General features: G+C 37.8%; 2 protein-coding genes across 2 annotated transcripts; both read right to left on the bottom strand.

Annotated features, from left to right (window-relative positions):
• Positions 1-15624: 15624 nt before the first annotated feature.
• Positions 15625-30702, bottom strand: LOC121980388 (vacuolar fusion protein MON1 homolog). Its single transcript, XM_042532403.1, has 14 exons — positions 29826-30702; positions 29535-29614; positions 29336-29407; positions 29202-29241; positions 27822-27923; positions 27548-27669; positions 21351-21483; positions 19580-19671; positions 18492-18573; positions 18256-18320; positions 17868-18158; positions 17678-17769; positions 17413-17477; positions 15625-15841 (listed from the first exon to the last, which is right to left on the bottom strand). Exons 1-14 carry the CDS (start codon positions 30519-30521, stop codon positions 15746-15748), a joined length of 2028 nt encoding a protein of 675 aa, XP_042388337.1. The 5' UTR covers positions 30522-30702; the 3' UTR covers positions 15625-15745.
• A 17539-nt stretch (positions 30703-48241) lies between these two features.
• Positions 48242-52932, bottom strand: LOC121979502. Its single transcript, XM_042531491.1, has 4 exons — positions 52824-52932; positions 50725-52763; positions 48435-50277; positions 48242-48300 (listed from the first exon to the last, which is right to left on the bottom strand). The coding sequence occupies exons 1-4, from the start codon at positions 52930-52932 to the stop codon at positions 48242-48244; spliced, it is 4050 nt and encodes a 1349-aa protein (XP_042387425.1).
• Between the last annotated feature and the right edge of the window lie 19157 nt (positions 52933-72089).

The raw sequence follows: 72089 nt of genomic DNA, 5'->3' as shown, positions 1-72089 counted from the left end.
AAAACTTAATATCCCTTAGAATTATGCCCATCCCTTCATTTGTATCTTCTGGTTTATTCGAGTGATACTTAGGCGAACATCTACTCGGGTAACTCCATAATTTGTAGGCTTGAAGAGCCCTTAACTAGTAACCGATTCTTCAGACTTAGTTGTGAAAGCTCACTCACTTATAACTCGATTAAACCACACAAGAGTCTACGACTTGAGCATGAGAGCAAGCTCACTTATAACTCGTTCGATCGAAACAAGAGTCTGAGACTTAGTTAAGCTCACTTATAACTCGTCCGAACGGAGCGAAAGTCGAGGACTTGGGCATGAGAGCAAACTCACTTATAACTCGGCCAAACGGAATAAGAGTCTGAGACTTAGTCGTGAGAGCAAGTTCATTTATAACTCATCAAATCAGAACGAGAGTCTGGGACTTGGTAGTGAGCGTGAGAGAAAGCTCATTTATAATTTGACCGAATAGCTCAGAGTCTGAGACTTAGTCATAAGAGAAAAATCACTTATAATTTGTCTGATCATAGTGAGAGTCTAAGACTTGGTCATGAGAGCAAGCTCACTTATAACTCGTCTGAATGAAATGAGAGTCTGGTACTTGGTCATGAGAGTAAATTCACTTATAACTCATCCAAACAAAATGAGAGTTTGGGACTTAGTCATTAGAGCAAGCTCACATATAACTCGTCTGAACAGAATGAGAGTCTGAGACTTGTTTGTGAGAGCAAACTCACTTATAACTTGTTCAAATAAAATGAGAGTCTAGGACTTAGTCATGAGAGAAAGCTCACTTATAACTTGACTGAATATCTCAAGAGTTTGGGATTTGGTCATCTGAATGGAATGAGAGTCTGAGACTTGGTGGTGAAAGCAAGCTCACTTATAACTCATTCGAACGGAATGAGTCTGGTACTTGATCATGAGAGCAAGCTCACTTATAACTTGTCCAAATGGAATGAGAGTCTGGGACTTGGTTGTAAGAGCAACCTCACTTATAACTTATTCAATCTGTGCAAGAGTCTACACTTGGTCGTGAGAGCGAGCTCGCTTATAACGCAGTCGCACAGCTTGAGAATTTGGGACTTATTTGTGAGAGTAAGCTCACTTATAATTTGATCGAACTAGTCGAGAGTCTGGGACTTGGTCGTGAAAGCAAGCTCACTTATAACTTGTCCAATTGGGGCGAGAGTATGAGACTTAGTCATGAGAGCAAGCTCACTTATATCTCAGCCGAATGTCTCGAGAGTCTGAGAATTAGTCATGAGAGTAAGGTCACTTATAACTCGGCCGAACGGATCGAGAGTCTGAGACTTATCATTTTAACTTCAATTTTCCTGCATTTATTGAGTATGATTTTTTAAAAGCTATATCAATTTAATATAAATGTATTCTCAAGCCCAATAGGGATGTAGATGATTCGCACTCTATGACCAATTCAAGTCCTTTCCTTCCGAGTCTTGGAGGTGATAAGAACCTGAGCCAATCTTTCGCACCACTTTGTATAGCCTACCCCACTATGGCTCCAACTTATTGACTTCGCCAACTGATGTGTACAATCTGCAAGTGCACGACTTTCGTCAGGTAATAAAATATTAATCTCATATTAACTGTTGATTAAGCATTAGAGATGTCGCAAAGAAAGTTATCTAGATAGTTGAAAGTTGAGAGAATGTTGAAAGCTTGTGAGCAAGAGAGAGAATGAGAGAGAGAATTGATCTTGAGAGGAGTTGAGTTAAGAGGATGTGAGAAATGGTTTGGGAAGTAATTCTAGGATTTTGGTTTCATTGTAATGCTAGGTGATGTTACATAGATTGCATAGTTCTTATCCTCTATGTTCATACTCTTGTAGAGAACCTAACTAAATACTGACACAACCTGGTGATAGCTGGATCAGAGTGGCCATCCCATTAGCATTCAATGCTACTAAGTAGAATAGGTAATGTGAAAAGTCTGGTTAAAGGATTATCTTTTGTACTAAGGGCTTCCCGGTCATATGATCTACATCACACTATCCACTTCATAGCATGAAATTGAGATAACCCCATTAAGTTCTAATTAGCCATTCTCTTGTAGAGTGTTGACCTCCAATTCAAAGTGGTGCTCTAGATGTCCGGTTAAAAGGATACCCTTATCACTAGGGCCCCCCTGTCATACAATTTAGAGCACCCCCCATTACATGGATATCAATCCTCCACATCATTCAATAAAACATGTAAAAAAATATATAAATGCTTCACACACATATTTCATCAAACATGAATAAGGTATCAAATAAGTCATTGAATAGAAGCATGACAAATTTACATAGTTCTACATCTCCATCACATCACAAATACTCCCTAATCCTATAAAGGGAGATCTACTCCATTGTAAAAGAAGCACAACCCCAAAACATAAAATAAAGTATACTTACAACTCGAGATGTGAGAAGAAGGAGAAGACGAGATGCTTATCAAGGTTCCTGATGTCTTGGGGATGCCTTCTTGCTCTGGAGATGCACGGATCATCAAGGAATGGAGGTGGATGAAGCCCTAGGGTTTCCTACTAAGGGAAAACCCCTTCCTCAAGGAGAGGGATGAACTTCCAAACCCAAGATGAGTCAAAGAATGAGATTTTTGACCCTTTTATACCTCCTCCAAATTATCCAAATTAGCCAGGATTACATATTGGTGCAGTTTTGCACTAACAGTTTAACTCAGGTTTTGATGAATAACAAGTAAGTTAAGTTAGATTTTGTTGTGATCTAACCACTTGATTAAGTGTACAGAAAATCTAGCTAGGTCAACAAGCCGATTGAATAGCTACTACGAAATCCAGCTAGGTCAACGAGCCGACCGGATAACTGGTACAAAATCCAGCTAGGTCGACGGACCGACCGGATAGCTAGTGAAAAGTCCAGATAGGTCGACGGATTGATCAAATATCTGGCAAGAAGTCCAACTAGGTCGATGGGTCGACCGGATAGCTGGCATGAAGTCCAGACAGGTCGACGGGCTGACCGGATGTCTGGCAAACTGGTAAGTTAAGGTAAGTCACTAGAGGAGAGTGATATCAGTCGAGGCGAAAAATAGGTCGAGTGTTTGAGATATATTTAAAAATGTAGAAAAATTTGAGAGGTGTTACACCAATCTCAAATTAAAATCGAACGAAAAAATTATCTGAATAGGTAAATTTTACCAATTAAAATCCGACCTCGACCCAACCCTCGACTTCTCTATCTATCGAGGATCAACTCACTCATCTTGAGGAGTCCTCTGCGCAGCTTCGGCAGTCAATCTCGGATGGATTCAACACACTCCGGGGGGAGATGACCACTGGATTTACTTCTCTCCGAGACGACATGACCACCAGATTTGAGCAGATTCTTCAGGCTCTGCATGCTCCTGAGCGACCCCTACCACCACCTATTGATGATGATTATATCTGATCATGTTACATACATTATTATGCATTATATATGACTTGACTTACTATTTCAGTTAGTTTTTTTCAGTCTGATTGTTAAAAGTTGGAATGTGTTTAATAGACTAGGACCATTATTTTCAAAATTATTTTCAAAAAAAAAAATAAATTCTAGGATAAAATTCTTTATACAATTTTCTAAAAAAAAATTATTTTTAGAATTTTCAAAATCAATTTTAGCCTTAGTTTAGATCAAATCCATAGAAAGCATGTTCCTATAGATCTAGGACTTGAACATCTCACCAACACATTAGGCTACCTTGTTTGTGTATTGCCACACTTAGAAAGGGGTGAGATGCATAGGCAGCTTGCCTGGACTTAAGATGCTTATATCAGTGCATCAACATAAGTCTGGGCGTTAAATACCAAATTTATAGTCAGTGTCATACCTGAGATTTTGATGGCCTGTATCAAACTTCAATAAAAAGGGCCCCTTACACCATCTTACTACTATATTAACTTAAAAAATCATCTACACTTCAAAATATAATCCTCCTTTAAATATGTGATCAAGATTTTTTAGCTAGACTATAAAATGTACAATAAAATTAAGAGTTAAATAATATGAATATTTCAAAATATAATAAAAAAATAAATATTTCTGGTAATCATTGAATACAATTCGTCTTGCTTCCGTTTTAGCTATAAAAGTATAATGCACAATGTTGTCGTGTTTTAGTGAGCCTACAACATGTAAAGTAAAATATCAAGTTTAAAAACATTTAATATTGCAAATATATAATCAAATAAAAATATAAATATTACCAATAATCATTTGAATACAACACGTCTTGTTGTTTTAGCTGTAAAAATATCAATTAAGCTTGTATAATCAAGATGTTCAACTATTTTATTTTCAATAAAAAACATCGTCAACCCATTTAATCTTTCTTGTGACATGGTTGATCGAAGATATGCTTTAATCAACTTCAACTTGGAAAAGCTTCTTTCTGCATATGTCAATATAACTGGTATGGTCAATAAAATTCTGTATGCAACATGAGTATTTGGATAACAATCATCCATATTTTTCAGATAATTCAAAACATCTATTGCTCTTTTTGCTTCCACCAGTAAAGACTGTTTAAAAATTGATAACTCCATATACAAATCATCTCCATCAATATCTAGCTTGCCATTGTATCTCAATGTTTCTTCTAGATTTTTACAAGATTTCATTAGAATATCATCATTAGCAAACTTTAATCTCTCTGGATTGAGCAAAACCCCAAATGTTTCTTCGTACTTTTGAAATTGTATGAATCGAGTTTTTAGTGAAGAAATAGCTTGATCCATTAAGAAAATAAAATAATTAACTCTAAAAGATTCTTCAGCTGATTGCATTACATCTTCATTACTACTCTCACCAAATTGTTTCTTTTTTCGGATAATGTGTTTTTCTTTAAATGTAGCTTCAATCTCCATTTCTTTTGTCATTAGCTTCTATCATGACCTTATCAAATCCAAACTCTCGATACTCCTCAAAAGTAAGAATAAGTCCTTTTAATTGTTTAATTGCAATATCAATATCCATATTTTCACCTTGAAGAAATTTACTCACAGTATTAATCGCATGCAACAACTTGTGCCAAATTACCATGCCAAACAAGAATTCAAAATTTTTAAGTTCATATGTTGCCAATGATTCAACTTCACTCTTTATTTTTAGATCTTTGCTTGTTTGTGCCAAATCAAGTAAAGCATCTCTAATTTTTTATGTTTGTTCTTTTATAGCTTTCACGCTTTCAACATGACTTTTCCAATGAGTTTGTGACAATGGCTTAATTGTCAAGCCTTCTACGTGATCTTTAAAAACTTTCCAATGCTTTGTAAGAGGAAAACAATGTATAAATATGTTGTATCACTCCAAACATAGACATAGTTTTAGAACAACAATTAGTCATATAATATAATGTCAAATTCAGACTATGACATCCACAAGGTGCATAAAAGGCTCTATGATTTATTTCAAGTAATCTTTTTTGCACCCCATTATACTTTCCTTTCATATTGGATCCATTGGCATACCTCTGTCCTGTTATATCATTAATATTAAGTTTGAGATCATTCAACACATTTTTTTAGTTCAGTAAAAAGTCTAAATCTAGAAGTGTCATCTACTTTCAAAAATGCTACCAAGTATTCTTCAACCATAACAGAGTTTGTTGAATTATCCACACAACATATTACAAGAGACATTTGTTCCTCGTGACTTATGTCTAGAATGAAATCTAGTATAACTGAATAATATTTTACTTCTTTGATTTTTCTAAGAATTACAGTTTTTACTTCATTTTCCAACATCTGAATCAACTCATTTTGAATTTTGGACCGATATGTATAATGTGTCTCATGTGCTTGAATACGTCTTATGTGCTCTTGCATTATTGGATCGAACTCAGCAATCATTTCAATCATTTGCAAAAAATTACCATTATTCCCAACATAAAGCTTTTCACAATTTCCTCGATATGCTAGATTATTTTTTACAAGTCTATAGGCAACAACAATTAACCTCTTTAATACTAATTGTTGGATCGAGAGACGCTATAGGGGAGTGAATAGCGCTCGTGGCTTTCACTTTTCATAATCGAAAACTCGATGAGTAACACAGCGGAATAAAACAAAATACACACACACAGAAAGACCTAACTGTTTTACTTGGTTCGGAGCCTTGGGTGACTCCTACTCCAAGGCTCACGCTCGTTGAACGTTTACTTTGGGCAATCACTATAATATCATGAAAGAGTACAATTATCAAATAAGTATAGCTGAAAATTAAACAATACCGACAACTGAATTAAGAAATTGAAGCTCCGGGTCGTCGGGGACTTGTAACAGCACTTCTGAGTCGCCTTGTTAGCAGCACATATGAGTAAGGACACTTGAGAATTGATGTTCCAAAGCTGTTGGTCGAGACCCCTTATAAACCTCATTGAAGGTGGCTTAAACCTCCTTGAAGGCGCCTCCAATCACCGAGTCAGTCGTACAGATCAGAACTAAAATGGTCGCAGCTTATCTGGTTGAAGGCGCCTCCATCGCCCTTGAAGGTGCCTCAAAGCCTGTCCGAGGCACCTCAAGCCTTCATGAGGGTGCCTCCAACTCCGCAGTGCGCACACTCCAGTCTTCTCACCTGAGGCGCCTCCAAGCTCCATGAAGGCACCTCGGGTACTGTTCATCCGAGGCTAATCTTGCTATTTTATCCTTGCAAAATATGTTAGTCCACAAAACAGCCACATATCCTGTAAAACAAAGTTAGCACATATAATAAACACATTAACATGAAAGTTTGACAATCACGGACTGTCCGGTTCTGACTTTGAATTTCTGATCGGAAACCCTAGGTCGAACCGACGCCTACTGTTCCCTCTTCCGAAGAACACATCCTCACCTACTACACTCAGGAAAGCATACCTGATGTCAGTCCGATCCTCTAGACTGACTGGACTTTCTACCTAGGGTTATCACCCCCTAGGACCTAGGGTTACCGCCCCCTAGGATTTTTCGCCACTTAGGGTTACCTCCCCCTAGGACCTAAGGTCCCCCCCCTTTAGGATTTCCTCCACCTAGGGTTACCACCCCCTAGGACCTAAGGTTGTCACCCCTTAGGATTTTTCACCAACTAGGGTTACCACCCCCTAGGACCTAAGGTTGCCGCCCCTTAGAGTTTTCCTCCACCTAGGATTACCACCTCCTAGGACCTAAGGTTACCGCCCCTTAGGATTTTGCACCTGCCTAACCGCAGTTAGGACTTTCCTGCAAACTCATTCAACATATCAGATAACAAATAACCTTAACTTTGAATTCCATTGTCATTATCAAAACTTGGGTTCGATCGTCGGGTGCTTCCCGCACCAACAATCTCCCCCTTTTTGATTATGACAACTGAAATTCAAAGTTAAACAAAAAAACGTAATAAAGAAAAGTTATAAAGATAACGGTACAAGCATAACTGAATAAAAATAGCACAAGCATAAATTTGGTAAAAAAAACTCCCCCTTAATAGAGGCTTACAAAAACTCCCCTTTAATAAAAACTCCCCTTGAATTTTCTTTAAATTTTTAAATTTTCTTTTTCTTTGAATTTGCTTATACTCTCCCCCTTTGTCATATATCCAAATAAACAAGAAGGTAAAAAAAAGTTGAGTATAGGCCTTAGCTTGTTTTTAGAAATAATTTTTATCTATATTAACTTTGATAAACACTTAACTTTTTAGAATAAATTTTCTTGTAAAACTTTTAACTAAGTGAAATCAAAAGAAAAAATCTTTTTCTTTTAGAGATTGCTTAAAAAGCTAGGTTTGCAAAATACTTTAGCTAAGAGAAAATTGATTTGGAAGTTAACTTAGCTAATTTTGGGATTAGAAAAATATGAAACCTTAGTTAGATTTGAAAAGCCTTTTGAAGGATACTAAGCTAAATTTGAAAAGCTTTTTGAAAAAATGTTTAGTTAAATTTAAAATGATTTTGTAAATACTTAAAAGTATTGATAAATACTTAACCTTTTTTAAAAAAAAAAAATTCAAACGTTAAGATTTTGAAGAAGGACTTGTTTGTGCGGGAAGCATCCGACGATCGAACCTAAGTTTTGATAATGGCAAAGGATTCAAAGTTAAGGTACTTTGTTTTCTGACAGCTTTTGCTGAGTGTTTCAGGAAAGTCCTAACTGCGGTTAGGCAAGGTAAAACCCTAGGGGGTGGTAACCCTAGGTCATAGGGGGTGGTAACCCTATGCGGAAAGCCTTGGCAGGTCGATGGCTTCAGGCAAAAGTCCTAGGGGGTGGTAACCCTAGGTGGAAAGTCCGGGTGTCGCGAACCAGGGGAAAGTCTGAACTGTCCGGGGAAGCGGAGGTTCAGCAGGAAGGCCGTAAGCATCGAGTGCTGAGCAAAAGTCCCATAGAGGGAACAGTAGGCGTCGGGTCGACCTAGGGTTTCCTCGGAAAGCCGAAGTCAGACCCGGACAGTCCGGAGACTGTCATAATTTCATATTCATACTATTATTTTGTGTTAACTTTGTGTTGCAGGTATTTTTGGATTAACATACTTGCAGGTACCAAAAACACAAAGAAGAACTCGGATGAACAGTGTCCGAGGCGCCTCGGGTGCGAGCCAGGAAAAGGCCAGCGTAGCAGATGGAGGCGCCTTGAATGGAGTTCAAGGCGCCTTGGACCGGAGGTTGCCTTGGATAGGCTGAAGGCGCCTTGAACCAGATAGAGTTCGACCAGGTCAGTGCTGATCCACGCGGGTGACTCGGCTCGTTCAAGGCGCCTTAATGAACAGTATAAGGCGCCTTGAACCCCCTTTATAAGGGGTCTCGACCAGCAGCTTCAAACAATCTTCTTCCAAGTGATTCAAGTGCTACGTGCTGCTCCAAACGACGTTCCGAAGTGCTACTACTTGTGCCCGACGACCAGGAGCTCCGAATCTTCATTTCTTTGTCGTTGGTATAATTATTTACTGTTGTTTATTGTACTTCAACTTGTAATCGTTTATCGAGCTTATAGTTGTTGCCCACCGGAAGCGATCAAGGATCGCGGGCCTTCGAGTAGGAGTCGCCTTAGGCTCCGAACGAAGTAAACAACCGTGTCTCTGTGTTTGTGTTTATTTACATTTTCCGCTGCTTTAATTACTCTACGAACGTTTTACGATTCCGATAATCAAACGAAATAGCCGCGAGCGCTATTCACCCCCCCTCTAGCGCGTCTCGATCCAACAGGACTTACTCAACTTAAAACCGATTTTGATAAAAGCTTTAGCTTTAAAAAAAATTAATAGACTCTTAGATTTAAAGTTAAAAACTTAACTTAAAAATATTTTCTTGTAAAAATATTTAACTAAGTGATTTGAAAAATACTTGAGCAAATACTTAGTTTTTTTTTTGATAATTTATTTTTCATTTTAAAAATAAATTAAATTTTTGGAAATATTTTCAATTTTTTTTTAAATTCACTTAGCTCGAGTCTCTTCACTCCCCCTTGATTAATGCCTTAATAAATTCTTAGGGTCCTAGAGTCCAAACATAAAAAACATAAAGGTTATTTGATATTTTCCTAATTTTTCATCTCACTCATTCTAGGTTATCAAGCATGTTCAGCTTATGAGTAAGTGTGAGATGGAGTTGCCTTTATTTTAATTTTATCAATATTTAAATTGATATTTAAAATAAGTTTGAGTTTGAATTTCAAATGAGTAAATATTTAAAATTATGAAGATCTTGAAAATTATAGCTTGAAAATATGATTTGAAAATTTAATTAAGATTTTGAAAATATGATTTTAAAATTAATTATCATTTAGATTTTGAAAAATGAAAATCTAATAATTGAAAAAATTTAATTTTGATTTTATGATTTTGAAATTAATAAAAAAAATAATTTAATAATGATTTAAAAGTAATTATGAAATTAAATAGAATTTTGAAAAAAAAAATTATGATTATAAAATAATTATGAAATTAAATAAAATTTTGAAAATTAATTATGATTTAAAAATTAATTATGAAATTAAATAGAATTTTGAAAATTAATAATTATGATTTTAAAATAATTATGAAATTAAATAGAATTTTGAAAATTAATAATTATGAAATTAAATAGGTTAAATTGATTAAATTGAATTAAGATTGATTAATTAGACTAAGTTCAACCTAGATCCATCCCGCCCGATTCTAGGTTGTCAATCAGGGAACCTTATGTATTTTTGTGAGATGGTTAACTTTAATTTAGATTATATCTAAGGATTAATTTACATTTGAATTAGATTTAGGTTTTTCAATTAGTCAATTAAATACACATTTCAAGGATCGGCTTCCAGGCTGTAACGAGACACTAGACCTTCTTGGGTATGAGATCATCCACCACTTCTAGACAGAGCCTTTCAAAGAAATTATATATTTAATTTTCTTTTTGAAACTCCTAGGACTAACCATTCAAGTGTAAATTACGCCTAGGTCCTTAATCTAGCATAATCTAAGCATTTATATAAAGACAATAAAAGCAATCATCAACCAATTTTAAAAATGGTCTTTCTATTGGCTCCCCCTGGATCATAGTCTCGATATGGTCTATCAAGGTAATGAACTTGATCCTTGGGGACTCAATAGTGTCCAAGTCCAACTTGATTGACCAAGTTGGACTTAAGTACCCATGCTTGGACTATCTTTCTATTCGGTCTGTTAACAAGCGATAAATAAAACCGATATTTCTTTTTAGTTCTAAATCCTAATCCGGATCGATTGTATACGACTTTCTGTTTTCCAAGAATCAAGTCAAGATTCTTATAACTCAGTGTAAACCGTTCCAATGTAAACTTCAAATCTTTGAGTTGACTTTTCAAGCTGGAATTCTCTTCCTCAAGCTTTTGGACTTGAGTTGAGGTTCTAGTCTGAACTGGGTCAGTCAAGCATTTGGAGTTAGTCACTTCTTTAAGGGTTGTTACCTCCTTTAGAAGTGATTTGATCCGAACATTAGACTTATCTAGTTTACGCATTAAGTAATTTATTAAATTATACAAACGAAATGTACTTACAGAGGGGTTTGGCCCTTCGGAAATTGATACGGATCTGTGGCTTCTCTCGGACTCAGCTTCTGATTCGTCCTCGCTTCCGGATTCGTTGATTTGGTCCCGGGCCATCATTGCGAGGAAACTCGTCTGTTCTAGTTCTTCACCGTTGGACTCTTCCGAAGAAGACTCGTCCCAAGTAGCTTTTAGGGCCTTCTTCCTTCTTGGTTTCTTTGCATCTTTCTGGTTCGGACAGTTGGCCTTAATGTGCCCCTTTTGGTTGCATCCGTAGCACGTCACCTCGAACTTCACCTTTAGTTGGGCCTCCTTGGACTGGATCACCTTTCTAACATCCTTCTTGTTGAAACCCTTCTTCTTTCTGTAGAGCTTCCTCACTGGGTTGACAAGTTCGACAGTGAGCTCGTCGTCGTCGTCGTCCGAATCCGGTTCTTGTTCCGACTCTGGTTCGATTATGCGTCTTCTGCTTGTACCTGCAACCAAAGCTATACTCTTCTCAGCTGGGCGTGCATTAGTCTGCTCATACAATTCAAATTCAAAAAAAAGTTCATCTAACTTTATTAACGAGAGATCCTTGGATACCTTGTAAGCATCTACCATGAATGCCCACAAGGTATTCCTAGGAAAGGCGTTGAGTGCATACCTTATAACATCCCTGTTCTCCACCCTTTGGTCGATTGCGTGGAATCCGTTCAATAGGTCTTGTATGCGAGTGTGCAGTTGGCTTGCCGTTTTATTTTCCTACAATTTAATGTTATATAGTTTATTTAAAATAAGGTCTCTCTTTCTTATCTTTGTGTCTGATGTATCCTCGTGTAGTTCGATCAGATTTTGTCATAGCTCCTTTGCACTTGAGAAAGGTTCTACTCTGTTAAGTTCCTCCTTTGTCAGGCCACACTGGAGGGTACAGGTTGATTTGACATTTGCTTCTACCTTCTTGATTAGGGTTGCATCCTAATTCTCACAAGGTATCGGTTTGCCGATGCCGTCAGTTGGAAGTTCGAGGCCGGTTTTGACGATCATCCAGACTTCAAAGTGAGTCTGGAGATACGTCTCCATCCGGCCCTTCCAGTAACCGAAGTCATCTCTGGTGAAGAGCGGTGGGCGAGCAGTGCTATACCCTTCTTAAAGAGCCATTGAAGATCTAGCACACAAAAAAAGAGAACAGGAAAACGAGTCTCAGGACTTGATCCTGGATTAGCAGTGCGGTTTAAGAATAGAAAAATACGATCTCGAGTGGTGTTGCACCTACTTCGAGAAAAGAATCCGATTACGAAAAACTAGATCGAAAGACGGCAAGAATACCGATTCCGATCGACTCCGAAAAAATTGAAAAACACCACGGAAAAAGTGCTTGACTTGTGGTTGTACCAGATCAAAGCGACTCCGCTCTGATACCAATTGTTGGATTGAGACGCGCTAGAGGGAAGGTGAATAGCGCTCGTGGCTTTCACTTTTCGTAATAAAAAACTCGATGAGTAACGCAATGGAATAAAACAAAATACACACACACAGAAAGACCCAAGTGTTTTACTTGGTTCGAAGCCTTAGACGACTCCTACTCCAAGGCCCACGCTCGTTGAGCGTTTACTTTGGGCAATCACTATAATATCACGAAAGAGTACAATTATCAAATAAGTACTGCTGAAAATTAAACAATACCGACAACTGAATTAAGAAATTGAAGCTCCGGGTCGTCGGGGACTTGTAACAGCACTTCTGGGTCATCTTGTTAGCAGCACACAGGAGTAAGGACACTTGAGAATTGATGTTCCAAAGCTGCTGGTCGAGACCCCTTATAAAGCTCATTGAAGGCGGCTTAAACCTCCTTGAAGGCGCCTCCAATCATCGAGTCAGCCGTACGGATCAGAACTAAAATGGTCGCAGCTTATCTGGTTGAAGTCGCCTCCATCATCCTTGAAGGTGCCTCAAAGCCTGTCCGAGGCATCTCAAGCCTTCATGAGGGTGCCTCCAGCTCCGCAGTGCGCACACTCCAGTCTTCTCACTTGAGGCGCCTCCAAGCTCCATGAAGGCACCTCAGGTACTGTTTATCCGAGGCTAATCTTGCTATTTTATCCCTGCAAAATATGTTAGTCCACAAAACAGTCACATATCCTGCAAAACAAAGTTAGCACACATAATAAACACATTAATATGAAAGTTTGACAGTCACGGACTGTCTGGTTCTGACTTCGAATTTTCGACCGGAAACCCTAGGTCGAACTGACACCTACTGTTCCCTCTTCCGAAGAACGCATCCTCACCTACTCCACTCAGGAGAGCATACCTAATGTCAGTCCGGTCCTCCAGACCGACTGGACTTTCTGCCTAGGGTTACCACCCCCTAGGACCTAGGGTAACTGTCCCTTAAGGTTTTCTGCCACCTAGGGTTACCTCCCCCTAGGACCTAAGGTTCCCCCCCTTAGAATTTCCTCCACCTAGGATTACCACCCCCTAGGACCTAAGGTTGTCGCCCCTTAGGTTTTTTCACCACCTAGAGTTACCACCCCATAGGACCTAAGGTTGTCGCCCCTTAGGGTTTTCCTCCACCTAGTGTTACCACCCCTTAGGACCTAAGGTTACCGCCACTTAGGGTTTTCCACCTACCTAACTGCAGTTAGGACTTTCCTTCAAACTCATTCAACATATCAGATAACAAATAACCTTAACTTTGAATCCCTTTGTCATTATCAAAACTTGGGTTCGATCATCGAATGCTTCCCGTACCAACACTAATCTCCAATGCTCTTTTTCTTTATTAATTTCTTTCTGAATGCTTTCATCAATTGTCTTGTTTTTTTCATTCTTTTCTCCAATCCATTCCATATTGTCATACAACCAATATGTTCCTTATTTCCTTCATGCATTGTAAGACATCGTGTCAAATTATGCCAATCCTTATAGCCTTCAGTAGCTAATTGACTAATTGTATTCTTGTTATTGTGATTTATGAACAACTTACAACAAAAGCAAAATATTCTATCCAATAAAGATGAATAAACTAGCCATTTTCTATCATTTTTTCTCCATTTTGCAGTATTCATTTATAATACAATGCATTAAAATGTCTACTAGCTTTATCTTTAATCAATTCTAGTTGGACCCTTTTCCACTAAAAAATCTCTTAAATTTTGATCAATTTTTTTCCCATTTTTTAGGATCATCAATATACATATGTGAAATAATCTCTCGAAACTAGCCATGAATAGCAAACGACTCTAGTTGCACTCATAACTAGTCATGAAAATTTTATGCTACTACAATTCAAATGTAGCACAAGAAATCCTGTTCATTGCTTGTTTTTTGCCATTAAGGTTAATTCAATTAGGTCCTCCTTTACAATGACAAATGAGCATAAAATGACATCAAAATGGCAGATTGGAGTCAAAGAGCTAAGCTCTAATAGATGAACAAGAAGAAAACAACTACTTACATTTAAAAAAATCATCTTAGCATATCTCCTGCTTCAGTGAGTTCACAATCAAATTTTATGAGTCAACATTCTTGTACTTGGGGCCAAACCAATCTAAAGGAATTGTTTTGGGCACAAACAATTGACCAATTGTTGCTGAAAAATTTATCAGTTTGTCTTTATTTTTTGTATATTTAATATTTAATGCAATGAGCATTAGTGGTTAGTTATGCAAAATCCAATTAAAATGTTAGATGTGGATTTGCTTGTTAGATCTCTCATGATTTTCCTACGAAGGAGGTGCAGAATCCTTTTTTCTAGCTCACTTCTAGATGCAAAAAACTGACTAATTTAATGATAAAAACGAATTGAATCAAATTGAATGGAGTTAATAGGAATTAAGGAGAGGAGCAGAGCTTCAGAAGAGAACCAAGAAAAATCAGCTTTGCTTTTGTCTCCCTCTCACCTTTTTCCTTGCTTTTGTAACCACACAAAACACAACAATTCAAAAGCAAGAGAACTAATGTCGCGAGCAAGAAGTCAAAAACAGCGAAGTTGATCAAAAATAAAAACTACATAGATCAAACAGAAACTTACCAAAATGGAATATTAATCGAAGAGCAAGTTGCTATCGTTGACCGTGTAGAAAACTAGAAATTATTGGAGCAATCTGATTACCCTAGGTTTTGATATTTAGGCAAGAGTTTAAATTAGATTTATTGTTGTATTTAATATGCATTGTGAGTATGCAGGATACAGGTATAACAAGGAAAGTCTAAGGGTGATCTTAGCAAAGGAGGAAAGTCCAAGGATAAATCTTGACAGTGTAAGTCCAAGAATATAATCTTGGTAACATAAATCCAAGTGTGACTTGACAATGGATGAAATCCCAAAGGCGCGACCTTTGGTAAAGGAAGACTTAACAATAATGACAAGCCCGATGGAAACTCCAAAAGACAAGACGTGAAGGAAGAGGAGGCATCCAAGAAATGCAAGGTTGATGGAGGAGTCTACAAAGTCACGTCTAGGTTGATCGGACGAGGACGAGGACGAGTGCTGAGTGAATATACTTGGAGGTTAAATCCTAGGATTAGGATTTTAGTAGCGTCACTGTAGCGTTACTATAACAGTAATATAGATTAATGTAATAAATATTTTTTAAAAACAAAATTAAAAATAAAACAAATTACAAACTAAACTTAAATTTTCACTAACAAAAAACGAATCTCTTAATCTCATAGTATTAAAAAGTTTTTTTAAAAAAAAAAATCTTACAAAATTATGAATGCATAACACAGATGTTTCACATGATTCTACAGGATACTGGCTCATATATATTTTTATTGGGTAAAAAGATCACCAAGAGAAGGGACTGGCTCCAAATAAAAATATTACATTTTCTAAGTCTCTTACCCATTGACAGACTCTGTTGCACGCTTTGATTGCCTGAACCTGCAAATTATAGTAATCCAGGTGAGTTTTAATCAAATATTATGGTTATAGGTTAGAGTCCTACCAAATAGGGCAGGCAAGCAACCTTAAGAACTTATATTTTTACAGTCCTAAATGTATAGTAACTCCCCCTTTTTAGTGGACACCTTCAATTGCTAATCAAAGATAACCTTGACATTTTCTTAAGTAAAAAAGGAAAGTTAAAATTAAAAGCGACATGCTATAACTTACAACCAAACCTCAACATACTTATTTCAACAGCCATTAAAGATTGAAATCTATTAATGTACAGCTCAGTGCGGTAGTCTAGCCCTTCATTTTGTCACATGCCACATGGCACATACTGATGCCCTGTATGAGTAGTCTCAAGTCTCAACCAACACAGGCTGAGATCGACAAGGTGAAGGCACAAGGCGAAAGGAGGATTAATTTGTACCTCAATGCCTTAATCCCTGAGCTGATCTACAATTGCCTGAGATCAACTGAGGGTTCAATATATTCCATCTCCCAATAAAATTACACAATTATTGCAAGATATTGTGCCTCATTCTATCCTTGATCTTGATCGTGAACCGTATCTGTCAGGACTGTCTCAATTGCTCTAAATATCCATAGTGATAGAATGGAAGGATAAACTCTATGTAGCTGACCACACAAAAGAGACATACACGACTTAATCATGGTGATGATCATCTAATAATTTAAATTTATAGCATGCATGGTAAAGGGCAGCCCGGGTAAAGGACAACCCGGTGTATGAAGCTCCCACCAATGTAAGATTTCGAAGAAGGATATATTGTACGTAGTCTTATCCTGATTTTACAAGAGGTTGTTTCTTAAACTCAAATCCGTAGCTTCTAAGTCACATGATAACAACTTTAACATGTATGCTAAACTTTTAACATGCATGGTCACTAAACAAATATTAATGCACTGTTATAGTATATCCAACTATCTCCCAAATATTCATGTTGTGAATGTTTAATCATCCCTCGTTGTGGCAAAAGGAGAATACGCTCGCCCCTAGCGCCCCCGCCAACCCGTCCCAAGGCCAACAAGGAAGAGGTAAATCACGGGCGGCTACTAAGCCTTTGGAATAGTGACTAGCACATAAGGGAGGTATTTACCTCGGCTTTGCCGAGATTCGAACCCTAGACCTCATTGTGGCAACACCTCATGCGCTAGCCACTAGACCCATCCGAGAACGTTTAATCATCCCTCGTAAACTTACATGTGAAAGCCTGAGTACCTTGATTTTCACTCTTTAGCAATTTAGCCCATAAATTAAGCTCAGTCAAGCTTGATAAAAGGGAACATGTTTAACTAATAAATCTGTAATTAGGTATATCTAATAACTTAAGCTGTAAAATTCACAATTGAATCAAATTATAGTATTAGAGCAACATCAGGTTTGATTTTTCTTTGTTGTGCTCACCCCACTTATTTAATAGTGCGCTTTGTCAACTTATCATCTTAAGCATTCAGGGTAAATAATTGCTCAATACCTTTCATATTTACCATGCAATAGAATTGGAGAAAACCATTCACAAAAAAGGGAGATATGAACAAACCTTGTCCGCAAGAGGATCAAATGCTGCATAAAGTTCAAAATCCTGAGTAATCCAGCAAAGGATAACTGCAACAATTACAGTTTTGGATTAGCATGATGGTCAACTTTCCAGTGTTCAATCGAAAATAAAACAAAAGGAACTATAAAAACACTCAGATAAGGAGAGAAACAGAAGAATATGTACTACTTGCTAAGAAAATACCAAAAAGGAGCATGCATCAATAGCATTTCAAGGTGGTGTCATGCTCTAAGACTTGAAAACATACCAAAATCTCCATCCCGTCTGAACTGTGTTTTATGTGGACCGGTCCCTTCATCGTGCATTGATGCATACAAATTCTGGTAAGCTCTGAACAGTCTGCAGTCATTGGCTTTGTTATTGTATAACAGACATACCATTATATCTAATAAGGAACAAACAGCTGCAAATATTGATATTGCAGCATGTACACGCACCTTTTCTGTTGACTAGAACTGCTTATGGGTGATGAGAACTCCGATGATACATATTGATCAAGGTTAATACTCCTATAAATGAAATGCCAAAGTCCAGAGGGGCCTCCAATGATGGTGTTGGAAGATGACAATTCAGATGATGCTTTTTCAGCAGATAAATGGGGTGGCAGAGACCCAGAGCGAAGAGAGGAATCAACTGGTACATCCTCAACACGTAGTCCACCATCTAGCACAGATCTTTGAACTTCCGACAAGACATTTGATTTAACAAGCACAGACTCAATGCGAATCCTAGGGACCACCAGTGAAACTGAAGTTATTTGGTGACAAGGGAAAACTTATTCCTTCTGAGGTACCAAAAGAACTACAAGCTGTTGTCAGTTCTCACCTGCAATCTTTTAGATGATAAAAGGAATCTGGACCAGTAGTGAGTAGTATCAAATAGGTGTCCACCTATAAAAAAATTATTGGGGAACATAGAAGATGAGCCAGGAAGACAATAATAATAAAACAGAATATCACCATATGGAAGCTATGAACCTTGAATGAAATTATTATTCATATTCCTTATAATATCAAAGGATTAGTAAATGAAAGCCATTTAGGGATATCCATCAAACTCACATCAAGAAAATCGACGTAAGCATAAAGGAACACCATTGGATTGTATCTGGGTAGGCAAATTGGTGAGAAAGACTCAGAAGTCCTGCATAATAAGTAAATCAGTATAATATAAAATTAAACCAAAGAAGTTCACATAACAAAAAGTATGATTGTATCATTGCAAAAAGACACCAAATTTACCACTATTCTAGAATTCAATATGCTAGTGAAAACCCTGAGACCTATGTTGTAAAAGACAACAAGAATCCATATGAATGAGATAATCATGTCTTGAAGTGCTTGCAAAAAAACTGGTGAAAGTTAGGTTTTAAATACACAAATTCTTATAAGCTAATATTGAGAAAAACATGTATGCAATAAATAGTTCAAGGATGTGCAGACAGACACCAACTTCCAGAAAACTGTTTTGATTGATTGATTTCTCAGTGTGATAGAGCTTAAAAAATTGTGAATCCAAAGGTCAAAATTACTAATCTAGAATTAGTTATTTTAAGAAATTGCTTAATTACATGCAGCATGCACTAGCACCAGGTTGCTGAAACTGTAAACAAATTGTCTTGTAAAATTTTAAAGATATGTTTATAAAAGAGTGAGTTGCCACCACATTAGAAAAAATTAGCAATCTTTACCCAAAAGATCTATTATATTGGTGAAAGGACAAACTAATCAATACAAGATTCCAGGCTCGTATTGTTCATATCAAACAAATTTTACAACAATAAACCTACAGATGAGGTATAATCCAACTACAACAGGTGGTACGGATTGGATTAAACACAAACAAGGTACATGAAAAATGTCAGTGAAGATAATTATGAGAACTGAGAAACATTAGACAAAACAGAGAAAAGTTAAGAGACTGCATCAAGTAAATTTTTATGCATATGCATAATTGCTTCCAGTGAAACACAGTACTCCAACCAACTACAATTGCTTGCATAGGTAATCATGCTTGTACAAGGATGGTTTATCTCCTCGTAATAGAGTTGCCAAATGACACAGTTAACAGTGTGATATAGAGCTTATACGGGGCTGGTCACATCTAACATGCTTTTCTGTTGGGATAGCCATCAAGCACCAAGGAGTACCTGAATGATTCAGAAGCCATTATAAAGTTGGAGAGTAAGAGCATGTCATCAGGATGCAGGGATGCCTTTTGAGCTCCAACAAGACTGATAACCTAGAAAGAAGCACATTGTGCAATCAGCAAGTAACATAAAATCAAAAAAAAGAGAAAAATTAACAAACATAAAATATAATGCATAAAATAGTCAAAGATTGTCAACACTTAATAGGTATCCTGATGAAATAATTGTGGAGCGTTTAAACAGATAAAGCTGGTAAGAAGCATCAACTTTCATATTTGCATGCTGCAGGCATCTAATTGGGAAGAAACTTGTTTGAACAAGACAAAAAAGTGCATATGATATTTCTTTCCACAAAAGCAAAATCTATTCAAACTAGACTGTAAAGATGTTCCCTGTTCAATATATATCAATAATCTAAGACGCAAGGATGTTTTTCTACTGATCTCTAGATCTAAGAATCTAAAACCTCCACTTTTAATCCATTATAAAAATTTATTGTCAACTTCCACAATTAAGCACCAAGCTGTATTTGCCACAATTGACAATCAACCCGACGATGAAACCACAATTTGCAATCAGATGAGACAAATAGGAGAGAGATATATTAAAAGTGCCACTGTTCTACACATAAACTCAAGGTATCTTTTACTTTAGATAAAGAAAAACCTTTATTTGGGTAGAATGAAATTAAGTCAAACAATAAATACTATGGTACACGACATCATATAATTTGCTGAAGCATGAAAAGTGTATAGTTATTAATATTGATGGATAAGCATCGCTAGTTTTGGAAAAATATTATTTGCTAAAAATTATACCATCTTGTAATATTCTTGTTTCTAAATGCTTAGTCAAAAAATTGAAGAAATAAAAGTTATAAATGTGTTTAAAGAATTCCAACCAGCACATCTTGAAGCAAAATAGGTAGGATCTCACGAGCCAAAAGAAAGAAAAAACAAAGGATGGTTGCAACATCTACTGTCCACTCTCCAAGAAGAATAAGCTTAACAGCACTATACAGATTGAAAGTAAAATAGGATTAAAATTTTAGTAGCACACAATAGAGTTCCTATTCCAAGAATATTGTTCACAAACTTCACATAAACCTTAAAATACAAAAGGACTCAGGAACATTGAGTTGATACATTATTTAGTGGGAGCAGCACTAAGTCCTAACCACCAATACTTACTAAATCTGAGTAAGTGCGAGCAGGAAAAAATGTGATTTTCTGAGTTCTCTGGTAAGGCAAACAAATGAAGGGGCATACAGCTAGTGAGCAAATGCACATAGAAAATATGCTGGAAATTTAGATAGTTGACCAGATCTGACTCAGATATCTAAAGCATGATGCACCACCATGCACCCAAATGGTAATAGGATCAAATAGACTACCAAAATTGTTAGGATTAACCAATCTTAAAATTCCTATCTACAGAACTGGAAACAATTTTTATTTTTTTTCCTACTCAGAGGTATCAGCTCCACAATAAGGACAATGGATTAACACAATTGGTTAGATTCAAATCCAATAGCACAATCCACCACTATTTCAAGTGTTCTATTACAGCTTAAACAGGGATGTACTTAAGTATTCAGAACTTCTGATAAAGAAAGAGTACAATAGCAGGAAGCGATCAATATAAATTACAATACTATGTTAACAATGCAAGAGCTAGGTAATGAGAACAGGTAAATTGTAGAGAATTGTTGCTTAATCTCTGGGATGTCGGGTGACTAAAAACAACTCCAAAATTACACTTTTGGACAAACCTTGTGCTTACACAATAATAATGCAAACAGAACCCCTGAATCAGCAACATCTTGTAAAATAGCACCAGCAGCTTGTCTTGTTGCAAAGCTAAGAGGAAGGCATGTATATGCATGGAGAAATGTAGCAGGGTTCCTGAAAAAAAAAATTACAAGTCAATGCATGGCCATTCTTAGTATATGATCGCCATACCTAAATTGGCATACATAATTATTGTTAAGAAATCTTTTATCCTGGTACAGTCGATCATCTTTGCACAATCAGTGATGTATAAGAAACCTATTAAAGAAATTAGTATTCCTCTTTTAGGTTTTTTTCCTTTCCAATCTATGCAATCTGTAAACTTCATGCAAGAATTTATTGGTCATCTAAATCTTGTTTTTTTAAGCCTTTTGCAACTTAATTTCTCCTTTATGATTAGGTTTAACCACAACTTTTAATGGGTTTAAATTTGACATTCATAATTGATGATTTGCATTGACTGTGCAGATTTATCATAACATTATAGAAATTGAGGTCAACTTTTGAAGATGGACTTCATGGATTAAATGCAAAGCTATGAGGACCTTCATGGATGGTTATCAAACTTGAAGATGAACCAAAAGACCCATGTAATATGTTGTTAGAATCTTGCATTTGTTTTCTGGTACATTAATTGTTCGATGTTTTAATAACCTAGATAGAGATCAAGTACTAAGAGCTTATTTTATTTCAAATCCTTATGACTTAGGGATGCTTTAAATCATTCTTTTAGCGATGGCTCAGGATAGCTTATAGGGCTTGTAAGCTGACCGAAGGGTGCTACCCAGACTAGACTTGAGTGCCTAATGCAATTCAAAATTTTGGATCAATTTTGTTTTAAAAAAAATAATTAAAATTTCCATTTTTTATTCCTAAGAGTTATTAAAAGTTTATTATATTTTTAGAGATAATTTAGACTTTTAAAAGTTGGTTGTTGTTTAAGAGAAAAGATAGGATTTTTGAGACTATTTGATTTTATTTCAAGACAATAAAAGGGATTAGGATCTCATGAATTCTATCATTTTTAATTTAGTAATATTCTTCCTCTCCTTTAGTGAGTTGAGTTATTCGATTATGTGTGGTGTGATTTTTCATATTGCATCAGTGTAAATTGACTAGAGCAATCATTCCAATCAGACAATCAGCTGAAGTTGTTGTTCCTTAAATAGCCAACAAGTGGTCAACATTGTTCTAGTCAACTGAGAGGCTAATTTTAGGGGATAGTATGTTATTATTTGAGCTACAACTGATTAGAAGACTTAAGCAATTAATTAAAGATAACCAATCAATTGGGAACCCTTTTTAGTCAATTGAAATGTCATAGTTGGATTTAACATTCAAATTTTAAACATTTTCAAGTTGTGTAAGTGAAAGCTAAACCATACTTTATAAGGTTTCTTAGAGATATTTTGGGCATTCATCCATATTGTTTTAGAACTTCATTGACTGTGCTTCATTGCTATCTAAGTGCCCAAATCATATCCAAGAACTAATGTTGATATTAGGGCTTTGATTTTCTTCTTCAAGGTGGCAAAAGGCGAATACGCTCGCCCCCAGCGTCCCCGCCAACCCGTCCCAGGGTCAACACGGAGGAGGTAAATCACGGTCATTTGATTTTCTTCTTCAAGCTCTTTAATAGTCTCGCTCCCTTATATTTTCATTTACATCTATTTAAGAGAGATTATTTTTCTTTCAATTCTTATTAAGAGAATTTGTTTTTAGGGTTCTAGGAACTAATTCATTGTTGTTACTATGCATTGTAAAGACCTCCCTAACCCGGCTCTTTACCTTGTGAGCTTTGATCCTCAAGTGGAAATCAGTTTAAATTAAGCTCACTGTCAGGTCTCATCATTGATTTATAGAGGCTTACCCTATTCTTTTGTTAAACGGGCAATTTAGTGGATATTTAGAGGTGGCACACCGGACATGTTATAGGCAATGGAGTACGACCAATGTCTACTAATCATATTATATCATTACCTTAATTTTAGTTTCACATTTGTATGTGTTTCTTCCTTGCTTTGTTTATCACAATTGATATATTGTCATGTACCTGCACATCAAATTACCTATTTCATTTAAATGCTAAATTAGCAAGAAAATTTTATTGATGTATATTCAACCCCCTAGTGAAGATCCTACAATGTGATGTTTTTAAAATTCTTATTTTTTAAAATATAATATATATGTTAAGGAGAAGGAGAGCCTGAAGCAACAATAAAGTTATTGTCGTGTGACCTAAAGGTCACGTGTTCGAGTATCGAAAACAACCTCTTGCCAAGCCGGATAAGACTGTGTATAATAAACTCTTCCACATAACCCCGCATTGGAGGGAGTTTTGTACACCGAGTTGCCCTTTAATCTATATGTCAAAGGCTAAATCAATATTTTTTACACATTAATGGAATAATATAATTATTATCTCTATGGGTTAATTTAGAAATCCATTTTTTTAATCAATATATGATTTTCAATTTAGATTAAAGAAAAATATGCTTATTAACTTTAGTCATTTAATTATCATGGTTTGACAAGTATCGAAGTATCGATTTATAACTAGAACGATACGGTTTTGATACTGTATTGTATCGTGTTGATAAATTTTCAGTATTTTTTAAATATAAAATATATTAATTAAAAATAATAAAATATTTTTTAAAAATTTATGGGATTGTAGCGCATCCATATGGTAAATAAATAAATAATTTACTATATATTTTTGGAATTAAAATAAATAAAATATATTAAATCAATGAGATAGTTTTATTAGGGTTTGATTAAGTATGCTTACATTATCTATTTATAGTTAGGAGTTCATTGCAATTATAAACCTAACTTTAACCTAAGTTTTTTGCATCGCAATTGTGCGCTCGCGGGCATCCTACTCGACCCATGTGCCTGTGGGTGTCTCGATCACGACTTGTGCGCCCGTAGCCCGCAACCCGCGGAGGTCGCGGTGCCTCTGTGACTCGTGCGCCCGCAACCCACGGAGGTCGCAATGGCCTCTGTGACCCTGCAAAGGTCGTTGCGGCATCGCGGATCTTTCGCAACCCCGAGGCGGCCGCATTGTTTGTGCTGATGCTGGATTGCAAGTGGAACGACAAATTTCGCCTGTTTTGCCTAGCACGGAACACAATTTTAAACCATCATTGTTATACGTAAATATTATATTCATACAAATTAGCTATTATATAAATTGAGAAAAATCATATATATAAGTATTATGTTATATTAATATTTTAAATTAATGATTAAAGTAATCATGTTATTATTTATGGCATATAAATTTAAGTTATTAATGATTGTTAAAGTGGAACGAAACATTATTATAATATGTTTTAGTAAGATAACTACTACATGATGTATATAATAAGATAACACAAGCTTGACCTTAAAATAATGCATATGGAACGAAGCCTAACAACACAAATATTTACTCTTAATAACCCTTTCGTTGTTCCTCAAGTTGGATCATATGGTAGCAGAAGGTGGAATCCATGACCCGATGACCTCACACGGTAGGCCCCATGACTATCTGCGAGGAGATAAATCGGGAAGTTGTAGTTGGTCAGTGTGGGGGAGGATTTTTTTTTCCTTGGCTTTACCAAGATTCAAACCCTTACCCTATGGTAACAACTCTGTCCTGCACTAGCCAACTCAACCCTGCTCCGGGGGCTCCTCAAGTTGGATCATAAATACTACTTATGTTTAGCTCATAAATTAAAATATAAAATTATGTTGATTGTTAAAGTGGAATGAAACATTATTATAATATGTTTTAGTAAGCTAACTACTACATGGTCTATATAATAAGATAACACATAAGCCTGACCTCAAAATAATGCATGTGGAACAAAGCCTAACAACATAAATATTTACTCTTAGTAACCCTTTTGTTGTTCCTTAAGTTGGATCATAGATACTACTTATGTTTAGCTCATGAATTAAAATATAAAATTATATTGATTGAGATTTATCTTTCAACTCTTATATTAAGACTCACAATGACTCCTTGATCTGGTTCTTCCTTAGTATAATTCTTCCTCACGATCCTTGGCACAATTTCCATGTGATCTTTCCTCTGCTCAATACTCGTGATTCATATTACCTAAAAGTCTAAAACCCTACTTTTGACATGTGAGAGAGGCAACAAGATATGTCAAGGCTTCATCTTACATTGCCACAGCCTCCTCTAAGTTTCCCCCTTGTCCTCTCCTTTAGTGCAATTGACACAATATTCAAGCTCATGCAATATGGCAAGCAACTCTTGTTCCAACCAAGGAATAAAGTGCTGACTCAGAACAAGATTTTAACCCTTACTCAGCTTGTTATATAAATTATAAAAAAAATTGACAAAAATTGACTAAAATATAACCAAGAAAATATGTAAACATAATTAAGCAAGTAGGCATGAATTCCTTCAAACACGCATCAAGGTGTTTACTATGAAAAGGTGAGGTGAGACACCAAGGAAAAGACTATCGAGTGGGCTTCTCCTTGCAGTAGGCAACAACATCAACAGTGGCAATGGACAAATGGAAGGGGAAAGGAAAGTAGTCAATAAGGATCCTACATTAGGCTGAGAGGATATGGAAAGATCATCTATAAGCTCCTCAAGTGAGTTTCTCTTTATGGTCACATTGACAACACGCAATGAACTATAAAAGGAGAGAAGGAAAACACTTGGGATATTGCGCTCAACTCAGATAATATCTCATAGGGCACGACAAGAATAAGGAGAAGGCTGAAAGAACTAAGAACAAAATAATTCGCTTGAGAAGGATGATGCTCCGAAACAAAGCAGTGTGTAGGAGGAAGATTATGACTACTGCAAGGCAAACCAGTAGAAGAAATCAATGCAGCAGTGGCAAAAGCAGCAAGAATGACACATAGAATGGCAGCTGGAATAGAGACAATCCTTCTACTGTTGGCATAGTTCATTCAATACATAGTAGGGACACTGACAAATGATTGTTTTCAATGTCTAAGGAGAATTCAAACAACAATCTGACTATTCAAGTAGGAATAGCTCCTGGTTCTTAAATTCATAAACTAATGAGCAAATTGGCTACGTCACTAGAGAAGAGAAGTTGTGCATTGTCCAGTGGTTGTGTTGTTTACAGAGTAAAAGGCTGAATAAACTGTCATTCTAATGAGAGAAGTTGTCCCATCCAGACATAATGTCATCTTTAGATGTTGACAACATGAGGAAGAACATCACGAGAGTGCAGGATATTTGCAACATCATCAGACATGAGCCCAACTAGAAGAGAGTTCATGAAAAGATGGGAACTCACTGAAGTTTATGCAGCAGAGAGAGCTCGTCTGAGGAGGAAATGAGCAGAAGCACAAGACATGCTAGGTGGGGAACAAATATGAATTGTATGGGTACGGAGAAGATCGATGCTAGCATAGCAAAAGGCAACAAAGTTGGGTAGACCAGGTTTAGTCTTGATACAGTTTGTAGCAAGGGAAGTTGTATTGCATTTGATGAGTTCCAAAGCTGTTGGCACATCCTAGCATGGATGAACTGAACAAGAACAAAGATGTATTGTTGAAGAGGGCAAGAAGGAGATTCATCTAGTGTGAAAACAGATTTTTAGCAGCTAGTGTCCCAGTGCAATCCTTGCTCTAGAACAGGAACCTTTCAAGTCAACTCCATGGCAAGGATGAGAGGGAAGGAAGGAGGGGCAGGCATTGAGTTGAAGAGAATATGGGGAAGGGGAGATTGTCACCAAAATAACCTACCTCCACCTAAGAGGATTTTTTTCTCTTTCTGAAAATCCTAGCTTTAGGAGAGAGGCTACGATACCATATTACAATAGGAGGAAATAAGATTATATTGATCTCTTTGAATAGAACATTAGAACTATTAGAACACAATACATAATCGTTGATTTAAAATACTCAATGTGGGACTAAAACACCTAACTCCTATAACTACAAAGTCTTAAGTACTCTATCACTGATAATAACAAAGTTTTGTGTGAACAAGATCATGACAGTTTCATTTCCTTCGTACATACACATAGGGATAGCTTTATCACAAGTAGAGAAAATCAGATTATTAAAATATTTGTTTGAAGATCAAAAATAGGAAAACAAGTTTCAAGAAAAACAGTAATTAAACCTAATGAACCATCAAACTGACATATTTGTTTCAAGTAGAAAAACAAACCGGCTGAAGGAATGGATCAAAGAGGAGAAAACTGCATCAGTTCCACTCAATAAAGGAGTCATGTCAAATTTTGGATTCTTCTCAAAACATCTGTTAACAGACTTTGTCAAGATAAGCAGCATCTGGAACAAGGTAATAAACAAATAAGGCACCATAAGCAAACACAAAATCGTTGTGAAAAGGGCACAATTTGCCTATGAAATTGTGATCAAAATATAATAACCAAGAAACAAAAGAGCCATAAGAATGGCTAGGAAAACAGTGTCACAAGTACCTGACCATAAAGAAGTTCTAATTGTCTTTTCAAAGCCTCATATGGTTCTTCCGTGCAGCTTATGCACACTAAATAGATTGGACCTTTAACAACAAAAACCACCTGATCATACAGAAATGCAAAATAACTCACGGAATAGTGAAAAAAACAATAAGTATAAACATGATCAGCATTAAAGTAACAAATGTGTTCAAAAGGCAATAGACTCATATAGCTAAAGAAAAGTACAGCAATAAGTACCTAATTTTAAATACAAAAATGAAAATGTATGTCGATACTAGAGGTTCATCTTCTTACAAGTGGAAAAAATTGAAATATCGTATGATCTTATCTAATTAACTCCAGCAGATTATTTTGGTATAGAAACATGTGTTCCTACTTACAGGCAAAGATCACTATCAATCTATCATATCTAATGTCCGAAGTCCAAACACAAAGAAAATTTCCAATTGTAAATCATCAGTGCATGAAAACACAAGTTACAACCAGTATGATGAAGACCTAAAAAAAATAAAATAAAATAAAGGAGTAAAGTACTAAACATTGTTTTAGGCTTTGTCAACCAATAAGATGGAACATCTAGCCTTTTACCTAATGTCAAATAAGAGATCAACTAGGACTCTTTGCAAGCATAACATAAATAAGCTGATAAGGGGGAAAAAAAAAAAGGCAGTCCAGTGTACGAAGTTCCCGCCAATGCAAGATCTAGGGAAGGGTCTATTGTACGCAATCTTACTCTGCTGTGCAAACGGCTATTTCTGAGACTCGAACCACCTTTAGGTCACACGGCAGCAACTTTACTATTGCGCCAAGGAAAAGGTAGAAGTAATTGAGACAATAGGTATAACTCATGCGAGTTTGAATATGCAAGCAGCTCTCTCCTTTTCAATAAGACGCAAATATGCTATAATCCTACTAAAGGTTGATTGCACAGTACAACTGAATTCACCATTGTAATAAAAGAGTGATGGTGCAAGCAGGAGAAAGTATTCATAAAAAAAATATGGATATTAATGTTTTCCACTTGAATCAGAATAATAAACAATATGAAGTTTGAGGTGTGGGGGTTTTCAGATTGAACTGCATTTTTTTCCTTTTCTCAGGCAGTATGCTTCTGTATTTATCTAACAGTATTCATATAATGATGGCAACTGGCCGCCTGCAAGAAACAAAATTAACAGGCCCTGTTCTCCGTATCCAGCAAGCAAATCATTTGTTTTAACTATGATCATGTTCACTATGGAAACAGGAACTTGTATGACAAAGGATGTAAATCAGCATTGAAGTATCTTCAATATACAAGGACAACAAAAATTATGTATAAGATATCTGAGCAAGCAGTAATTGGACTTGGGCAAGAAAAATATGTAACTAACTAACCTGGTGATTCCCTGCTCTTACATGCTTGATATGATCCCCACTACCATAACATGTCAAAAAATGGTAATAAATTAATTGAAAGTGTATTTCACATGATTGTGATGACATTAAAGACGATCAGCAAAATGTCACACCTGTTTTCAACAAAAGAGATAATAGCCTGCAAGGTTGCTGAAAATCCAGCTAATTTATGCTCATCTCCGTACCTGAAAGATATGAAACAGTTGGATTTTATTTAATCAAAATAAACCATGGTGCGACTGAATCTCACAGTTTTATCTAGCAAAGGTATTATATATTTTTGAATAATAGAAGAACGAAATTTAGCTTTACCTAGAAAAAATTGGCTTCCCAGAATGACTCAGAATAAAGTAGTGTTTCTTTCTCTTTCTCCATGAGATTGATCCATCGTCCTACATTTCAAATAGATATAAAATAAAACCAAGAACCAATTCCACGACACAGAATCAACACTCTACGCTGCACTGAATCAGAAAGCATGACATAAAACTCCATAAATAACTTGCAAGCAAGACTTTTGAATTTTGTGCTTCGAATGTGCAAAATCATATAACTCATTTTCAAACATCGAGCAATCATTGACCCTGAACAAGACAAAGATACCTCATCACGATGACGTTTACGACTCCAATCATCCGACAAAGCCCCTGGATCATCAAGTTCCTCAATTCCGCTGGACAGTCCTCCACTGCTTCCCCTCTCGCCGGCATAACCACTGCTGCTGGGACTATGCGGCACATCTCCGTCTTGATCTGAACCCTCCCTCCAGGCACCACGGACACCAAGCGACGAAGTGCCGGCCATATCCCCAACTACCTGACAGCCCTCATCCACGACCTCAATCTCACTCTCAACCATGTAGAAATCCGAGGGCAGGGTTCCGTTACCGGAAGGCGGTTCAGCGCCCGAAGCACTCCCAGGGTCCTCAAAGTCGAGAGAACTCGTATCCTGGGCCCTGGCAGGCTCCGCCCCAGGGTTAACATCAGAGTCATCAGGATTAGGCTTCCGGTAGAAATCCGCGGGCGCAGATCCATCGCTGCCCAAGACTTCGGCGCTCGCAGTTTCTCCTTCGTCCTCCAGGTCAAGAGAATTCATCCGATCCACTACGACATGATCGGCGTCGGGGACAGAGTCGGGCTCGCCAGGATTCGGAGTGGGGCAGAGGTCCTCTGGAAGAGATCTCCTAGCGTACGTCCCTTCGGCGCCGGTAGCATCGCCGGCATCCTCCAGACCGGGATCAGCGTCGGGGTCAGGAAGGGGATTCGAATCGGCGGAGGCCGCAGCGCCCTCGGGATCCATGACGGACGAGAGCGAGCGGAGGAATGAGGTGCTGCTATGGGATTAGGTTTTCGATTGGGGAAGATCGGAGGTGGGGAGAGAGAGAGCGAGAGAGAGGTCGTCGTCTCGTCTCCTAGCGCTCGGTGTCTGGCGCTCGCGCTTTAGATCAGGCCGTTTCGTTTGGTATGGTTTCTTTTGACTAGTAGTTGGTTGGGCACGATAGCAGCTGCCAATGTCTCCGCTACCATATTCTACCAATTAAATACAATATTTGACCAGCAGGTAGGTATTTATTTATTCTTCATTCATTTATTTTTAAATTCAAATAGCTGCATGAATTTATTAATTCTAATTAATTTCATTAAAATTTTCATATCAATATAAATTCAAAAGCACGGGCGACTACAACGACCTAAATATTTATTTTATCAAAAAAAAAAAAACATACTGATAAGATAATTGAGATGTCCGAGTTAAATCAAAGTTAAAGAGATAAGTTGGCATGACAGTTAAAGTTAAAGAAGGATTAATATTTAAAGTTAACATAGTTGAATATTGTAGTCGAGAAGTTATTTGACCAGATCATTGGGTCGGTCGAACTTCGAATCTATTAGGTTATCTGATCGGATTATTGGGTTGATCGGACGTTGAATCATTAAATATTGATGAATAATTTAAGACGAGTCAACACTATCCAAAGTCAAGATTTATTTGTCACTTGGAGATAGCAATATTAACTAGATGGGTTGAGCAGTCGAGCTGATCGGAACTATATTCCGATCAGATAGACTGGACGCCTGGTCCAATTGAATCCTTTAACTTAATGGGTCGAGTGAAGAATGAGTTCCCTACAACACTATAAGTCTGATCGGCTGGTCCTTATGAATGATTGTTGACTAGGTCATAGGGGGAACTCAGTCAGTTGGCCATATAAACATATTATCGGTCACTCAACCCAATGACCTTATATTCTTTTTTGGCATTTTATGCAACGGGGGATAGAGAATATTCTCCTTGTAAGTTGTATATTAGAAGCTTCCTCTCTACTAAATGTACATATTGTGAGTCCATTTTGAGAAAGGTATTAAAGCATCTTTATGGTTTGTTTTTTTTGGACATGCTTTAAGATTTGTGCAAAGACAATCAGTAATACTATAAAAGAGGTCTCTATTTATAGGCGGAGATATGCAATGCTACACATTTTTACACACTCTTAGCTATTGTTCTTCTCACTGTTCCTCTACTCTACTTTACCACTGACTTAAGCATCAAAAGGCCTACGTTAGGGACCTCTTCTCTGGCCTGGCCGCTAACGCTCCTTGTGACACGCAAAATCGCTTGAAGTCGCTTTTGCTGGATCAGAGTCTACAAGTAGTCAACATCATAGCCATCTTCATAGCCAGCCATCTTCTCCGCTTTCGGATGGAATCATATTTGACGTCGTTTATGGGAACTCCACTTGCATTTGAGACATGAAGATAGAAGAGACCGGATGACTCACCACAGTAACTTTGTCACAGGAAGATTTAGAACGGTTAATAGTCGTCCAAGCGACTAGAATGGTGCAATAACAACAAGCAGTTGTTGATACCCCAAGGTTGTTTTGATATGATCAAACAAGTTAGGTTAGGTCCTGTTGTGTTTAATTTTGTGTCTAAGTGTGCAGGAACTTAAGAGCTTAGGATGTCGAGCAAAAGACACAGCTAGCGAGAAGGACGGCATGGGAGAGAGTCGATGGGCTCGGTGCGTCTAAGAGACGAGGTGTGACAGAAGTGTATACGGGCGGACGAGAAGAAGGTGCACGACATTTTCGAGGGACGAGAAGCCAAGAATGAAAGCTTGCTCGAGAAGGTCGGAAGTTGGGTTCGGGTGAGCCCTATTATCGATAGCCGAGATCACCCAAGCAAGAGGAACTGGAGCAGAAGATCTGAACTGAGGTGAGTGAAACTAGAGCGGAAGGCCCGGACTGGAAAAAGTCAACTTGGTTGACTTTCCTAGTCCGGGCGCCCGAACTCCGGGTGCCCAGAACCCTTCCCGACACCCGAAATAAGATTTTATCCGGATCGCATTTGAATGTGATCCATTGCAAAGGGGATAAAATTTTATCCCCCTCCAGGTGCCTGGAACCCTTCTAGGCGCCCCGAGTAGGGCTATATAAGCAGCACTGCTCCCAGAAGATAATAACAATCAGAAATATCCAAACAACACTTGTGCACTTTTCCTTTTTTGTTTTATCTTCGTCTTGTTGTGTGTTCATTGCTGTAAAGAGACTTTTCCGCATGAAAGAGATTTTTTTTTAGTGTGCTTTAACTTCCTTGGATTAACAACCTCCCCGATTGTAATCAAGTAACTTATCGGTGTCTTTTTTTTAATTTCTTTATTATTCTTTTATGCAAGTGTTATATTAAGTTATAAGTTCGAGGAAGGTATTTTTGTTTGTTTTTATGCAGGGGTTATTCACCCACCCCCCTAGATGACCACCAAGGGTCCTAACAAGTGGTATCAGAGCAAAGACACTTCAGGAGGACTAACCGTCGAACGAAGCACACGAGATGGCCGGACTGAGCATCTGCCCACCAAAGTTCGAGGGGGAGTTCACAAGTTGAAAAAAGAAAATGGAGGTATTCATTAAAACCGACTTTGAATTACTTTAAATAATGAAATTCAATTTTGTAGCACCCGAAGGCAAGGAAGAATATCAGTGGATGAAGAAGGAGCAGGCCGACTTCGTGGCAAACGGCAAAGCAGAGTTCCATCTACTCAGCGTCCTACCGCTACAAGAAGTCAACCAGATCGGCGCCTACGACTCAGCAAAGGAGCTTTGGGAGAAGTTTCTTGAGCTATAGAAGGGGCGTCCGAAGTCAAGCTCGCAAGATGGGATCTACTAAGGAATCAATTAAGCAACATAAACTGGAAGCAGAAGAAACCATTGCACATCTGCACTCGAGAATGAATGAACTAATCACCAAACTCACGAATCTTGGAGAAAAGGTAAGTAACCGGGATTCGCTAGATCTACTGAGTGGGCATCATTAGTAGATGCCTATTATATATCTAAAGATTTAGAATCTGTAACCTTAGAAGAAATGTTTTCAACATTTGAAGTCCATGAAACGAGATGTGCAGATTTGAAGAAGGATCCGAAGTACAACGTAGCCTTTAGAACAAGGGCGGACGAACAAGATTTAGAATCCTCTCTCGATGACAACGAAACGACATTAATGGTAAAACAATTTAAAAAATTATTTAAAACTAGAAAATCTAACCATCTGCAGGGTAGAAAGAAAAGAACAATTAGATGCTACCACTGCAATGAAGAAGGACACGTTAAAGACAACTGCCCTAAGTTAAAGATCAAGGATAAAGACAAAGGAAAGAACAAGAAACATGTCCAATCTAACAAGTACAAGATGCTAAAGGCGATGTGGGATGAAATATCGTCCGAATCAGAAGTTGAAGCTATTGCTGGACTTGCATTAATGGCAAGTCATCACGACGATGAAAACGAAGCAAGCTCGTCCGAAATGAGTATCGAGAGCATTGATGAAGGGGGAGCGACATTAGAAAAGAGCAGTAGTTCAGGGGGAGCTACGAATAACGAGATCGACAAAGTAAGTCAGGTACGATCTCTTCCTCTCGATAAGTTATTTAAATTTGTTAAATTATTATCTAAAGACTATTGTAAACTAGAAAAAGAAAATAAAGAATTAAAGTTAATTCTAGCCAAATCTTGTCTATTAGAAGATTTTGAAAAAATTAAAATTAAAAAATGATGAATTGAAAATACAAGTAGAAGACTTGAAAAATCGTGCATGCTTAAATGTTAAAAATCAAAATATTAAGAAATATAATAATCTGAACTGGTATTTTAATTACCACAAGGGACAAATTAGGAAAATTTCTCAGAAATATATTTATAAGAGTTTTTTTAATTAATCTAGTTGGCTGGAACCTATATTGGGTTCCAAAGTCTTGTCTAAATTGAACTTTAATTAGATTTAGGACTTTCAACAAAATTAAATGTTTGAATTTCCTTAAGAGGCTTTGTCTAGAAAGTGATTGTTGCTCCAATAACCAAGAAGGTCTAGTGTCTCGCCACAGCCTGGAAGCCAATTAATGAAATAAAATGTTTAATTGACTAACTGATAAAGTATTTAATTGTAATTAAATAATACTTTAAATAGTTACTCAAACATTTTTTCCGATGTTTTTAACTTAAGAATTTTTTAAAGACTTAAAGTTTTTTTTGGAAGTATCAGCTTTACTTTACCATAATTATTTCTACAAAATTAGTTTTTACAAATTTGTTTAACTTAGGAAATTATTGATGTTACAATTTTTTTTAGTGATATCAAAAATATTTTTACTTAGAATTTTTTTTCTAAAATTATTGTAATTTTTTTTAAGTGCTATCAAAATTATTTTCAAAAATTTGATAAGTTTTTTCAAAATGTTGAAAATCAGATTTTTAACTAAAAACTTTCCTATTTTTTTGAAAAATTTACCTTTAGATTTCTTTTGGTACCCCATTTTTTATGTGATCAAAGGGGGAGAAGGGAAAATTAAATCTAGGGGGAGGTAGTTTAAATTTTTACATTTTAAATTGTAAATTTTTTTTACTTTATGTTAGTTTACCCTAACTTAGCTTGGGCTGCTCACATCAAAAAGGGGGAGATTGTTGATACCCCAAGGTTGTTTTGATGTAATCAAATAAGTTAGGTTAGGTCTTGTTGTATTTAATCTTGTGTCTAAGTGTCCAGGAACTTAGAAGCACATGATGTCAAGCAAAAGACGTAGCTAAAGAGAAGGACGACACGGGAGAGAGCTGACGGGCTAGGTGCATCTGAGGGGCGAGATGCTGCGGAAGAGTACGCGGACGGACGAGAAGAAGGCGCGCGGCGTTTCCGAGGAACGAGAAGCCAGGAGCGAAGCTTACTCGAGAAGGCCAGAAGTTGGGTTCAGGTGAGCCCTATTCCGGATGGCTGAGATCACCCATGCAAGAGAAACCGGAGCGGAAGACTCAGACCAAGGCGAGCGAAACCGGAGCGGAAGGCCCAGACTCAGTTTGAGCGCTTAGACTCTCAGCGCCCGAAACCCTTCCGGGCGCCCAGAATCAGATTTTATCTGGATCAAGTTTGACCGCGATCCGTTGCGAAGAGGATAAAATTCCCTCTCCAGACACCTGGAACCCTTCCAGGCGCCCCAAGCAGGGCTATATAAGTAGATCTGCTCCCATAAGCTAACAACAACTAGAAATATCCAAACAACACTTGTGCGCTTTTCCTTTTCTATTTTAGCTTCGTCTTGTTGTGTGTTCATTGCTGTAAAGAGACTTCTCTGCCTGAAGGAGATTTTTTTAATGTGCTTGAACTTCCTTGGATTAACAACCTCCCCTGTTATAACTAAGTAACTTCTCGGTGCCTCCTTTTTTTTAATTCCTTTATTATTCTTTTGTGTAAGTGTTATATTAAGTTATAAGTTCGAGGAAGGTATTTTTCTTTGTTTTTATACAGGGGCTATTCCCCCCCCCCCCCCCCTCCTCTAACTGCCCGCCAAGGGTCCTAACAAGCGACCGAATGCCATCTTCCAAACGATCCCGCAATGTCTACGACCGACCATTAGGTCTAGTGCAGTATTCGAGTGGAAGGTCCGACCGGGTTCCAGCTGATTCAGCCTCCACCGGTCGCCTTCCAACAAGCACCTGTGCATCCGACCAGCCTCTCGGTCGTGCCCCCATTAGGCATTGTTCCGTGCACGCCCTTGATGACATGGGCCTAGCCGAGAGGCCCCAGGGATCGTCTTCTGAGAATGCACCTACCCGGGACCTCCAAAAAGGCAAAGCTCCGATGACCAGTAGCTCCCCTAAGCGGGCGAGCATGTCGTTCTCCCAAGAAATCTTAGAAGACAAACTACCAGTTCATTTCCAACCCCTATCGATCGGAGAATATGAAGGAGCAATCGACCCAGAAAATCACTTACTCAAATTTAAAAATGCATTTATCCTCCATCAATACATAGATGAAGTCAAATGTCGAGTGTTCCTCACCACCCTATCTGGCTCGGCACAGAAATAGTTTAACATACTCCCGATCGAGTCCATATGATGCTTTAAGGACTTTCTGTCACGCCCCGAGGGAGTCTCTATCAGAAGAAATTTCGGCAGCATCTCTCATGTATTGGTGACAATCCGAAACTTTACTGCAAGCCCTCAGGGCCACACAAACATCGGCCAACACGATCGGAACAATAACAATAAAAGATAAACATTCCTCGTAGTTTATATATTCAGCCTTCGGCTGACACAACCACGCAGTTTATATTTAATGAAAACCTACTCTACTACAACGACGGAAAAACACAAAACCCACAACAGAAAATCCAACGCAGCGGAAAACATATGTAGTAGATCAAAACTCAATGAAAATCCTCAAGTACCATCATACATCACGTATATATTAAATGTAGCAAGTAAACCAAAAACCAAATTATGCGAACCCGTAGCGACAAGTGGTGGGGCACTAGCGACTGGAACCTCTTGACAGCATCAACCTGAAATAGTAATAATCAACGGGGGTGAGTCCAATGCTCAACGGATACCGGGCTGACATGCATAGTAAATAATAATCAACAGTAATAAACATGTGTACAGTCTCCTGAAGTAATGAAAAATACATAACTAAAAGAAAAGGGAAAAACTGTACTCACCAAAACCTCCTATCAGGATAATAAGGTCGTCAGACCGTAAATAACATGTCCCTGTATGCATGTCAATCATATGCATTCATCCAATATGCATCAAATAAAGTGTAGCAAACACAAGCAATAAATGCAATCATGCATATGATGCATATGATATGGTCACCCCTGACGCCAGTAAGCCATCTCACACACGATGGTGAGACCGAGTGGATAGGGCTATGACAACTGTGCACTCTATCATCACTGCTCCTAATGAGTGACTAAGTGGACAGGATGCTATCAAAGTATACCTATCCTCCTACTCTAAATCATAAGTGGGGGAGCTCAATATCTCATCTCCCTGAGACAATCCAGAGGAGGGATCTCTGATGTGCTACCACGTTGCGTCACACTACTCATAAGTGGACCAGCGGAGCACTTACAGAGCAAACTACCACACACCCTACCACTAAGCCATGAGTGATTGTGTGTGCAGATCCATGTAACTAGTGATGAGCTCAACAATAATGGGGTTACTAATCGCTCAGCATGCAATCATACAAGATGGTGCATGACACTAAGCATGAAATCCTGACCATATCTACCTCCATAAAACATGTACCAAAAATACATGGACCAAATAATCAGATCTAGGTACACATGTCAGATATGGTAAATGACTATTCCGGTATATCATATGTCATGGTATGTCACTACCACTATGAGCATAAATAATCAAGAGGGAAAAGTATGCAAAACAGGTAGTAAATAAACATGCTAAAGGAATTAGGCAATGACATACCAATGCAGATATATACATAATTATTACTACTCGTTAAAATTTACCATGCATATCATATGACAATATCTAAAGATAAGTCAAGGTACCCACCTCAAAATGTAGATTGAGCTAAACAATCGCTATGTTGAAGTGCTCGTCCCAAATCAAAGTCCTGTAACAAATCGTACAGCTTTAGCTAAGTTTCATTATAACAAAATAGCTAAACCACATTCTAAAACCTATTTAGGATAACCATAATCAAATATGATTTCTGATTACCCACCTCAATTAGAGTTAAACTGGTTTCATCCTAATAAATCCATCATCTTCCTTAATTATCAATCTACTACATAATGAATCAAACCAATCAAAAAACTCACCTCTAATCCAATTCAAAGTATAAATGAACTAACTTCAAAACTTACCCAAACCCAGATGTTTCGTTGTTGACTCACAGCCGGAAAGTGTGTGCTGCTGGTCGTTGCAACCGGGCAAGGTGAAGTTGTTGATTTCCCAAATCCACACCCACTCAAACTGCACAGATTAACAACCTCAATCCTGAAAACGAACCAATCCTCTCAATGCTGTACTGCAACCGCTTAGTGAAGAAACCAGAGGCTGCTGAATTGAAGAGAAGATCTCCCCTCAAACCTACAGCCGCTCGAGAGAGATCCTAGTCGATGCTGTGAAGGATTAGAGATCCCCTCTAAATGGTTGTTCTCCTCTCCCCAATCACCATCGACGATGGTGGTGCATGAGATCCGGCGTCGAGCACCCTCCGATAGGGTGTTGCTGTAGTTATCGGACTAGGAGACGAATCCCACTCCGCTGTCGATGCCGAGGGGAAACAACAATGTGCTCCGATTATTCCAACATCTGCTTCAGTGAGAGGCAACCTCACTATCGCCTAGCGTCGTGGCAATCGAACGGAGCAGCACCCGCGTTGATGAGATCGAGAGAGAGCCCGATTGTCGACATCAAGTGGAAGAAGGGAGATGACGCTGCAGCTTTGGGGTCACTAAGGCATCGCCGACAGAGGAGGATCATACTGGTGACGATCGGCTCAAGGCTAGGGCACAGCGGCAACCGAAAGAGGAAGAAGAGAAAGGAATTGTCTCCTTGGCCACTGCTTTTGTACTCGTGGAGAAGGGAAAGGGACGCGAGGCGGTGTCGGATTGGGGAAGAGGAAGAGCTCGGGGAAGAGGAGAAGGCGGTCGGTCGGCTTAAGGCTCGGCGACGAAGAGGAAGAGAAGAGTGTTCAGCGATGGGAGAAGAAAAGAAAAGGGAAAAGAAAAAAGAAAAATAAAACTTTTCCTCGTCTAAATAGGTAGCTTAAACAGACTTTCCCGTGGCACAATTATTGATCCCCTTAAACTCGTCATACGAGCTCCGAAAAATTTCCAGAAAATTTTTGAAAATTCCCTTAAGGTTATATTTAGGTGTTGTATTTTACACTTTCACAAAGCTTTTCTGCATACACTTTTCTAGTAGCCATCGTTACCACAAGACGATGTTGAGTCTGTTTTCTCTTAATCAAGGGTCTAAGGAAACGCTGAGAGCTTATATCAAGAAATTCAATCAAATGGCCATGGGCGTCCCCTCGGCTACCCTGGAGATTCTAGTGAGCGTCTTCTTCCAAGGGCTTACCGATAGTGAGTTCTTCCAATCCCTCATTAAGAAGCCTCCAAGAGACTTTGACTATATGCTTGGATGAGCCATCAAGTATATCAACATGGAAGAAGCTTAGTTCGCTCTAAAGAAGGATGTAGCTCCGTCTACTCCTACCTCTGCGCCCGAGCGTCGAGCGCCCCTTCCTACTTTGCCACTTAAAGGTCCCCAACTGGGCCACCCACTATAGTGTTAGAATGTATACTAAAAGTCTAGCTTTTTGTATAAACATTTATTTTGAAATGAGAATCACATTGATCAAATGTCTGCATTTAGTAAAATGCAGTTGTCCATTTAATTTATATTGTAGATAACATGGTATGTGGTGTCACACAAAAGATCATATTATCAGTTCCTTATAAATTATAAATAGAAGCTCACAACCAAGATGGATTGAGACAAACCATTGGAATGGTTGTAGTGTAATTTGATACTAATTTATCTTGACTTTAAAATTACAATAGTACACTATGTGTGTATAGAGTAAAACCATTTGAGGTTGTTCCTTTTATACTGACTGCATCAAAGAACAGAACCTCTGTTATTATGGATATACGTACTCTTGATCCCGATATAATAACAAGCACATACACTTAGTATTTATTTCTTTAATTTATCAAAGGGTGAGATTTATTCATTAAATCAATAAGTCCGATAAGTTGGGAAATAATATTATTTATATGGTGTGTTGTTGATTATAGAAGGAAACTGTGCCCTATTTATTAGGATAATGATATCCCCTTGAGGAGCTCATAAGGATTGTCATGTAAACCCTGCAGGTGGACTTAGTTCCGACATAACAATGAAGTTGAGTGATATTACTCTTGGAGCTAGATGTTAATTAAGTGAGTTATCAATAACTCATTTAATTAATGGGCATTCGATATCTTAAAGACAGGGAGATTAACGCACTCATGATAAGAAGGAGCCCATAATGTAATATGGGATTGGTGCAGTAGTTAAATAATAACTCTTTAATGGTATGAGTTATTATTGATGAACTTGAGTTGGGTGTTCGGGTCGAACACAGGAAGTTCAAGTTCATCAGGAGGCTAAAACCAATTCCTCCTCTATGTCCCTATTGTAGCCTCTATGTATAAAGCCTCGCATCCACCCAAGTCATCCTTATGGCCGACCACATCCTTGCTTGGTGCCCAAGCAAGGGGCTAGCCCAGATGAGTTTAAAAGTGAATTTTTAATTTTTTAAATCTTTCTTTTTGTAGCCATCTACAATGTTTTAAAAGAGAGATTTTAAATTTTAAAAACTTTCCTTTTTTGAAGTCATCCACATGTTTTAAAAGAGAGTTTTAAATTTTTAAAAAAATCTTTCCTTTTATAGTTATCTATAATGGTTTAAAAGAGAGATTTTATTTTTGTTAAAACTTTCCTTTTTGTGACCATGATTTAAAATAGAGGTTTTAATTTTAAAAATCTTTCCTTTTTTAACCATCTACAATGTTTAAAAGAGGGTTTTTTAATTTTAAAACTTTCCTTTTGTAGCCATCCACAATAGGAAATTTAAAAAAGAGATTTTAATTGTTGTTAAAAATTTTCCTTTTTAGCCATTACCAAGGATTATAAAAGAGGATAGATGGTGCCTTAGAAATAATAATCATCAACACAATTTCTATTCTTCTTCTATTCTCCTTGTGGCCGACCCCCTCATATTCTTATTCTCCCCTTGCTTTCTCACCTAAGGCCGGTGGCATCAAGAGGATCCAACCATCTTGTGGTCGGCGGGTTGCAAGGAAGAAAGAAGAACAAGAGGTGGTGTTCCTAGTTTTGATCCCTTGGTGACCGAAAGTCTTGGAAGAAAGAAGGACTTGGGTGATTTTTACATCTTGGTAGATCGTCGTCCACACGACGTCCAAGAGGAGGATAGGAATACAGCAGAAGATCAAGAGGTCTTTAAGCTACAAAGAAAGGTATAACTAGTTAATTGTTTCCGCTGTGTACTAGTTTATTTTTCCTTTGTATGGATCCTGAAGTACCAACATAAGAGGCTAGCGATCTTGTACTTTGATTGAGGTCTCTATAGTTTAACCTAGGATTTACTGTAAGGAGTTTAAATATTTAATTTCTTTGAAAGACTTTGACTAGGAAGTGGTGGATGATCTCATACCCAAGAAGGTCGAGTGTCTCGCCAACGACCTGGAAGCCAATCCTTTAAATAGATATTTAATCAACTTCTGTACTATGGTTTAACTTTTGATGAACACATGGGTTGAACTTGGATTAATAATGTTAAGTTTCGTTTGCAATCCAAGTTTAACTTCTGAAAAGCACATGGGTTGCTAGGAAAAGTTCTATGCTTGTACAAATTTTTGTACAGGGGAAACAAAACGAAATTCCGAGTAGCGCCAACACACAACACCACAATCCAAGGTCACATGCAGTCCAATATGTAGAAGACAAGCGGGCACGCTTCCCCCATCCCCAACAATGGGCTCCTATGTTTTGCACCTACCACTGTTCAGGAACCCATAATATAAGGAATTGCTATCATTATAATCAAGAGCCACACCCACCAACTAATCAGGAGTTTCGTCAATCATGCCCTTCTCCTAGTCCTCAATGTTATCGTCGACCAAACTGATACCTAGGTCGAAGTCGTACAAGGGCCGATCGAAACTAACAAAGGCCCCAATAAAGAAATAACCGAGTACCGGCTTGGGTGTTCGTGCAAGGAGCACCAAACGATCGAACATATATTTTGATAATAGCAAAAGGGTTCAAAGTTAAGTTGTCTTGTTGTCTAACAAGTTGAACTATGCATACATGAAAATCTTAAGTGATCTTATGCAAAGTAAAGTCCAAGATGTGGTTAGGCGGATGGAAAGTTCTAGCTGCGGTTAGGCAACAAAGTCCTGGTCCAAGGGATTGGGCAAAGTTTTGGTGGGTCGAAGACTTAGGGTGAATCCTAGAGTCGAGGACTCTAGGTGAAAATCCTAGGGGTCACAGACGCCAGGTGGAAGACTAAACGGGTTATAGAATAGACGTCCAGCATGAAGTCCTAAAGTCTTGGACACTGAGCAAAATTCCAGATGGTCTGGAGGATTGGTCTAGTAAAAGGTAATTTCTCCTAAGAGGAGTAGGTGAAGACGCATTCCCCGAAGAGGGAGCAGTAGGCGTCGGTCCGACCTAGAGTTTCTGTGAAACTCAAAGTCAGGATCGGACAGTCCGAAGGCTGCTAAAACTTATCTTTCTTTAAATATTATTGCTTGGACTAACCTTGTTTTGCTGTGGAAGCTGGAAACATGGTGGTCTGAGTGCACGGAGTTGCTCTGAGTGCCCGGGATGCTTCAGCGAAGGGGCGCCCTGACACGGTGCTTGGTCGGGTGCCCTGGAGGTCCGGGTGCCCGGAGCTGCTCAGGCCCTAGACGACCAAATTTCATCGACTTACTGAGCTACAGCCCAACGACTAGCTGACTCACATTAGTGGTCCAAGCATTCGAAAGGGGTCGGACACCCGAACGTGGATAAACTTCAGGGATGAAGTTTCGACGAGAGCACGCCACGTCAGCATGATCTAGGAACCCAGGAGTGGATCCAGGCACCCTGAATGGGCTATAAAAGAATGCTTCGACCAGTGGCTCAACAACAACATTCCGAGGAACTTTCACTTTTTCGTGCTACTCAGAAAGTGCCTTCTCGATGCCCGAAAGTTGCTCCAACGATGACTGTGCTAAAGATCTAATCCTCCAAGTTGTCAGTATTATTTTTATTCAAGTTACTTGTGTTCAAATTACAATCATCTATTTTAACTTTCCAATATATCAGTATTTTCCCAACAAAAGCACTCTCATGTGCGGGCCTTGGAATAGGAGTCGCCACAGGTTCCGAATTAAGTAAAACTTGATCGAGTTAGCATTGTTATTTTGTTTCTTTCTTTATTCCATTGCCTTTACTTTCTCCAATTGTTTTAAAATGAACGTGAAAGTCACGTGCATGATTCACCCCCCCCTCCCTCTAGCACGTCTCGATCCTACATTGGCCATCTATTAAATAACCCCACCAGTTAACCTGAAAAGAAGAAAACCATAGCAATGTCACCCGAGGAAGCCCGACTGATGGTGATTCTAATCGGGCAAGAAAGTCACATGCTCGCCAATTGAAGATCCACACCGTTAGGTATAGCCAAGAGAAGGCACAGGGGAAGAAGTAAAGATACCCCACAATGATGCCCTAATTATTAAAGTTGTGATAGCTAACTATAACATTCATCGCACTTTTGTTGATATAAGCAGCTCAATTAATATCATTTTCAAGAAGGTGTTCGAGCAGTTTCAAATAGATAAGAGCAAGCCCAGCCAATGACAACTCTTCTCTATGGGTTCATGAGAAATGAAGTGCAGCCGATTAGACAAGTCCAGTTGACTATAAATCTTGGCGAAGAACCCCTCATAATGACTCGTCGCTCAAACTTCATCGTAGTAGACGCACCTTCGGCTTATAATGTAATTTTGGGGCGACCAACATTGAACAAATTCTAAGCCATCATTTCCAACTTCTGCCAAAAGATAAAGTTCTCTATTGACAACTCGATCAATGAAGTAAAAGGAGATTAACTGGTGGCACATAAATGCTACATGAAAATGGTGAAGACCGAAGCTCGTGCTGCCCAGAAAACTTAGCGAGTAGAGGTTAACATCATTTAAGAAGCTCCCCCGACCCTAGTCTATGAATAAAAAGAGCACGTACAAATTCACCCGGTCGATTGAAGGCCATCACACAAATTACAGTCGATTTGTGCCTCGAGAACAAAGTGGAGTTGGTCACCTATTTGACGTGCAATAACGACATCTTCTCCTAGATGCCCCATGAACTCATAAGTATCTCACAGATAATAATGGAGCATGCACTTCACGTCCGCCCGGATACTCTACCAGTTAAACAAAGGAAGAGAGATTTCAGATCTGAGTAGAACCAAGTTATCCGAGTAGAGGTGGAGAAGCTGTTTGAAGTCGGTCATATCCATGAAGTATAATTTCTGAGCTGGTTAGCAAATGCAATGCTGGTATCCAAGCCCAAGAACAAGTGGCGGGTAAGCGAAGATTTTAGAGATTTAAACAAGGCCTGACCGAAAGAGTATTACCCTTTACCGTGCATCGATCAGGTGGTTGACTCAACTGCAGGTTGCGAGTTGATATGCATGCTCGATGCATATCAAGGTTGTTGATGCAATTGACACCAATGGTCAAATCTAAGTTTTGATGAATCATAAGTGGATTAAAATTAGTTATGTTGTGATCTAACCTTTCTACCAAGTGTACATGACTTGTCTGGTTTGACACCGGGCTAAAATATAGTTAGGTCTATAGGACCTGATAGCTGGTGTAGAAGTCCAGATAGGTCAAGCAGTGACCCGATATCTGGTGGGAAATCTTACTAGGTCTGTGGGACTTGACAGCTAGCCGAAGTCTAGTTCGGTTTGTGGATGTTAAAATCTTGGTTTCAAATGTTAACTAAAATCTTCCTCAACCTAAATTGGTAAGTAGACTCCAAAGTCGATTCACGAGGACTTCATAGTGTTATTAATTCTCCTTTGATCTGATTTATTGCATAGTTCATATGGGTTTTTTTTTATTACTAACAATGCAAAATTTATTTGATTAAAGATGCTAACTCACATTCAAGCTTCCATCGTTGACTTTTTCTAGATGAATGACTATTAAAACCAAATTCTGAGATTATCTACTCAACTACAAGCATCACTAGTATAATTTTGTAAACTGGAAATTGAATCTAGCAGCTTGAAGCTAAATGAGCAAATCTAAATCATAGAATAGTTGCAAAAATCTAATTCGAACTCAAGCTGAATCAAGTTTAACAGAATTAAATCTAAGATCAGGTCATTGTCATCCGTAAGCAGAAATAAGAAAAGAAAATTTTCTACATCAAACTACAAAGGTTCGATTAAAGTCAACGGTGAAACTCTAGTAAAGAGGAAAAAAATATAACTAGATCTGGGAAGAAGTAGAGTAAAGATTCAGTGAGCTGGGATCCCCCAAGCACTCATAAAGCTGGAAGAATCGTTACTAAACTCTCATGAAGAGACTTTACCCTAGATCTGGAATATAAACAACTCCATTGTCATTTCCATATCTGAATGGTAAACGGGAGTCGAGCAGCGTCGTCCTCCTCCCAGATCAGCGTCACCCAAGCAGAAGTTGTTGAAGATAGAAACCAGCCTTGTTTCGATCTGCAGTTCGTCCTGCTCCCAGAGAGAGTCGCTGATCCCCTTTCCTGTAGCCTCCCTCGCATATTTATATTCTCACCATATCTTAGAATTCCTATGCGGCTCAGATTCTCTGAAACTTCAATCCAACGGTCCAGGAACTCCATAGCTTAAATCCAGATGAAAACTCCCTCTTCAATACCTGCAATAATTAATCAAGACTTTGTCAACAAAATACCCCATAATTGTTGCTTACATCATTATTCTAGTTAATGACCAGAATTATTAAACATACACGAAAATGCAATCAAAACTCGATAAAAGAGTAAAATTCTGAAGAAAACAAGTAAAAATGTTTAACCACAAATAGATACTATCAAAATCCCCCACACTTACTTTTGACCGTCCCGGCAAATCAAAATGATTCTTAAGGAAGTTTAATATCATTTCTTTGACCCGTACTGACAACCTATTAAGGATTGTAAAAAGTAATTATCTATGTCCAGCAATCTAATTAAAACATTCAAGTCACACAACCTTCATAGTTCAATCAGTTCAATGGTTTCAAGCGCTCAAATAATTGAGAACGACTCATCTTTCCTGGTTGAAAATTAATCTCTATCACTCTCCTAATCTAATTCTGGAATGGAGTTTCTCTCTATGCTACTCAAAACATTTCACTACCATATGCTTGCCTTTTTCCTCTCTCTCCACTGCTTCTGATATAACAACACATGAATCAAAAAGATTTTGACAATGAAATAGAAGTCAAAGAGGATAATTGAAATTGTATCGGGCATTAATTGAAACAATGGAGATAAGGACGAAGTAGTTATGCTGGAAATTGTATTTGATTGGTTTCTACTCGTTCTTTTACACTCTAATTGCCAGAAACATCATTTCTCTATCAATTAACTTCTTTACTTAAGAATTCTGTTAAGTAACTAAAATTCATGATCAAGCTTTGCCATTACCATTTCATCAATAACCCATTAAATTCACCTCTAGAAATTCAATTCCCTGAATAACATCATCTGAAATATACAAACTCAATGAAATTTAACCTGCCTGAATAATAGAATGAATTAAATCTACTTGCAATTTCTTCTCATTTCCAATTTTGATGCTGCACAATAACCCAATTCTCTTACTTAGCTTCCATTCTCCAATTCCACTCTGTTTTAAAAGGAGCCTTTACATATTTCCAAACATTCAACTGCCATCTAAATCTCTCTTATCATTCTCAATCTTTATTTTTTTTCCTGTTATTGAATCCAGAGTCAAATTCAAAATTAAAATACTACAAGACCGTAACAGCTGTAACCTTTCATCAATCTTTGTAAACTCCACTGTTAATTGCTCTACCTCCTGAAACCAGAATCTTTCACTATACTACAAGATATTGCACATTCAAAATTCATTCAAAACCTATTCGCATCCAATTATAGTCTTCCTTTTCCTTCTCATGCAGTTCGCATCATATCACTTGAGTTAGCTGCACAAACTATTCTCAATCCAAATTTCCACCCATTCTAACTAACTATCACATCCAACAAATTTAACCAAGTTGAATACAAAAATTTCCAAAATTCAAAGATTTTTTGTTTTTTTGTTTTTGTTTTGTTTTTGTTTTTTTTTTGTTTTTTTTTGAATCTGGATTAATAGAAATTAAATCCCTTGGTCAAAATTCAAATTTGTCCAGGTTTACTACAATAGCACCTCATCTAACTTAATACTTCTCAAGCTTAAGTTCACTGCTCAAAATTCCAACTTAACTCTCTTGATACCACAACTCCACTTCTTACAGAAATCAACTACAATGGCTTAAAGTCAGCAAAAATCCAAGCATTCCCTATAACAAAACATTTGCATCACATGCACCTCCCCCCACACTTAGAATGTTGTTCATCTCGAACAAAGAAACTCATCAAAAACAATCCCAGCACACTAAAGAAATGTGTATAGGAATAAGAAAATAGAAGATAAAGTAGAAAGATTTAAGAAAAAATAGGACAAAAAACAAAAAATCTTTCATTATCCTCATGCTAAATGTATAACAATTGCAATTTTGAAAAGGAACAAGGCAAATTCTAGAGATCCATGTTCAAGTGCATATCCCACAAAATTAACTATATAGGCTAACAAAATGATCCTCACTAGGTTTAAAATGAACTCAACTACTCAAGTTAAAATCCACCATCCTACCCATTGAACACGTGAAGTCATCCAATAAGAAATGTAAAGAATGTAGCACTGATGAATCATATATAAAACCTTTTACAAATCCAAAACAAGAATTATCAGTACTACACAAAGAACAGATTTATTATTATTTTTTTCCACAGATTGTAAATTGAAAACAATTAAACTACCAAGAACCAAAGAACAATTGTAAAATGACAGGAAGAAATAAACGAAAAACACTTCCCTTATTTTTCAAGTTGGATAAGCAGCTTCCTCAAAGTGCAACTTCTCCTTGAAATCTTCTTCAACACCTTCAAAAAAATCTTGAGACAATGTCCATTTACCTTAAAAACTCTTCCAGTAGAAATTTCCTGAATCTCAACAACACCATAAGGAAATACATTAGTAACACAATAAGGTCCCTCCCACCTAGACTTCAACTTACCCCGTATCAATTTAAGTCTAGAATTAAATAGCAGAACCTTGTCTCCCTTATGGAATTCCTTTCTCAATATCTGTTTATCATGAAAAGCTTTTGTTTTTTCTTTGTAAATCCGGGAACTCTCATAAGCCTCCAACCTAAGCTCCTCAAGCTCTTGCAACTGTAACTTCCTCTCACCACCAGCCTCTCCCAGATTCATGTTACAAGATTTCACAGCCCAATACGCTCTATGTTCTACCTCAACTCGCAAGTGACAAGCCTTACCAAAAACAATCCGATACGGAGACATTCCAATAGGTGTTTTGTAAGCTGTTTGGTAAGCCCAAAGAGCATCATCAAGTCTCCTACTCCAATCCTTCCTATCCAGTTTTATTGTCTTTTTAAGAATTTGCTTAATCTCTCTATTAGAAATTTCGGCCTGACCATTCGTTTGTGGATGATAAGAAGTAGATACCCTATGAACCACACCATACTTACTCATGAGTGCCCTCATATGCTTATTACAAAAATGAGATCCTTGGTAACTAATAATAGCTCTAGGCAATCCAAATCTGCAAAATAAATGAGACCTAACAAAGTTCACAACAATAGAAGAATCGTCAGTTCTGCTGGGAATGACCTCCACCCATTTTGACACATAATCAACAACTAATAAAATGTAAACAAAACCAAATGAAATAGGCAAAGGACCCATAAAATCAATACCCCATACATCAAAGACTTCACAAAACAAAATAGGTTGTTGAGGCATTTCATGCTTACGTCCTATATTTCCCATCTTTTGACAATTCTCACAAGTCCGATGAAACTCAAAAGCATCCCTAAATAAAGTGGGCCAATACAATCTTGAATCTAAAACTTTCCTAGCTGTATGTTGAGGCCCAAAATGCCCCCCACATGCAAGTGAATGATAAAAGGAAAGTATAGACTGAAATTCATCATCAGATACACATCTCCTTACTACCTGATCACTACCAAATTTCCAAAGGTAAGGGTCATCCCACACATAATACTTTGCATCACTCTTAAGTGTATCACATTGAATTCTTGAAAAATGCGTAGTAAAGACACCAGCAACCAAACAATTGACAAGATCAGCATACCATGGCAATCTACCTTGTAGCCGGAAAAGATGTTCATCAGGAAATGCATCCACAATTGGTACATTATCCATTTTACTTCCAATCCTACTCAAATGGTCCGCCACCAAGTTCTCTTTCCCGCTCCTGTCTCGTATTTCAATGTCAAATTCTTGAAGTAGGAGCATCCAACGAATCAATCGAGGCTTTGCATCTTTTTTCTTGAGAAGAAACTTGAGAGCTGCATGATCAGGAAAAACAATAACATGAGAACAAAGAAGGTAAGACGGAAATTTGTCCAAATCAAAAACAATTGCTAGAAGCTCTTTCTCAGTTGTTGTATAGTTGCTTTGAGCAGAATCCAATGTCTTTGATGCATAGCTAATAACATGAGGTGCTCCGTTAACCCTTTGAGCTAGAACCGCTCCAACTGCAAAATTAGAAGCGTCACACATTAGTTTAAAAGGTAGCAACCAATCAGGGGCACACATAATAGGAGATGAAATAAGAGCTTCCCTGAGTTTATCAAAAGCTTCCTTGCATCTTTCATCAAACACAAACACCGTATCCTTTTGTAACAATCGTGACAAAGGTAAAGCAATAGTACTAAAATCTTTGATAAATCTTCTGTAAAATCCTGCATGCCCAAGAAAAGAACGAACCTCTCGCACACATGTAGGATATGATAAAGCAGTAATTACACTAATCTTAGCTGGATCTACGTCAATACCTTTTTCAGAAACAATATGACCCAAAACTATACCATGCTGAACCATGAAATGACATTTTTCAAAGTTCAAAACCAAATTCTTTTCTACACATCTATGCAAAACACAAGATAAACTATCTAAGCATGCATCAAATGAAGAACCATAAACAGTAAAGTCATCCATAAACACCTCCATACAATGCTCAAGAAAATCAGCAAAAATACTTACCATGCACCTTTGAAATGTACCTGGAGCATTACACAATCCGAACGACATTCTTCTGTAAGCGAAAGTCCAAAAAGGACAAGTAAAAGTGGTCTTCTCTTGATCTTCAGGTGCTATGCAAATCTAAAAATATCCTGAATATGCATCCAAAAAATAATAATGTGTCTTCCCTGCTAACCTTTTCAACATCTGATCAATAAAAGGTAATGGGAAATGATCCTTCCTTGTTGATTGATTAAGTCTCCTATAATCAATACACTCTCTCCAACTATTCTGTACCCTTGTAGGAATCAATTCATTGCCTTCATTTGCCACCACAGTAATTCCCGATTTCTTAGGCACCACTTGCATTGGACTTACCCATTTGTTGTCCGAAATAGGATAGATAATCCCAGCTTGTAGTAACTTCACAACTTCTTTTTTTACTACATCAAGAATAATTGGGTTAAGCCTCCTTTGTGGTTGTTGCACAAGTTTAGCATCATCCTCCAACAAAATCCTATGTGTACAGATAGAAGAGCTGATTCCTATCAAATCTGCGAGAGTCCACCCAATCGCCTTCTGATTGCGCCTCAAAACATTTAGCAATTTCTCTTCCTGTGCAGCATCAAGATCTTTGGAAATAATAACTGGCAGTTGTTCATCCTTCCTTAAGTAAGCATATTTCAAATGGCTGGGAAGAACTTTCAACTCCAGCTTTGGTGGCTGCAAAACAGAAGGAAGTGATTTTCCAGATTCAACCTCAACTACAAAAACTCCCTCATAATCCCTTGTCTCTGAAACAGAAACACACTTATCAGAATTGTCACTGCATTCTGTACTCGGATCATCTCTAAAGTTATTAAAAAAAACAGCACATTCCAGTAAGTAACCATCTAACCTGTCTTCTAGTTCATCAAACAAATCTATACTCAACAAAGAATGATCATCTACTGGATATTTCATAGCATCCAAAGTATTATACTGCACTACAGTTTCACCAAACTCCATTGACAAAGTTCCAGCATGAACATCAATTTTAGTCTTTGCTGTCTTCAAAAATGGTCTTTCCAAAATAATTGGCACATGACTTGATAATGCATCACCTTCCATATCTAAAGCATAAAAATCTGCAGGAAAAATCAATTCCTTAACTTTAACCAGCACATCTTCAATCACTCCTACTGGATGAGCAAAACTTCGATTTGCCAATTGGATCACAACTCTTGTTGGCTGAAGAGGACCAATTCCAAGAGCCTGAAACACTGATTTCGGCATTACATTAATGGATGCCCCAAGATCCACCATAGCATCTTCAAAACTGTTTTCTCCAATTTTACACGGAATAGTAAAAACTCCTGAATCCCTGCATTTTTGTGGCATATCCTGGAATAATGCAGAAACACTTCCCCCTGCACAAACCAGCTCATCACCCTTAAGCTTTTTCTTATTAACACATAAATCCTTCAAAAATTTTGCATACTTTGGGATGTGTTTGATTGCTTTCAGTAGAGGAATGTTTACTTCTACTTTACTAAAAATTTCCATCATCTCTTGAAATTCTCTAGACCTTTCAACAACTTTACTCTTCCCAGGTTGTACTGATCTTTGAGGAAATGGTAACTGAATCTCTGTTTGCTTCTGTTCTAACAATGGAATCTGCACTGCAACATATTTAGGAACAGAACCAAATTTAATCTGCAAATCTGCATCAAAATCTTTTAAATGCTCAGCTGAACCCTCCTGTTTATTCTCAGAAACACTTCTCCCATTCCGTAGTGTGATAGCACTCACATTTCCTCTTGGGTTTGGAATGGTTTGGGAAGGCAACTGGCTTGGGGTCTGTAACTGAGTTTGTCCTTGTGCAGACACCAGTTGACTCACTTGTCTTTCAATATTCTGTAATGCTGCATCAGTCCGCTGTTGTTGCTGAATTGAATGAGTACACTGCAATGAAAGTTGTTGTTGATGGAGCATCATTTGCTGCATAATCTCTTTCATGTCTTGTAATGAGAAATCGATTTGAGTTGAGGGAAAAGACTTTCTTGGCTGCTGAAATGGTGGAACAAGTTGTTGAAACTGCTGAAATGGTTGTATTCTGTTCGGAATTGTGCTATTGTAAAACCCTGGTGGTCTCTGATTGCTTGAAAAATTGTTATTCTGAATTTGTTGTGGAAAAGGCTGCTGAGCAGCTGAAATATTTCCATACCTCAGATTTGGATGATCTCTCCATCCTGGATTATAAGTAGGTGACATAGGATCGTACTTAATTGGTTGATTACTTTGCTGATATTGTGGACGATTAGGGAAAACGCTAGCTGCTGCTACAGATTGCTCAGCTGCTGAATTGCATCCATCTTATTGGAAACTGGGACAAGTATCTGTTGAATGCCAACTACTGGCACAGAATCCACATATTTTCATTGTCTGAACAGGCTCCGCAACTTGATGTTGAAATTGCTGATTCACTGTCATCTGAGCTGCTGCCAACTCAATTCTATTCAACATTTCCTCTAATCTACTCTCAATTCTACTCTGTCCTGGTTGTAAAATCTAAGCTTCATGAACACCCCTTGCTACCATAGGTCTTGTACCAAATTGTTGGTAATTTGCTGCCATAGTTTCTATCAACTCCCTAGCATCATTAGGTGTCTTATTCACCAAAGCTCCTCCACTAACTGCATCTATCATGCTCCTATCCATGAGCAATAACCCTTCATAGAAATATTGAATTAACAATTGATCACTTATTTGATGTTATAGACAGCTTGCACATAACCTTTTAAATCTTTCCCAATATTCATGAAGTGTTTCACCAGTAGCTTGCTGAATTCCACAAATGCTTTTCCTAATCGATGTTGTTCTAGATGCAGGAAAAAATTTATCCAGAAATACCCTCCTCATATCACTCCAACAAGTAATAGTCCCTGAAGGCAAATAGAATAGCCAATCCTTAGCTGCATCAGCCAAAGAAAATGGAAATGCTCTTAGTTTAATATCCTCCTCCGAAATTCCCTGAGGTTTCATTGTAGAGCACACCATGTGGAATTCCTGCAGGTGTCTATTTGGATCCTCACCTGAATGTCCATGGAATTTAGGCAACAAATGTATAATCCCTGATCTTAACTCAAAATCAACTTCTAACTCAGGATACTCAATGCAAAGAGGTTGATGTGAACCATCAGGAGCTGCCAACTCCCTCAGCGTACCACCATGACCAAGTACCATTCTCCTTGAAGGATCTGCAGACATAGAACTAGAAGTAGACGACTGTCCTTTCTGAGCTCTGTTTAATATATGGAAACTCCTTTCAATTTTTGGATCAAACTGAACTAAATCTTGGTTGTTCTTTTTGGTCATAAATTGTGCTCTACTCTGTCACTAAAACATCAGATAACAAAGTACTAAAGAGTAGATATCAAACTAAAAATTAACAACCGCCATTAGGGTCCCCGGCAACGGCGCCAAATTTAATAACCAAAATTAGTGTCGTTAAAATCTTGGTTTCAAATGTTAACTAAAATCTTCCTCAACCTAAATTGGTAAGTAGACTCCAAAGTTGATTCACGAGGACTTCATAGTGTTATCAATTCTCCTTTGATCTGATTTATTGCACAGTTTATATGGGTTTTTTTTTATTACTAACAATGCAGAATTTATTTGATTAAAGATGCTAACTCACATTCAAGCTTCCATCGTTGACTTTTTCTAGATGAATGACTATTAAAACCAAATTCTGAGATTATCTACTCAACTACAAGCATCACTAGTATAATTTTGTAAAGTGGAAATTGAATCTAGCAACTTGAAGCTAAATGAGCAAATCTAAATCATAGAATAGTTTCAAAAATCTAATTCGAACTCAAGCTGAATCAAGTTTAACAGAATTAAATCTAAGATCAGGTCATTGTCATCCGTAAGCAGAAATAAGAAAAGAAAATTTTCTGCATCAAACTACAAAGGTTCAATTAAAGTCAACAGTGAAACTCTAGCAAAGAGGAAAAAAATAGAACTAGATCTGGGAAGAAGTAGAGTAAAGATTCAGTGAGCTGGGATCCCCCAAGCACTCACAAAGCTAGAAGAATCGTTACTAAACTCTCATGAAGAGACTTTACCCTAGATCTGGAATATAAACAACTCCATTGTCATTTCCAGATCTGAATGGTAAACGGGAGTCGAGCAGCATTGTCCTCCTCCCAGATCAGCGTCACCCAAGCAGAAGTTGTTGAAGACAGAAACCAGCCTTGTTTCGATCTGCAGTTCGTCCTGCTCTCAGAGAGAGTCGCCGATCCCCTTTCCTGTAGCCTCCCTCGCATATTTATATTCTCACCAGATCTTAGAATTTCTGTGCGGCTCAGATTCTCTAAAACTTCAATCCAACGGTCCAGGAACTCCAAAGCTTAAATCCAGATGAAAACTCCCTCTTCAATACCTGTAACAATTAATCAAGACTTTGTCAACAAAATACCCCATAATTGCTACTTACATCATTATTCCAGTTAATGACCAGAATTATTAAACATACACGAAAAAGCAATCAAAACTCGATAAAAGAGTAAAATTCTGAAGAAAACAATTAAAATGTTTAACCACAAATAGACACTATCACTTGACAACTGGTAAAAAGACCTGGTGGACCATGAGAAAGTCATGTGATTCTGCATGGTAAGTAAGGTAAGTCACTAGAGGAGAGAGTTCCAGTGAGAACGAGTCCTAATTAGGGACTTTAGGTGCAGGTCAAGTTTAGGTCCATTTTGGATCCTAAACTAAAATCATGACTAAATCCTGGTCTCAAGAAGACAAGGTCTAATTAATAATACTATTTTATTATTGTGCTAACTCTATTTTGTAGGTTATACTTTATTTTTGGACTAACATGTTTTTTCAAGAGTTAAAGAGAAAAATCAGTCTTGGTGAACAGTGCTCAAGGCACCTCTTGGTCGATTGGAGGCACCTTGGACAGTGGCTTGAAGGCATCTCCTGTGTGAGTAGAGGTACCTCAGATGTTGGTTAAGACTCTGTGCAAAAAGGCGCAGAGGCACCTCGCATATCTCTGGAGGCACCCTAAGCTTGGTGTTGGAGGCGCCTTGGAAGAACATTGAAGGCACCCTCTAAAGGATAAAAACCAAAGGTTGTGGAGCTTATCATGACTGAGGTTTGTGGGATAAAGTGTGCTCTTGGAGGTGCCCTAAACAGCCTATAAAAGAAGGGTTAGATCAAGCTTTCAATACAACTCAATTAAACTTCAATATGCGACCCTTCGAATTTCCGACTTCATCCATCCACTGTACTGTGATGTTGCTGCGTCTAACTACTATTGAGAAGTCGTCTAAAACTGAGCTTGATCCAATCATCTTCAAAAGTGTTGGGTAACAAAATTTTAATTCTGTACTTAATTATTGCACAAAGGAAAGTGTAGCTTGTTACACTTATCATAGTTTTTCTATTGTACTCGTTTCCCTCTTCCGGGGGTTTCGGAAGAGGATTATAGTACATTGTCTATCGATACTGTTCGAGGGATCATGAATCTTGGAGTAGGAGTTGTTGAAGGCTCCAAACTAAGTAACCGATCGAATTCTTGTTTCTTTTTTTTTCTATTTATATATCTTTTCCGCTGCATACTCATTTTTGTAAAACCAAAAAATAGAGCTTTTTAAACGACATGATTGACCCCCCCCCCCCCCCCTTCTCACATGCGCTACAATCCTACAAGTGTTAGCAGAGCCCTGTAAGCTCTAAATTGATACATCCACCAATCAAGCAGAGGGTTTAATTGTTTGTTTCTTTTATGCTGTATTTTTTTGGATTTTAGTTTTTCGAATATATTTGAATTGGTATAATTACCTCTTCAAATAAATCCTTTTTTGTTTTGGTTTTGCTCAAGTTGGTACAACACCTCTTGAGTTTTTTGTCTTATTCTTTTCTTTCTACCACACTACTTATCCCAAAACCAAGTCTTAGTATTTGTTTAGCCTTTACTATTTCAATAATCATATGGCCCAAATAGAAGGATACAGTGTCGCTCATCCCCCGATGTTCAACGAAAATGACTTCTCATACTGGAATAAGCGGGTGGAGGTATACCTCAAGACCAACATCGACAAGTGGTTCACTATTCGACGAGGATACAAGACGCCAATGGATGAAGTTACAAAAATACCTCTCAACCGAGAAAATTGGAACCCTGAGATGAAAAAGAAGGCACAAATCAAGTTTAAAGTCATTAACACCCTTTAGTGCAGACTCACAAAAGAAGAATTGAACCATGTCGGTCCACACGAGAACGTAAAGGAACTATAAGACAAACTCTTATTATTATTACCAACTATAAGAATTGCATGAAGGAACAACTAATGCCAAGGTAACCAAATGTGACCTCTTATTATATAAATTGTTTAATATTGAAATGCAGGAATGAGATACAGCTAACCAACTACACGCAAACATCAAGGACATCCTCAACGGACTCCACATAATCGGCCACCAGATGGAGAATCGAGACGTTATAAGGACACCCTAAACTTGTTTCCTTGGAATGCATTATGGGCATCTATTGCAGATGCCTATAAAATTTTTAGGAACCTTTCAAAATTAAAATTAGACTAGTTGTTTTGCGAATTAGAACTACACAAGCAAACTAACTCCAAACCGGCCAAGAAAGGTATTGCTTTTTTTTTCAGGTTCATCTAAAGAATCCAAGTTGAGAACCATACCTGAACTAGAAGCTAGATATGACTCAAATTCAGATACTGAAGAACACCTAGTGAACTTGGTAAGTAGGAAAAAGAAGGATCTACAAAAGATAAAGTCCAACTCCAACAGCAATAAAGCCAACGCCACATGCTATGGGTGCAACAAGAAAAGGCACTACAAGCACGAGTGTCCAAAGCTAAAAGAAGACAACCAGAAGAAAGAAGGCATTGAAGAAAACTTGGCATGAATCCTCCTTCAAAGAATCATACACCGAAAAACCAAAGCAACATAATTACCTCACGCTGATGGCATCTTGACCAGAATCAGAAAGCGAAATTGATCAAGACGATGAGTTTGAATACGAGTTAAGCCACGAGTCCGTACTCATTTCCGAAGGTTCCAATGAGGTTAATTCTAACTTATCTACTACTTTCTTCAAAATTATGGCATGCATGAATAGAAAATTAGCAAAGTCAGAAACCCAAATTAATCAACTCATTAAGGAAAATCAAAATCTAAAAGAACAATTAAAATTAAGTTTAACAACTGAACCAGTTCAATATGAAAATCCAACACAAGTTACAAAACTTTAGGAGGAAAATTCAAAATTAAAAAATAAAGTTGTTAAACTAAAAGAACTTTTAGGAAAATTTACAAAAAGATCCAAGTACCTAGATATGATACTCAGATCACAACGAACTGTGCATAATAAATCCGGACTTAGATACAAGTCCAACTCAACCAATAAAATATTTATATCACTAGTAACCCAAAATAAGAAACAAGCCAAGGCTTGGATTCCAAAACCTTGTTTAACCAAACAAGTATGACTTAATCAATATTATGTACCTAAAAACAAAATCCACTACCTAAAACCAAATCAAAATAAACCAAATAATTCAAACTTAAACCCAAAAATAAAATCTAAACCTATTAATTCAAATTCAAACCTAAAATGTAAAATGAAATCAAATAAATCAAATTCAAATAAAAAAACTAAGTTTAAATCAAATAACTGCAAATTCAATATAAACTCAAGTTATAATCAGGTTTACTATAACTATAAAACAAATTGATATAAACCAAAAACTTAAAACAAACCCAAGTTCAATAATTCAGGGGGAGACACCAAACTAGTTGGCACCTCTAAAATAATACCTTACCTAGTAAGGGTAATTAGAACTAGATAAATTAGGGACTAATTTAACTTGGCAAACAGTACTAGAAAAATTTGGGATGATAGTAGGTTAGGGAAGCTATGTCTATGTATGTCTAGAAAGAATCATATGTATATTTGACTTATTACATTTGACTTAGTGAAACTAACTGAAGATACCTCTTACCAATCTAAACTAGTTAGACCAAAGATTTATATTAAATTCTTTAGACAAGACTATTTGAAAAATCTCGAAGCACATGGTTACTCTTATGATGTCCATGTAACTAACCACAGCCTAAAAATTTATTCAAATAATACCTGCTTGATTAACCCAAAACTAAATTTGAATCTAACCCAAGTTAAACCAACCCTTAAAAATTTAACTTAACTCATCTCATAAAATGTTAAGATACCTTTGTTTGAAAACTTAGACTAGTGAGATGATTATATCAATAGAATTTAAATTTAACCCAAACCTAACTTAACATAAATAAAATTTAGATTTTAAACTTTAACTTAAAATTAAACTTAAGCTTAAAATGAAAATTAAACTTAAACATAAAATGAAAATTAAACTTAAACTTAAAATTAAAATTAAAATTAAAATTAAAATTAAACTTAAATTTAAAACTAAAACCAGATATTAAAATTAAACTCAAACCAAATTAAAACTTAAAATTTAATTTAAATTAATTTAAAATTAAATTAAATCAAATCAAATTAAAATTAAATTAAATTAAGCCAAATAAAAATTAAATTAAGTTAAATTATATCAAATTAAAATTAAATTAAATCAACTTAAAATTAAATTTAAAACTTAACGTGAAAAAATAAAATAAAATTAAAAATAAAATTAAACTAAAAATAACATTATTATAAATTAAAATAAAAATAACATTAAAATTAAACTTAAAATTAAAACTATATATTAAAATTAAACTCATACTAAATTAAATTTAAATTAAATTTAAATTAAAATAAAATCAAAATCAAATTAAATTAAATTAAGCCAAATAAAAATTAAATTAATTTAAATTAAATTTAAATTAAATTAAAATCTTAACATTAAAACTTAAACTTAAAATTAAAACTTAAATAAAAAATTTAAAATAAATTAAATTAAATTAAAAATTAAAATTTAAACTTAAAATTAAAACCAAAATTAACATTAAAATTAACCTTAAAACATAATTAAAATCAACTAAGATCAAGCAAAATTTTAAAACTATAACATATTTAATCTAACCTTAATTAAAACATAATAAAAAAATTAATAAAACCTTAAATTAAAATTCATTATACTGAATCCCAAAGGCCAAGGTGCCTCCCATTATGTCGGAGGTGCCTCGCACAAAGGCTAGAAAAATCCTACCAAACCTTATTGAAGGCGCCTTCAATGCATTTTAAGGCGCCCAATAAACCTTTAGAGGTGCCTTCCATCAGCTTAAAGACGCTTCAAACTCGTGTTTTAGCATCAAACAGACTTTCTCCATTCACGAAAAAATGCTGGGAAGGCACCTTTCAACTGCTTACTTCACCTCTTTCTCCTTGATTCTCCTCCTAAAGTACAAAAATGCCTCCTAAGTACCCTCTACCTTAAGCTATATATTTGTTTTGTGTGTTTTTCTTGAAACTTTTCCTGTATGTGATTATATTTGTATATATCTATTTATTGTTTAGGAAAAGATAGGTTGTTACTCCACCCATCACTGCACCATCTACCGATGCTAGATTCCTAACTTAGGGTGTATTTTTCTGAACATATATACATAGCCCTTAAGTCTAGATATTTGAATAGGATTTTCTTTACCTACTATTGTCCAAACATAATAGAAATGATTGACTATTACAACTTAGGTTGTCTAGTTTATTATAACCATGCAATGAATCTAGATCTATGTGTCTAATTTTACAATAACCTAGTTTAGATAGATGACCTGACCTATTCCTCCAAAGTAGCTGGTAGGGATATTAGTTTTTCCCCTACTATTCTATACGACTGCTTAGGTATAAGGGTGCAAATGAGCCAAGCAGCTCGCGAACGGCTCGGTCAAAGCTCGACTTAAGCTCAAATTTGATTGAGCTCAAGTCGACTCGTTTAACATTCGAGTCGTGTAACGACCCGCCTCCTACTGTCTAGGCTGCGAGGCCGGGGGTTACATTATCTTATCTAACTATGGTGTGCGGAAAGCTGAGCTAATTAAAATTCTACCATTTGTTATAAAATCTAGAATTCAATGTTTAGAACACTCTTCTGGAGTTGTACATATGCTAAAGAAAGGAACCTAAACTTTCTATCTGATCAAAAAGCTGAAATCAGACACTTCTAGTTGAAATCAGACTATCCAATTGATCGGCAGATCGATTGGAGTGGTTTGATCGATTCACTGATCAATTCAACGTGCTACTGTGCACGGAGGTAAATTTGGAATCGATCATCTGATCGATCCAGTCTGTTCAATCGATCCGATAATCGATTCGGCAGCTCTTTGTACGCGGAAGTCGCGTTTCAATCGATCAGCTGATCGATCGAGGCTTCTCAATCGATCAGCTGATCGACTTAGCTGCTCTCTGTTCACGGGGAATTACCTCCCAATCAATCGGCTGATCGATTGGGAACTCCTCAATCGATCGGCTGATCGATTGGGTTTCTGATTTTTCTGAAATCCCTCACGAACTCATTCAGAACCTCCAAAATTCAACTAAAACATAAAACAATACTACTAGGCATGTTATTACTCATATTTTGCTACATAATATCAAGACAAATAGCAGTCTAAGCATGACATAATACATAGTTTCACAATTCATGATACTTAGCATCCTAAAGTGTAGAAAAGCAACAACATAAGGAAATACTAAGTTTTTAGGTTTGCTAGTTCCCAAAAATCTTTATTCCAGGTTCCTTCTCACACACATCAGGTCGCATTGAACTCCAGCCTCCGCTAATCCATCTTCCCTTTACCTTTATCTATAGTATAAGGAAAATGAAACTATAAGCTTGGGAGCTTAGTAAGAACCATCTACCTCACAAAAACATGCATTCGAAGAAATCATGCTTTCAAATGATGCTTTTTGAAATACATGTTGATGATCATGATGAACGTGCTAAAACATGGCATATTGATATACAAGTCATGACAATCAAAGACTGAACATAAAGCTATTTGCTATATCAATAAGAAAACTAAACTGATACATAAGCTAAGCTAAAATTCATGTTAGATTCATGCTGAAGCTGTACCATATTCACATAACTGATTTGTGAAGTTTTGAAAACTATTTTCATAAGTAGATAAAAATACTAATCATGCTGCTGATGGGCCCGACAACTGTACTTGCTATGCGCGCATCCCTAATTAGACCAAAGGTAGCTAGTCCCGAATCTAGTAGGGTTTACTAGGTTATCTAAACCTAGGGACGACTATGGGAGCCCAACCCAAGGACAACTGAGAGTCCAGTACAATGCCACTGATAAAAGTAAAATACTGTTCATAAGCTATTTTATCTTATCTTGCTCTTACTAGGTTATCTGAACCTAGAGCTAGGTTATTTGAACCTAGAGGCGACTGTGGGAGCCCACCCATTGGACAGTAGTCCCATATATAATGAAACAAGACTAAGTATTCTATTTAAAATCCTTCTATGGCATTTCACTGAGCTATTAAAATGCCTACTGTAACATATAACCGTACTAGGCATTTTATCGAGTACTTGGTGTGCTCTAATTCTGCATATGGCTACGCTAAGATCATAAAAGCGAACTAGGACCATGAAAGCATACGATTAGCTACTTATACTGCAGGTGAGGGGTTACTTACATCCTGCGCTAAGTTTTCTTACAATCCGATCGCTAGGTTTCCGGAGAAGAAGATCGTTTCGGCGATCCTCTTACGTCTACGCTTCCTTCTCGCGGAGGGGAGCGTCCTCGTATCGGAGACGTCGCCGGATGGTGCTCCTACAACCCTAGGGATGGAACCCTAGGTCTTTTTGGGTTTGTGCGCCGAGAGGGTGAGGAAGAGAGAGAGGCGATGGTGAGGGTTTGAGGGTGAGAAAAGTTATCGTTCAAGAATAATAAATTCCCTCTTAAATTCCCTATTTATATTAAGTGATTAATACCCCCAACTAAACCTTAAATATAATTGCTCTCCTCTTCTTTTAGCACACCCCTGCTGGGGCCCCTTGGTTACTAAAGTTACCCTATAAGTCATAGGGTCCATAGGTCTCGGGTTCAATTCCCGCTTAGGCTATTTTACGTCTTTATTTACTTTTGCTACTTCTGCTACTCCAAAAATTCCATAAAAATATCCTAAAATTTCAGAAAAATAATAGAACATTTCTAAAATTAATTTGAGAATTTTTGGGTGTTACAATCCCCCATACCTTATAAAAAGTTCATCCTCGAACTTAGAATAACTCTGGGTACTTCTGTCTCATACTAGTTTCTGTCTCCCAAGTTGCATCTTCTGCTGTGTGATTTTGCCATATGACTTTTACTAATGGTACCTCCTTGTTCCGTAATTTCTTAACTGCTTGGTCTACTATCTAAATAGACCGACTGTCATAGCTGAGGTCTTCGCGGACTTGTACCGACTGGGGCTCAATCACCTGGGTGGCATCTGGGATATGCTTCTTCAACATAGAGATGTGAAATACGTTATGGATAGCTGACATCTCCTGGGGTAGCTCTAGCTCATATGCTACCTTGCCAACTCTTCTAGTGATAAGGTATGGTCCCATATATCTGGGACTTAATTTGCCCTTCTTCCCAAAACGCATTACTCCTTTCATGGGAGCCACTCGGAGAAATATCGTATCCCCAACTGAAAACTCTAAGGGTCGACGTCGTGTATCAGTATAACTTTTCTGGCGGCTCTGAGCTATCTCTATCCTCTGGCGGATCTGCTGTATAGCTGCTGTGGTATCTGCTACTAGATCTGTCTGAAGTTCTAGTTCTTTCTGTTCACCACTTTCATACCAGCAGATTGGAGATCTACACCTCCGCCCATAGAGAGCCTCATAGGGTGCCATGCCGATAGTGGCCTGATAGCTATTGTTGTATGTAAATTCTGCTAAACACAGATATTTGCACCAACTTTCCTTGAAGTCTAGGGCACACGCTCGGAGCATATCTTCGAGTACTTGGTTTACTCGCTCCGTCTAACCATCTATCTGAGGATGGAAAGCTGTGCTAAACTTTAACTTGGTGCACAATGCTGACTGTACACACTCCCAGAAGTGTGACGCGAATCTACTGTCTCTGTCCGAAATGATGGTCCGTGGAACTCCATGCAGTCTGACAATCTCCTTGAGATACAACTGAGCTAGCTGCTCCATGGAGTAGGATATCCTGATAGCTAAGAAGTGGGCTGACTTAGTCAATCTGTCGACTATTACCCAGATGGCATCAAAACCATTCGTGGTCCTGGGTAGTCCCACTATGAAATCCATGGAAATATCCTCCCACTTCCATTCTGGAATCTGAATAGGCTGCAGGGCTCCTCTTGGTATTTGGTGTTCTGCCTTGACCCTCTGGCAGGTCAGACAGGTACTGACATATCTAGCGATGTCCCTTTTCATCCCAGGCCACCAAAAATGTCTCTTTAGGTCTTGGTACATTTTGGTGGAGCTAGGATGCATCACATAAGGAGTCCTGTGAGCCTCGTCTAGGATCTTCCTCCGTAGTTCCTCCTGATCCGGAACACATAGTCTGTCACCAAAATATAATACCCCACTATCAGATACTCTGAACTCTCCACTTTCTGATTCTGGAAACCCTTGCTTGATTTTCTGAATTTCAAGGTCCTGATCCTGAGCTGTCTGAATGTCACCAAGCAGGGTAGGTGGTAATGTCATAGTAGAGAGCTGTCCAACTATAAGTTCGAGACTGAACTTTGCAATCTCCTTTTGTAGGAGCGGTGACATGGTTGCTAGGGATAGTAAGGTAGCACTGGACTTCATGCTAAGTGCATCTGCCACCTTATTGGCCTTTCCTGAGTGGTAGAGGATGTATATATCATAGTCTTTAACCAGCTCGAGCCATCTGCGCTGTCGCATATTCAGATCCTTCTGAGTGAAGAAGTACTTCAAACTCTGATGATCTGTATACATTCTGCACTGAGCTCCATACAAGTAATGTCTCCAAATTTTGAGGGCGAACACAACTGCTGCAAGCTCAAGGTCATGAGTAGGGTAGTTCCTCTCATAGTCCTTGAGTTGTCTGGAGGCATAGACGATCACCTTGCCATTTTGCATCAGTACTGCTCCTAGTCCCAATTTAGAGGCATCACTGTAAATATCAAAGCTGTCTGTGTTTTCTGGCAGAGTCAGAATGGGTGCACTGGTCAATCTTCTTTTGAGCTCTATGAAACTGTTCTCACAGTCCTCTGTCCACTGAAATTTTCTGTTCTTCCTGGTGAGAGCTATCAGTGGGGAGGCTATCCTGGAGAAATCCTCTATAAATTTTCTATAATAGCCTGCTAGTCCCAAAAAGCTTCTGATTTCACTGGCGTTCTTAGGTCTTTTCCAGTTACTCACAGCCTCTATCTTACTGGGGTCTACCATGATACCATCCTTGGAGATGATGTGACCCAGAAAGGATACTTGATCGAGACAGAATTCACATTTCGTGAACTTGGCGTACAGCTGGTTCTGCTGAAGGGTCTGCAGTACAATCTTCAGGTGTTCTGCGTGTTCTTTCTGAGTTCTGGAATAGATAAGAATATCGTCGATGAATACGATAACAAACTTATCTAAGTATTCTCTGAATAATCTGTTCATGAGGTCCATGAAAGTAGCTGGAGCATTCGTCACACCAAAGGGCATGACTACGAACTCATAATGTCTGTATCTGGTCCTGAAAGTTGTCTTGGGTATATCACCTTCTTTAACTCTTACCTGGTGATATCCTAATCTGAGGTCTATTTTAGATAACATTGCTGCTCCCTTTAGCTGATCAAACAGGTCATCTATCCTGGGAAGAGGATACATGTTCTTAATCGTAACTTAGTTTAGTGCTCGGTAGTCTATACACAGGCGCATGCTCCCGTCCTTCTTCTTCACAAACAATACAGGCGCTCCCCATGGTGAGTAACTAGAGCGTATGAAGCCCTTGTCGAGCAGCTCCTGTAGTTGCTCCTGAAGTTCCTTCAGTTCTGTTGGAGTTATGCGGTAGGGTGCTTTGGAGATGGGATTTGTATCGGAGATAAGTTATATCTCAAATTCAATCTCCCTGTCTGGTGCTAGGCCTGGTAACTCCTCAGGAAAGACTGTTGGATAGTCACATACGACTTGAACCTCATCTAGCTTTTGGTTCTTGTCCTGACTAGCATTGACTACATGTGCTAGAAATCCTGCACAACCTGAATCCAGTAGTCTCTGTGCTTTCAGGGCTGAGAAAAACTTCTTGGCTTTTCCCTTTGGTTCTCCGATGTACCCAAATTGCACTCTTGCTTCAGGTTGGAACACGACTTTCTTCTTACGACACTCTATGGAGGCACCGTACTTGATCAGAAAGTCCATTCCCAAGATGACATTGTAGTCAGCCATATCTAGCACTATCAGATCACCAAAAAGCTCTCTGTCTGCTATAATGACTGGCTCGAAGCCAGTGCGTGGATGCCATGATTTCTCCTGAAGGTAATGTTGTCAAAAATTGACCACTAAGTGCATCTGGAGTTATTGCTAACTTTTCGACAAATGTCCTGGATATATAAGAATGGGTTGCCCCAGTATCGAATAAGACAGTTGCACTTTGCTGTAAAATGCTGATCTGACCTGTAACAACTGTCGAGGTATTCGCTACGTCCTCTCTGGTGAGTGAGTAGATCCTCGCGTTCGTCGTGGCTGAGGGGGCTTCTAGTCTGCCCTGGCTGATGTGTGGACCATGTAAAGCAGCCTGCATCTGGTGTAGCTATGATGGCTTGTCTCCGTACTGAATCGGCTGTGGTGCGGGGTAGCTGGTCTTGTTCGGGCATTGCTTGGCCATATGCCCTTCCTGGCCACATTTGAAACATCCTCGTGTGCCCTTGCGACAAACTCCGGGGTGGAATTTCCCACAAGTAGAACACTTGGGATAGCTAGGCTATTTACTAGCTGGTCCTCCTTTTGGGTAACTCCCTGGTTTACGTTTATTATTGGAGTTCCCTTTCCAGTTAGAACTGTGGCCTTAGTGTTTCTGAGCACCTGAGCCTCCTTGGCCTTTGGACTCTGAAAAGGCTTGCTTCTGCTATTTGATGCTGTTCTGGTAATGCTCGGTGATCTGAGCACTACTTACCAATTCTTCAGTAGTTTGCGGCCTATGAACGTCGTTGGCCACGTTCATTGCGATTTCTGGCCTTAGCATTTTGAGCATCAACCGGACTCATTCTCTTTCAGTGCTGACTAGTTCAGGGCATAGACGAGCCAGTCTGTTGAATTTCTTTACGGCCTCCTCAACTGAAAGGATGCCCTGACGAAATTCAGTGAACTCATCGTAGTGGCGGTTTGTGACCCGAATGTGAAAGAACTCATTAAAGAATTCTCTCTCGAAGTCGGCCCATGTCATCTGGTTCACTGGGCGCTTCACTTTAATCCTCTCCCACCACATACGTGCGTCTCCTGCCAGGCAGAAGGAGGCGCATTTCACCTTTTCATACTCTGGCAAGTCCAGAAGCTCCATCATACTCTCTAGTGTTTTGAACCAGGCTTGGGCATCCCATGGTTCACTGGTGCCTGAGAAGTTCTCTGGCTTGATTTTCTGCCACTGGATCAGATAGGCTTCTCTTCTTGCCCCTGCTGCTGGGGCTATTGGTGCTAGGTTAGGTTCTGGAGTGGCAGTGGGAGTGTTCTGCTGATTAGCCCTTAGGGTGGCTATTTCCTGTTGTTTTTCAGCTAGTTGCTTCTGTAACTGAGCCACTACTGTTGTAAGGTCTGGGGGAGGCACTGAGTTGCCTGCCTCATGCTGGGGCTCAGTAGCTGGTGCCTTTCTAGCTGGGTGTCCTCGTACCATTTTCTAGAGAAATAGAGGACATACATAACTAATACAATCATATTCGCATAACTATTGTTATCAGGTTAGATGCTATCATACATAAACATGCTTTACTTATCTATAAACATGAAAGCAAGCAACATAATTAAAGTGAGAGATATTCTTACTTGGAAGCTGCAGGTTCAATGCTGATGTGTGTGTGGAGGAAGTATGGAACTTGCTCTGATACCACTCTGTAACGACCCGCCTCCTACTATCTAGGCTGCGAGGTCGGGGGTTATATTATATTATCTAACTATGGTGTGCGGAAAGCTGAGCTAATTAAAATTCTACCATTTGTTATAAAATCTGGAATTCAATGTTTAGAACACTCTTCTGGAGTTGTACATATGCTAAAGAAAGGAACCTAAACTTTCTATCTGATCAAAAAGCTGAAATCAAACACTTCTAGTTGAAATCAGACTATCCAATCGATCGGCTGATCGATTGGAGTGGTTTGATCGATCCACTGATCGATTCAACGTGCTACTGTACACGGAGGTAAATTCGGAATCGATCATCTGATCGATCCAGTCTGTTCAATCGATCCGATAATCGATTCGGCAGCACTCTGTACGCGGAAGTCGCATTTCAATCGATCGGCTGATCGATCGAGGCTGCTCTCTGTTCGTGGGGAATTACCTCCCAATCGATCGGTTGATCAATTGGGGACTCCTCAATCGATCGACTGATCGATTGGGTTTTTGATTTTTCTGAAATCCCTCACGAACTCATTCAGAACCTCCAAAATTCAACTAAAACATAAAACAATACTACTAGGCATGCTATTACTCATATTTTGCTACCTAATATCAAGACAAATAACAGTCTAAGCATGACATAATACATAGCTTCACAATTCATGATACTTAGCATCCTAAAAGTGCAGAAAAGCAACAACATAAGGAAATACTAAGTTTTTAGGTTTGCTAGTTCCCAAAAATCTTTATTCCAGGTTCCTTCTCACACACATCAGGTCGCATTGAACTCCAGCCTCCGCTAATCCATCTTCCCTTTACCTTTATCTGCAGTATAAGGAAAATGAAACTATAAGCTTGGGAGCTTAGTAAGAACCATCTACCTCACAAAAACATGCATTCGAAGAAATCATGCTTTCAAATGATGCTTTTTGAAATACATGCTGATGATCATGATGAACGTGCTAAAATATGGCATATTGACATACAAGTCATGACAATCAAAGACTGAACATAAAGCTATTTGCTATATCAATAAGAAAACTAAACTGATACATAAGCTAAGCTAAAATTCATGTTAGATTCATGTTGAAGCTGTACCATATTCACATAACTGATTTGTGAAGTTTTGAAAACTATTTTCATAAGTAGATAAAAATACTAATCATGCTGCTGATGGGCCTGACAACAGTACTTGCTATGTGCGCATCCCTAACTAGACCCGAGGTAGCTAGTCCCGAATCTAGTAGGTTTACTAGGTTATATGAACCTAGGGACGACTATGGGAGCCCAATCCAAGGACAACTAAGAGTCCAGTACAATGCCACTGATAAAAGTAAAATACTGTTCATAAGCTATTTTATCTTATCTTGCTCTTACTAGGTTATCTAAACCTAGAGTCAGGTTATTTGAACCTAGAGGCGACTGTGGGAGCCCACCCATTGGACCGTAGTCCCATATATAATGAAGCAAGACTAAGTATGCTATTTAAAATCCTTCTATGGCATTTCACTGAGCTATTAAAATGTCTACTGTAACATATAACTGTACTAGGCATTTTATCGAGCACTTGGTGTGCTCTAATTCTGCATATGGCTATGCTAAGATCATAAAAGCGAACTAGGACCATGAAAGCATACGATTTGCTACTTATACTGCAGGTGAGGGGTTACTTACATCCTGCGCTAAGTTTTCTTACAATCCAATCGCTAGGTTTTCAGAGAAGAAGATCGTTTCGGCGATCCTCTTACGTCTACGCTTCCTTCTCGCGGAGGGGAGCGTCCTCGTATCGGAGACGTCGCCGGATGGTGCTCCTACAACCCTAGGGATGGAACCCTAGGTCTTTTTGGGTTTGTGCGCCGAGAGGGTGAGGAAGAAAGAGAGGCGACGGTGAGGGTTTGAGGGTGAGAAAAGTTGTCGTTCAAGAATAATAAATTCCCTCTTAAATTCCCTATTTATATTAAGTGATTAATACCCCCAACTAAACCTTAAATATAATTGCTCTCCTCTTCTTTCAGCACACCCTTGCTGGGGCCCCTTGGTTACTAAAGTCACCCTATAAGTCATAGGGTCCATAGGTCTTGGGTTCAATTCCCGCTTAGGCTATTTTACGTCTTTATTTACTTTTGCTACTTCTGCTACTCCAAAAATTCCATAAAAATATCCTAAAATTCCAGAAAAATAATAGAACATTTCTAAAATTAATTTGAGAATTTTCGGGCGTTACAAGCCGAGCTCGAGCTCATTTAACATTCGAGTCGAGCTCGAGCTCATTTAACACTAGCTCGAGGGCTCGTCGAGCCTTGTCAAGCCGGCTTAATTTAATATTTTTAATAATTGAAATTATTATCACGTTTAAAATGAAGAATAAGTTATGGAGGAGTTTGTGGCTAGAACATATCATTTGGTGTATTTGAGGTCCATGGTTCGAATCCCACTTAAATAGGCTTTTAATTTATTTTTCCAAGTTAGCCTCGACTCGTGCTTGACTTAAACTTGACTCGAGCTCAAACTCACAAGCTCAATCAAGCTCGAGCTCAAGTTAAGCCTTTGCAGTTTTCTCGAGCTCGGCTCGGCTCAATTATAGCCCTACTTAGAGCATCCACATCAGCTACCCTATCCAAAGATTTTATCCTAAATTTTGGATATGATAACTAAAAACCTAGGATAACTAAAAACCCTCTACATCAATTACCAATTAATTACCCTATCCATTATCTAAATTTAGATTTGATGAATAGTGATTCTCTAAATTTGGAGAATGAAACCTCTACCCTAAAAATAAAATAATATTTCTTTTTTATCTCTCTCCTTCCACTCAATCTTTTCAATCTCTCTCCTTCCACTCATTCCATAAATATAATAATAAAAAATAGAAAAAAGAGAAGAAAATAATAAAAAAAATTAAGGATGATGGAAATTTTAGAGTATTTGATGTAGTGTGTAGTGAAAAGTGATTATCTAAATTTAATAAAGTGGATTATTTACCCTAAAATTTAGATATAGTAATAGAGAAACTTATGTGGATGCTCTTAGGTATACGACAGTCTGCCTGTCTATTTTTGTACTATCCTAGTAGGGACTTACCATTTGACGAGCCCTACTCTCATATTATATTGGATACTGGCTCAACCCTGAGGTGAGGCCCAGGAGGCGCTTGCCTCAGGCCCAGTTCCAAGAGGGGCCTAAATATTATTAGTGTGTCATGTAATTTAATATGTATATTTTAATTTTAATGAAACTTGCATCATCGATTCCTCTCCCTAATTTTTCATCATCGCAACTTGAGAAGTGCCCCTCTGTCGATCGCCTAATCCTTGCCCTAAATTCACTGTCGTGAAGTGTCGTTGTGTTGGTCGCCCGATCCTCACCCTAATTTTGTCGTCGCGAAGTGTTGTTGTGTCGATCCTCTCCTAATTTCGCCATCGCGAAGTGTCAATCCTTGCCCTAATTTTGTCGTGAACTCTCCTCTTCAAGGGTGGTCGTTTCTAGTTTTCTACACGACCGATGATAGCAACCTGCCAGGCTCTTCGATTAATCTTCCATTTTGGTAAGTTTCTGTTTAATCTGTGTAGTTTTTATTTCTGATCAACTTCATTGTTTTTGACTTCTTGCTTGTGACATTAGTTCTCTTGCTTTTGAATTGTTGTGTTTTGTGCGGTTACAAAAGCAAGGAAAAAGGTGAGAGGGAGACAAAGCAAAGTTGATTTTTATTGTTCTCTTCTGCCACTCTGCTCCTGCTCCTTAATTCCTATTAACTCCATCCAATTTGATTCAATTAGTTTGTATCATTAAATTAGTTAGCTTTTTGCATCTAGAAGCGAGCTAGAAAAAAGGATTCTTCACCTCCTTTGTAGGAAAAGCATGAGAGATCTAACAAGCAAATCCACATCTAACAATTTAATTGGGTTTTGCATGACTGATCACTAATGCTCATTGCATTAAATACTAAATATACCAAAAATAAGGACAAATTGATAAATTTTCTAGCAATAATTCGTCAATTGTTTGTGCCCAAAACAATTCCTTTAGATTGGTTTGGCCCCAAGTACAAGAATGTTGACTCATAAAATTTGATTGTGAACGAAGCAGGAGATATGCTAAGATGACTTTTTTAGATGTAAGTAGTTGTTTTCTTCTTGTTCATCTGTTTGAACTTAACTCTTTGGCTCCAATCTACCATTTTGATGTCATTTTATGCTCATTTGTCATTGTAAAGGAGGACCTAATTGAATTAACCTCCCTGACAAAAAACAAGCAATGAACAGAATCCCTTGTGCTACACTTGAATTGTAGCAACATAAAATTTTCATGACTAGTTATGAGTGCAACTAGAGTCGTTTGCTATTCATGGCTAGTTTCGAGAGCAATAAGAGTTGGCCACTATAGTGAGTATTTCTTTATTTCTAATTAGCGCTTCCTTTTGTTCCCACTTTGATGGATTGAATGGATGTTAGTGAGCATTTTTTTTACTTCTAATTAGATATACTCTTGATAGATATCCCTCACAAAGTTGTGTCTACCTCACACTATGAATTGAGCTTTTTCAATTTGGATGCGTTCTTTTCCAAATGCTTATTGTCCTTGTATTGTCCGAAACCTGCAG

This window comes from Zingiber officinale, chromosome 5A (genome assembly GCF_018446385.1).
Source record: "Zingiber officinale cultivar Zhangliang chromosome 5A, Zo_v1.1, whole genome shotgun sequence".
Taxonomy (NCBI): Eukaryota; Viridiplantae; Streptophyta; class Magnoliopsida; order Zingiberales; family Zingiberaceae; genus Zingiber; species Zingiber officinale.
This window is presented reverse-complemented; position numbering and strand designations above follow the sequence as displayed.

Excerpts from the sequence above, each read along its gene's own strand:
- LOC121980388 (XM_042532403.1), bottom strand. The coding sequence starts at position 30,521 with ATGGATCCCGAGGGCGCTGCGGCCTCCGCCGATTCGAATCCCCTTCCT. Across the intron at positions 18,574-19,579 it reads ATGGCTTCTGAATCATTCAG|GACTTCTGAGTCTTTCTCAC; the intron begins GTACTCCTTGGT and ends CTTATTATGCAG. Across the intron at positions 15,842-17,412 it reads TTGATCCTCTTGCGGACAAG|GTTCAGGCAATCAAAGCGTG; the intron begins GTTTGTTCATAT and ends TATAATTTGCAG.
- LOC121979502 (XM_042531491.1), bottom strand. The coding sequence starts at position 52,932 with ATGTTGAATAGAATTGAGTTGGCAGCAGCTCAGATGACAGTGAATCAG. Across the intron at positions 52,764-52,823 it reads AATATGTGGATTCTGTGCCA|CTGAGCAATCTGTAGCAGCA; the intron begins GTAGTTGGCATT and ends GCAATTCAGCAG. Across the intron at positions 50,278-50,724 it reads ATGAATTGATTCCTACAAGG|CATGGTATAGTTTTGGGTCA; the intron begins GTACAGAATAGT and ends TTCATGGTTCAG.